General features: G+C 37.5%; 1 protein-coding gene across 1 annotated transcript; it reads right to left on the bottom strand.

The window, feature by feature from the left end:
- Positions 1-42778: 42778 nt before the first annotated feature.
- On the bottom strand, positions 42779-43635 carry LOC147619883 (GDSL esterase/lipase At4g10955-like). The gene is made up of 3 exons (XM_086772572.1): positions 43470-43635; positions 43061-43256; positions 42779-42961 (listed from the first exon to the last, which is right to left on the bottom strand). Exons 1-3 carry the CDS (start codon positions 43541-43543, stop codon positions 42779-42781), a joined length of 453 nt encoding a protein of 150 aa, XP_086628698.1. The 5' UTR covers positions 43544-43635.
- Positions 43636-72089: the final 28454 nt, after the last annotated feature.

Genomic DNA, 72089 nt, shown 5'->3' with positions numbered 1-72089 from the left:
GGCACATGCGGGTATCGATGGAATCCATGCATCAGCTACCACTTGTGTGCGACGTATATCTCAAGATGGGCAATGGTGGCCTACCATGCATGCAGATGCTGAAACATTTGTTCGTAACTGTGCTTCATGTAAAATTCAGAAGCCAATTCATAATGTCACATTATTCCAAATTTCAACTACACCAAGTTGGAGTAAGTATATTGTGGACTATCTTCAGCATGGTCATACGGATCAAACAATTCCTAAACATCGAAAGCAGGCTATTAAAATTGAAGCGGCAAACTATATGCTAATAGAGGGCCAACTCTACAAGAGGGGCAAGGATGGCAACTTACGCATGTGTGTATGTGAAGCCGACTATCTGAAAATCTTAACTCATGCACATGCAGGTGTTGGTGGTGGACACTTTTCTGGTAATACCATAGCTAAGTTGATTAGGTGGTCTGCGCTTTGGTGGCCAACCTTACAAATGGATGCCGAAGAATATGTGAAACGTTGTGACGATTGTCAAAGGACCAAACCTCCCATCACAAAGGACAATATGCCATTGCGGCCTATGTTGAGCACACGTGCTTTTGCAAAATGGGGTATTGATTTTGTCGGTCCCATTAAACCTCCAGCTCGTAACACGCATGCAGAATATATTATAGTCGCAACCGACTATTTGACCAAATGGGTAGAGGCAAAGGCAACAGTCAAAAATGATGCCAGAACCACAGCCAAGTTCTTGTATGAGTACGTGTTTACACGCTATGGCTTACCAATTGAGATCGTTAGTGATCAAGGTGTACACTTTGTAAATGAAGTCATAGAATTTTTGCTTCAAGAATTTATGGTAATTCACAAGCGTTCTGCACCCTATCATCCCCAGACCAATGGACAAGCCGAGAGTACTAACAAGATTCTCTGCACAGCACTCACAAAGATTGTTGAGGGACATAGGACTGATTGGGAGCAAAAGTTGCACTCAGTTCTCTGGGCATATAGGACAGCCTATAAAACATCTGTGGGCACAACCCCATTTGAACTTGCTTTTGGGCTAGACGCAATTCTTCCCATTGAATTTCTTGTACCTACTCTACGAGTAGCTAAACAATTGGATTGGACTGGTCATGAACTTTCACAACGCGTTGACGAATTGGAAAAGCTTGATGAGACCCGCTTATTGGCGGTAATGGGGATGTATGCTGAGAAGAGGAGACAAAAGCAATGGTATGATAGAAATGTAACAACTGGCCGATTCAAAAAAGGAGACCTGGTGCTCTTATACACACTTAAGAAGCATAAGAGAAAGCTCAAGAAACGTGGCCTAGGACCGTTTGTGATTAATACCCCAAGTGGTGCAGTGCGTTTAGAGACACTAGAAGGTGAGCAAATGCCTAACTTCATTAATGGAAGTCGTCTCAAGAAATACAATGAACCATTAACTGAAGCCATGCTTCAACAGATGCATGCTGCACAAACACGGAAAAAAGCACTTGACCTACTTAAACGTCAGGCTCAAGAGGAGGCTAAAGCTAGAGTTGCAAAAGCCAAGGAGCGTCGCAAAGCTTCTATGTTGGCCATACAGTTGGCTACTGATGAGCCATATGTCGAACCATTCAATATTCAAGTGGGACTTCATCTTCATGAGACTACCTACTTTGTCTCTGCCTTAATTGACTCTGGTGCAGATTATAATGTTCTCTCGTTTGACACCTGGATAGCTTTGGGTCAACCACCACTTGTGCAAATTCCTGTGGACCTACGAAGCTTCTCCAGAGAAGATAACCCTATAGAGGGAAAATGTGTCATTATGATGACCATTCAGGATCACCAGATGTCAGTGCCCTTTTATGTGGCACGTAAGTCCAAGGCGGTAGTAGAGGTTGTTCTCGGTAGATCGTGGTTAAGTGCTACCAATTGCTCATTAGATTGGAAGAATAGACAATACAAGTTGCAAATTGATTCTGATTGCATCTTGGGATCTGCTACACCACGAGCTCTATCGTGTCAAAGGGGTAATGTTTCTACCTTACCCAACCCACAATCAAAATCTGCTCTTGAAGCTCCAAAACAAATGATGTGGATAATTGATGAGTACTCAAGTGAGGGCCATGGCTGGTATGTTCCAACTACTCTAGTTGCTGCTCAAAGAAGGCCGGGTAAGAAGGAATTATCAATGTGGCTACCCAAAGCTGCGTACAAACTGGTAACATCTAGTCCAGTTGCTAAGCCTCTTAAGAAGCACATCATTTCCAAGCCCAAACCTCGGATTGTTACTCGATGGGTCCCAAAAAATGTGCTCAAAGCACAAGGCTATTATGAGGGTGCAACAGCAATTTGGCTTCCAAAATGCCATGCTTTGACAGGGGTAAAAGAGTGTTTCAGAAAGATTCCAAAAGCCACCCTTGATTGTCCATATCAGTGGGTGCAAAAGAAATCAACGCAAACTCTTCAAGAAAGAAAAGGTGGCTGTGATAGCACCTACAAAACTACTTGTGTTGATCTTCCTAAAACATGTATTGAAACACCTGTTGTCCCAAATTCTCCTTGTTACACAACTCCACCCTCCAATGGTGTACCTAAGAAACATCCAACTCCAAAGGAGTCTCATTTGAGCATAGATTCTAGCATTTCAATGCCTAAATCCTCTTATCTTGCTCAAATTCCAAGACAATTGCTAAAGTGTCCACCTCTTAAAAAGGATATACCAAAAACTAAAGATAAGGCATTAACACTACAATTAAAGCTCTTTGGTAAATCAATGTTTGAATAATGTAGTTCCTTATGCCTTTAGAAGATGTGTTTTCTTTGAGATAATCTTGTTTTTGATTGGAATTGTCATGATGGATATGAGTGTTCTAAATTTCATTGTTCTACGTCCAGATAACTCCTGATGGATATTTGGTGAGATACATGTCCACCATGCATTGACCCTGATAGTACTCGACCAGATCATCGCGGGGGTTATAGTGCTCCTCCATTTCAAACACATTCTAGGTACTTCTATGCTCCCTTAGGTGAAAGTTGCTGTGGGCATCACTTTGTCACATTATTCTATCAACAGCATCACCCATTTCCACATTGTTAAGAGTGTGCACGGCTTGTATTAGAAGAAGCTTCACATATTTGTTGGATATGCCGCTCTTACTTTAGACGATATGGCACGGGCTTAATGAAGCAAATTGTGGGAGTTACACCCCAACGCCATAATCTTCTTAATGTGAGAATACCAGAGAGAGGACCACATCAGCGTAGATTACCTGAGGAGGTTCAAGCACAACAATGGAGGGATACAAGCCTAAATGACTTGCAACCACCGATCTTGCAAGCCCTCCTTCCCCAAGCCTCCACATGTCAATATTGGATCAATATGAGTACCTACATTGCACAGTTCCAAAATCGAAACTGTCTGATTAACCTTCCCATAGAACCAATGCCATACTTTAGTGAGGAAGCACTCCTTCCTCTACCACCTTCTCCAGCGGCAGGTTTTTGTGAGGGGTTGTCTCTGCATCTTGAGGAAATTGATACCATCTTTCCAGCAGACGAGGACACGGATCCACCACCAGCGCAAGGGTAAGCACATCGACTCCACAATAAGATCGACAAGCCAGGGCACTTTTCTCCCATTGGGTTTTTCCCCTCGGCTATATTCGGTGTTTGGCACCAATGGCAAATTTTATTTTTTATTTTTTTTTCTTTTCTTTTCTTGTTTGTTAATAAAAATTTTGCAGAGATCTTCGCTAAAACAAGAGCATCAAACACGCCCCACTAGTCCACCTACCTTGCACACAAATTAGGAAGGGGGGAGACATGCTACGCCTACAAAGATCAAGGAGGAGCAATATGCACCAAAATCAGCACTGCATCAATGCAAACGAACAACATCAACAGGGCACTACAACAGGTGTATTCAAATCTTAATCTCTGCTTCTTTTTGTGCTCTTATCTTTCAAATATATGGTTTGCATGTTCACCCAATGTTGGCTGGTTTCAGTTTTTGATTAGTTGTTAAAATATGGTGAGTGAATTCTAGAGTCTTAGAAGACTTAGTAAAAGATATTTCTATCTAAAGACAGTGTAGGATATATACTAATGGAGTATGCCAAGTACTTATGTTTTCAAGGTATATTAGTTATCCCTAGTGGTAGTTACCTCTTAGATATGAGCTAGGTGCTAGGAGTCATAAAAATTTATGAAAATATACCCTAAAAAAATATATATATATACAAAGTGAATTGAGACATGAAGTGTCTACCGCCATGTGAAATGCTTGGTAGGACCTGAGGTTGTCTTAGCACCTTGGGGCCGATGCCTTGGTTTCCATGGGGTGAACACTGATATCTAAAAACTTCAGAAGAATAACTTTGAGGAATCTATCGCCTTGATAGATGTTGGTAGGACTCGGGGGTACACTATGGGCCCTCAAGACCGATGCTTTCATCTTCAAGGGGTACTCCTTAGGTCATAACAGAAAGAAAAAGGGTCTGTCGCTCTTGAGATACTTAGCGGTCTTTAGATTCTCTTGGCGGAGGTCTCTGGGCCAATGCTTGGGTCTCTTTGGGATAGAAACTTAATCTTTATCACCTTCTACACACATATCAAGAGATATCCCAAAAAAAAAAAAGGGAGAGAGTCCCAATCACCTTTGCTCATATTTAGGAGTAGGGTTGCCACTTAGGAATAACTTACATACTTATAGGACATTGAGACTGCGGTCATAACCGGCGGTGTACAAAGCACACTTGCCTTTGCATAGCATTATCTACTACTTAAGTCTCACTTTGACTAGTCTTTACTCACCTATTTTAGTACTCATTAAAACTTTAATCAGCCCTGCACTTATATGCTCACGTGTGAAATTATCATTGTTGGTTTTTCTTTTCTTTTCTTTTCTTTTCTTTTCAATAAAAGACTTTAATGTATCAATTGCTTTTTTGTTGCAGCTCTTGCTACTACCGCGCTCGAGGACGTGCGCAAAATAGGAAGGGGGGAGTGTTGAAGATTAATACAAGGATGCAACAAAAAAGATACTTAGGGCTCTTGTAAAGAGTTCCACTTTGTAGATGTATGTGGGAGAGGGCTTCACAATAATCCCACATGGGAACTTTTGAGAGTTCTAGAATTTTTGTATAAAAGGTGGCTCATTTGAGAGCATGGACACATTGGGCAAACTCATGTTTGAGCTCTCTTGAGACTAGCTCTCCCTCTTCTTCCATAGAGGTGCAAGCTCTTCTCACTCCCCATCTACATTGTTGTAAGTTCTATTCTTTTGTTAATTCAATGCAATGAGTTGATATTTGTCTCTCTTCTTTTGTCAATTCTCTAGTATGCATGTTTCTTATTGATAGCTTCAAGAGTTGTGTGCATGCTAGGGAAATGAGTATTTGAGAATGAAGAATGCTTGATCTTGTGTAAGCAATAGCTAGGCTTTCTTCTTGTTTGGATGTATGGATGAATGGAATGTGGAGTTGAGCAATAGCACGATTGAGCTTGAGTGTGTGTTGAGTCTATGTCAATAGTAGTAGTTTTCTTCACATTCTCTCCATCAAATGGATAAGCTTTTGTGCACCGGTACGGGTTGAATCCCTAGCTCCGAAAGGGATGCAAATCCCATTGGATTGAGCTAAGTGTGGATCATACTACTCTTGCTACAAGTGAGAGAGTTTTTCCGTCTCTCCAGCAATGATGATGAAAGATAATGTAGACAAATAAAGAGAGAGAATAAAATAGCTGACAAAGAAAGAAAAGGGTGGCAAGTGCAAAAGAAAAAGGGAGAAAATAAACCGGCACAACATGCAGAGAGACATAGATGTTTAAAAATTGTTCTTTAGAAAGGAAATATGGAAGCTCATCCACCTTTGAATATAGATTTGTTGGGCTGTCAAGCTCTTCAAGTGAAGCTCTTTAACTTTTGACATTAGAAGAGAGATGCTGAGAACCTGCTCATTCCATCCATACGATTGGATCTCGAAGATGGTTAAGGAATCAAAAAGTGGTTTTTGAAGTGGTTTTGTGGTTTTAGAAAAGGTGGTTGGAGAAGAGGTATTATCCAATGGTTTAAGCTGATTTATTAATTCCCTTCCACTTCTCAATCAATTCCTTGATAGTGTCCCACTTCTTTGGCCTTCCTGTGTAAGTATTCCTTCTTTATTTTGAGCTTTAGTATTTACCAAAAATCAAATCCTTGGCCTTCTTTTCTCCAAATGATTGCATCAACTTTGCTTTTAGTTTTTTCTTTAAAAATCCTTCTCCTTGAGTGGTCTGCAAAGCTTTGTACCACTGACAACCTTCATGAAACTTGGAGAAGAAATTCTAATTCTCAAGAAAAAAAATTAGAGCATAATATAGACTTGCACAAATTAGAAGCATAAATCTTAATAAACAAAAGTAATAAACAAGCGAGCTAGAGAATAGAGAAGAGATCACTGCCATCGACACAAGATTGGGTTGAACCTCCCCTAGATGAGTGTGTCCCTTATACCGTTATCGCCCGTGTTTTTATATATTAGAAGCATAAATCTTAATAAACAAAAGTAATAAACAAGCGAGCTAGAGAATAGAGAAGAGATCACCGCCATCGACACAAGATTGGGTTGAAACTCCCCTAGATGAGTGTGTCCCTGTACCGTTATCGCCCGTGTTTTTATATATTAGAAAGATTTCTTTTCAATTAGATAACTTAAAAAAAACACACAATTTCTTTTGAGTTTTTGAGCATAAAAGCTCTATAAAAATACAACAAGCTACAAATATAAGTCTTAGGTCTACCAAAAGCTAAAAACAAAAATTATTGGACCTTTATGACACTTGGAAAAGAAATTATAATTCTCAAGCACAAAAATTAGAGCATAATATAGACTTGCACAAATTAAAAGCATAAATCCTAATAAACAAGAGAGCTAGTGAATAGAGAAGACATCACCGTCAACACAAGATTGGGTTGAATATCCCCTAGATGATTGTGGCCCTTATACAACTCACCCATATTTACATATATTAATAAACTTGTTTTTCAATTAGATAACTTTAAAAATAAAGCACAAGTGATTTTGAGTTTTTGAGTATAAAATCTCTACAAAAATATAGCAAGCTACAAATATAAAGTCTTGAGCTTACCAAAAGTATAAAATACTAGTTGGTACACACAAAGGTTGGAGACCTTAGCCTTATAAAATATTAATGCCAAAATATGAAACCATAAAAGTGTTCACATATCTTCCAAAATATCTCATATTGATACAACACATGTTTCACCTGTGATTAACACATAATCTGCCACTTAATCATTGCTTATATCTAGAATCGTATTAGTTAGTGGACATAGCTGATTAAACACATTAATCCTAACTAGAACGTATCAACACATACAACTTATTAAACACATTAATGTTAGTAGATGACATAAATAAAAGGCGCATCCAAAATAAAATATCCTGAAATAATGAGAGTCCCATAGAAGTTATAACTAACAATTCCTACAAGAAAACGTACATTCGTAGGCCTAGTCAAGCATGTACACAACTCTACCAAGAGAAATTTTCATTATTTTACTAAAAAACAAAAACAAAGTTTTTCTCTCCTACTTAATGGTACATAGTATGTTTTTTTATTTTGTTTAAATATGATGGTTTAGCTATTCTTAACATTCCTAATGATATGTCTAATGTAATCTCAAAGATTAATGATTTGATTAAACCTTAAATTCCTAATCAACTCTAAAAATGCAACATATAAAAAATGACTCATGTATGTAAGCTTATGAATCAATTCGTCAACGATATAAAATATCCAAAAAAATATCAAATCCAAAAATATAGCAAATGGCCAACCAAAATAAGATTCCATATGACACACAGTGTGTTCTTACGTGCTATGTATGGACCCTGTCACATCAATGCAATACCTTAGTGCAATGCCATCGCACTCTCATTGTGTATCTCACCTATCAACCACTCTAGTTAAAGCAATTGATTGCAATCTACATAATCAATCTTGGCATGAAAACATAAAATAGGCACAAACATGTACACCAATAATACACTAGCTCAATATTCAATATATACACCAATAAGTTAGTGTTCACCACAGAGATCACAAAATATGCACAAGCATATATACCAATAATACACTAGCTTAGCATTCAACACAAAGATCACCTGCAATAATAATAATAACACTATTGTGGGCCCAAATACACATACCAATAACACTGATTCATCGTGTATTAAGTGGTCTCACCCACAAAGATCACCTGCTAATAATAATAATAACACTATTGTGGACCCAAATACACATACCAAAAACACTGATTTATTGTGTATTGAGTGGTCTCATCCATGATACTAGCCCATCATCATGATACAAGTCATGTGTCCCTAAATAACCCTACAGGAATGAGATCTAACACAAATATCACAAAGGGTTCTCTCTTACTAAAAACCTTAGGTAGAGAAGTAGAAAACATGCTTGAGATGTTATGTTTCTTTGCATGAGAGAGAGAGAGAGATGGAGAGAGAGCAAGAGAGTAAAAAATCCATAAGGAATTCTGGGTATATGCAAGCTAAAGTGCACAAATAGTGGTGTCCCTGATAGTACTAAACAACACAATCTATTAGTGGTGGAGAAAACAACTTGAAATGTTTCTTTTATTAAATTATATGCATTTTCTTTTCCCACTCCTCTTTGGGCAGTTATGCATTTGAAATGCCCTTTGTTTTAGGTGAAAAACTACTAGGCCATCTCCCCCACGTCACCTTTTGTCTCTCTCTCTCTCTCTCTCAAGGTCTTTCCAACCGCTTCTCCTTCTCTCCCACCTTGTTTGCTTTGGTGTTTTGTAGCCTGACTACCCCCGTTTACTCTATTTTGCAATTACTCATACTAAAAGAAAGCCTGCGTCTTCAAGATTAAGATTCGTTCCAGTCATTGTTTCTCTCTCTCTCTCTCTCAGTTATAGTGACTCTCTCTCTCTCTCCCACACTTATAGTGAGCAGTGACTCTCTCTTTCCCACACTTACAGTGACTCTCTCTCTCTATCCCTCTCTCACAATACATAAATGAGTACTCTATTAGGTCTCTCTCTCTCTCTCTCTCTCTCTCTCTCTCTCTCTCTCTCTCTCTCTCTTTCTTTCTCTCTCTCTCTCTCTCTCTCTCTCTATTTCAATGCATAACTGAACACATTCTTTGATTCAAGTATGATTATCCTCATTGTTCTCTTCTTGTTTTAGCCGCAGGAGAGTTGACTTGCTCCTGTCTCTCCCTCTCTCTCTCTCTGAATACACATTTGAATACACTATCAGGGCTAATGTTTATCATTGCTCAAACTCCACATTCTATTGAAAGGTTCTTTTTCTCTCATTTTTAAATTTTTACTAAATATTGTTCAGGTTTTATTTGTTTAGGTTGAGGCGCAATGGAGAATATTGCTTACATTCCAACACAATTACATCAACAAAAATCTTGCAAATGTAAGATTAGTACATCGATGTATTGCACACAATGTGCTATGGAACAACGTGGGATGATAAGGGACTATGAAGAAAAGAAGAAAAGAGAGCAACATGCGAAAGAAATATCAAGATATGAAGGCTGCATATAGGATGATGTTGACGACAAAAAGAGACAGATGATTCAATATGGCTAGATATTTTCAAAGATACTCTTGGAATGGATGAAGAAATCAAAAGAGACATTTTCAGGAGATTTCTTGGCCATCCCTCCTTGAGAGGCATATATGGGAATGAAGAGAAAAGTATTGAAGCCGCTCTCCTACGGGGGTGTATGTGATTGTCTTGCTATGGTGAAGAGGCCAAAATCTACAGATTAATTTTTTTTCAAACGGTCCAGTTTAATGATGATGTCAGTAAATGATACAGAAAAGGAGTCCTCTTAAGTAAACTTGGCCACCACATCAAGGTTTTTGAATATGTCTAGGAGAATCTTGTATTTGGAAAAATCTAGGGTGCGTGACATGGCCAATGAAGATCTTCCCTTGTCATCATGAAAGCGATAAAAACGGGCAGTTTGATTAGCCAAGAGGTGAAAGAGTTGGTGTTCACCTTTTCGTCATCACACACATATGTGTCACCAAACAAGAAGGATGTGTGCTGCAAAAACCGATAGGGAGGAAGTCATTTGTGCAACACCCAATTCATTTACTTGAAGTCCCTCAAGTATGCCTCTTGTTTACACAACTACTAGTTATGGGTTGATTGTTGATAGGACTACTAGCTATTAGACTACTTACCACTAGAATGTTATGAAATACTATTTAGGATACTCTATTGCTAATTAAAATACTGGACAAGGATTTAGTAGACTAGAGTACTCATTATAGTATACACGACTACTAATTAGTAGAGTGGACTGATGACTGTAGTAGAGAAGACTACTCATTAGGAAAAATATGGACTCTCCATTTTGCCCCTTAAGGAGTGAATTAAAAAAGATTGGCTTGACTAATGAGAGAGCTGTGAATTAGTAGAGTGGACTAATGACTGTAGTAGAGAAGACTACTCATTAGGAAAAATATGGACTCTCCATTTTGCCCCTTAAGGAGTGAATTAAAAAAGATTGGCTTGACTAATGAGAGAGCTGGGATTCTAGATCCATGTTACAGATACATGTAACATGGATCTTTTTGTCATACCTTTTCCCAAATCTCTTAAGACAATAAAATAATAGAGCCCATATCTTAAAAAAATAGAGAAATGTCAGGTTCCATATCTTTCATGTCAGATGTACCTTGTGGGGTAGAACATGGAAGTTTGAAAACCGAATTTTATTTTTTTCCATTTTTTATGTTTAACTTTTTACTTTCCCTCCTTTTGCATTTCATTATCTTTTCATTTTCCCCCTTTGGCAGAATTCAATTTCGCCATATCTTCTACAACTCTGGTTCTTTCTTCATCATCATCACGAAAATTTACAGTGATGTTGTTCTACACCATAGCTCTCTCCTCCTAAAATTTCATCTCATTTGGACAAAACTTCTGTGAGCTATGCCCGTTTTCTCACATGAACATTCTCTTCTCTGCACCACAGATAGCTATCTTGGTGTGAAGCGGCTTCAAATTCTTGTGAGTAATTATCACATGTTTAGGATTTGTTTATGTTTTGTCTGGATATGAGTAATAATCATAGGTTTAAGATTTGTTTATGTTTTGTCTTGATGTGTTGCTATTTATTTTCTCAGGGGCAAGGTTGTGAGCAACAAGGTTATGTAAATCAAAGCAGTAAGTTGCTGTTTATTTCTTCTAGTTTTAATCTTTATTTGTTGCTTTAAATCTTCTTCGCACATTATTGATTCGAAGTGGCATAAAATACCACAGTAATGATCATAGGTTTAGGATTTGTTTATGTTTTCTCTTGATATGTTGTTGTTTATTTTCACAGGAGCAACAAGGTTATGAGCAGTAAGTTGTTATTTATTTCTTATTTTTTAGTCTTTATTTGTTTATTACAATCTTCTCTACAGTAATAATTTCAAGTGGCATAAAATACAACATTAATGATCATAGGTTTAAGGTTTGTCTATGTTTTGTCTTAATGTGAGTAATGATCATAGGTTTAGGGTTTGTTAATGTTTTGTCTTGATGTCTTTATGTTTATTTTCATAGGAGCAACAAGGTTGTGTAAATCAAAGCAGTTAGCTGCTATTTATTTCTTGTTGTTTTAATCTTTATTTGTTGCGTACAATCTAGCATATATATTTATTAATCATGCAGTGTAGCTTTATTAATTTATCTGTCTTCAAGGATGCGGAATATCAATAATATTCACACAGTGGAGGTGTTTAACAAGAGAGATGATGAAGGTCTAGATCCCTCATCAGTACAGTAAGTTAAATTGGATTTTAATGCGACCAAGTACTCGTGACAATTTCAAGGTTAAGCTCAAAGATGTCACAGACCCCAACAATCAATGGAAAGGTAGAATCATAGAGTTCAAGAGACGCACAAATGGTATGAGTACAATAACAGAGGCTTTCATTCAACATGTTTATATGCACGAAGAGATTCGTGTGTATCATGATAACTTCAGTGAAAGACATAAGCCTAACAGTAAGTTCATATCTCTATGCTTTGTATACTTGTGCTTTGAGTCCATCCACTCTGCATGTTTTAATACAAGCATGTTTGTTGCTTGCAGCTTTATATCCATCCACTTTGCATGAATGACAGAATGTAGAATTTTTTAGTGGAAAGCTAAATGTTTTACATCATGCAGAGATAGGTGCCTTGATCTATGACAACAAGAGTGCAAGCAAATTGGCATCTCAGAATGTTTACTTTTATGATTTAGTGTATGATGTGGAGAGACATAGTTTGGAGTATATTCCACTACCACCGTTGTCTAGCCAAGAATGGTATAATCCTAGCTTAGACATGTCAAAAGCATGTAGGGTAAAGATAAAAACTGATATTCATGCTACCATGAAACCATCCACAGGCTCTAGAGATGTGCATCTAAGTTGGTTTGTACCATTTGGTTTGTTTTCACATTTGTTTGGATCCTATGAAGTAATTAAGAAAACTAAGCTTACTTATCAATGTAAGTGTCCATTTGAGGATTGGATGACTCAGTTACTGGGTGAGTCATGGCATCTCAAGAGAACTCACCACGATGATATCATTGAGTGCAGAATTACTATGTCAAATGTTACCTTTAGGTACGATTGCAAAATTATTATGTATGTTGATTGTTGATGGTTTTTATTCATAAGTACTTCATTGCAAGACACTGATTGTTGATTGTTGATTTTATGTTTTTATACTGGTTGTTTGTTTTTTATGATAGGTACGTCATTGCAAGACAAACTTTGTGCATTTGCTCTTTAAGTATAGGAGATGGCGACTTCTACGAGGGGAACCAAGACATGTGAGATGGCACGCATTCAGCACTCATTGATGTGAATATTCTTTGGGAAGGTCATGACTCTTTTAGGCTTAATGTAAAATGTCATTGGCCCCTTAGTTTTCTGAGGCAAGAAATCCAATTACTCATGTCCAATGATCCCCCTTGTAATTTTTATTTTAAGTTGGGAGTCAAAGTGAACATTGCAAAACATGCAAGCAGTGTGTTGGATGATAGGAAGGTTGGGAGTCAAAGTGAACATTGCAAAACATGCAAGCAGTGTGTTGCTCCACACATCCTTGAAATTGTAGAGTCCATGTAATTCTTATTCTTTCAAGTGAATACTAAAAATTGTTTCTCTAAAAGTGTTGTAAATTTAATTTTATTTCATTTTCATAAATTATAGTGGTTTTTTTAAGTCTACTGTGTTTCGAACCCATTAATATGTAAGAAAATAAAGTATAAGTAAGTAGACTTGTAAATATAAGTATAAATATATATTTAAGTGTAAACAATAATATAATTAATTATCCTAGAAATATAAATATGATTTATGATTTCTTATATTTTAATAGTGTCATTAATTTTAAGTCTATGGATATAAGTATAAAAATAAATATAACTTTAAGTATATATTTAAGTACAAATAATAAAATATAATAATAATATGTAACAAGAAATAAAAGTATGATTTATTATTTATTATATTTTATTTAAGTGTCCTTTATTTACTAAATTATAAACATAAGGTATTAAAATAAGTATAAGTTTATAGATATTTTAATTATAATAATAAACATAAGTATAAATTGCATTCATCCAGTCTTATGAAACCCAAAGTCATGACCCACCCACTAGCTTCATTGAGTGCCATCACCTCTTCATCATGAGTTTTAATGAAATAAACATTACTCTATTAAAATTTTAATAAAATATATATTACTTTATTAAAGTTTTAATGAAATAATATATAAACTTATATTTAAAAGTATAAGTAGGGGTTATTTTTATTCACTTCTATTGCATTCTCTATCTCTCATCTATCCACCTTGCTTGTTGCTCCCTTTATGCCTTCACCATGGCTTCTCACATGATGCATTTGCACAGTGGATGAGTGAAACCCGTTCGGTTAGATGTGGGACCAGATTTACCCTAGGCTTTGTCAGAGTGTTGAGCTAGAGAATATATTTAGGACTCTAGAGCCCGATAGCTCAGTGCTTGCATTTTTTTTGCGTGGGATGTGATGATATCACATTTTTTATCCCTGACTCCACTGCTCGGTGGATACCCCTAGACTTCCTCTTCTCTATGAAGAGTGGTGACAAACATAGAAAGGTTGTGCAAAGAGCACTTGCACATGTTCCCCCCCCCCGCCGGGGTCTGATCTACCTCTGTGCCCCTCACTTTTGAGGAGGCCAACCCAGTCGATCTCATCGAGTGGCATATTACCTTTGCTATTTATATATTATGCTCTAATTTTGAAGAGGAGAATGATGAGGAGCCAGTGGTGCCTCTTCTTAGCTATGAAGAGAAGGAGCGAGAGGAGACAGTCCTGCACAAGCAAGAAGAGGAGGCACATAGCTTGTCTTTGGACTTGTCGACTATCCACTAAGAGGAAGCCCATCCTAGTGAGAATGCAAAACTTGCATCATTGAGTGCCATCCACTATATATGGTGTTGAGTACTTGCTCATGCAGGATGTCCTTGAGGTCTTGGATTTAGGGAGGAAGAGCTCTACTGCCATCTTATCCAAGATGTTGATGAAGACCTCATTGACTTTGACGCTGTGGATGTCTCTCCACAAGTAACTGAGATTGGCCGACGGCAGGAGCATGGATGATATCTCTACAATCATCCACATCCAAATAAGTGTTGCAGAAGCTGCTCCTGAGTATGATATCTCAGAAGTAGAATTTGAGAGGCTCTAGGAGGAGCTCTTTAGAACTCATTGACCTCTCGGACCCTGTACATGGTGATAGAGCGATCCCTGGGGAAGACCTAGATGCATTGAACGAGAAACAGAATGATGAGGTTGAGAAGGTACGTAATTTTATTTTTAAATCTTCTTGAAAATTTTAGTCCGGGGCCTCAGGGGCCTGGGGACCCCACACATGTAATTTTGGATGCATCAAGGCCCTCCAGGCGTCGGCGGGCGGCTGGCATGCCTGAAGGGCCCTTATGCATCCCAGATTACATGTGTGGCATCCCCAGGCCCCTAAGGCCCCACACAGACAATTTCATCTCATTTGAAAATATTTTTTCCCATGCAATTATATTTTGGAATAATTTTTTATATTTTATTTTTGCATGCAAATATTTTCCTTAGAAAATTGTCTATGTTGATGAGTTTGCATCTAGAGCTAGTGGAACAAGGGGTGGCAGAGGAAAAGTCCAGGATTCAGCTTTGAAGGAGTACATTGGCAAAGTCTTCCAAGACATTATTGTCTTTCACAAAGTATGCTCCCTGGATGGACAACTCTCTCTGTCATGAAGATCAAGGCTTTAACAAAGGGTGCTGCATTCAAGTCCATGCCTGTGAAATCAAGCTTAGAGAAGGTGGTTGCAAGCTCCTATACTTGTTCGAAGCTCAACGTGGAGGGAAGATTCATTCGCTAGTTGGCCTAGGACTTGCCACTAGGAAGATTGATCTTCAAGCTATCCAGCTCGAGCTCGAAGGAAATTTTGTTGTAATTCCTTTTCTTAAACCTCCTACTTACTCTGCTGAGCCTAGTTCGAAGAGGCGCAGAGTTTAGGGTTTTGGTACTTGCTTTTATGTTATGATGTAACAATTTTTATATTAATAAAAATATATTTTTGAAGTTTTGTTGTATTCGTGCGATCAACAAATAATATTTAATCATTAATTTGAAATTGAAATCAATAAATAATATTTGATCATTAATTTGAAATTGAAATCACAATACAAGTAGACAATTAGCAAGGATTAAAAAAATATATTTTCATTAAGTAAAGCATTTACATCATTATCACATGAGATTACATTGTGAAATATACATGAGATTATCCTAAACCCTAAACTGCGACTCATCATCACCATAATCTTCCCTCCACTTCCGCATGCGTAGAACTAGCCGCATATCTTTGTTAGTGATGGTGACTCTCTTGGCATGGACTGCTGCGTACACTGTGTCACCATATATGTCCACCAAAAAAGTTTCAGCAGCCTCTTGAAGAGCTTCTAAAGCTACTGTTGTCCATCATGTGGGAGCCTCACTATTGTCAACCCGACGATGCCATCAAGATAGCCGGCTCGCGTGTTCAAATCATCCATAATCTCCCTAACGAGGTGATGAAAAGGCCTCCTTGTCTGGGATCAGAAGGTCTGCCATCTTCTGATACTTTTTGAATTCCCGAAGAGCCACGGTGCCGAGTCTCCACCAACGTTTGCGACGTGTGGGCAGTGGTGGGGGCATGACCTTCATGGGATCAACCCTCTTAGTAGTTTGCTTCGTGCGAGCCATGTTCTTGAAGAAGATAAAACAAGAATAGAATGAAAATGAAAGACTCTAAACTTATATTTATAACTTCAAAAACTAAAAATATAACTTATATTTATATTGTTATAGAATGAAAATAAATAACTCTTAAATTATTTAGTAATTTTTATTATGTTTAGTAATTTTCTTATTTGTAAGATCCCCTCTGATGCAACATCTCACTAATTCCCTAGGGTTTCTAGAACTTCATTCCATGTTTAAAGTAATCTAATTTTTTGAGTAATTTTTAATATATTTTTTTAGTAAAGATAAAATTTTCAAAACTTCTTAATTCATTGAAATTTTATACACTTATAGTCTTTCATGCATACATGTTGTGTGAAAATCCCTAAATCCATATGAGGCCTCTGAACAAAAAAAATAATGCTTTCGATAAACTTGAAAAACTATATGAGAGAAAAAGATAATACCACCCAAGATATTGAGAAAGAAACATTGAATTGTACTTGTATTAAAAACACTTCTCATAGATTACAAGTACATTGAAACACAGGTTTACAATGCATTATATGATTTACTCAAATCATATTATCATATTATCCATATTATCACCATTATTACGAATCCTTCATGTACAAGTCTCAAATCCTTGTCCCATAAGAGTGGTGCACTTTCACATATGAATAGCTGCCACAACTGACCATCATGCATGAGGTCCACCGAATATGCCTCAGCTGCTTCTTGAAGAGCTAGCAACGCTTGGGCTGACCATCACTGCACATTGTTGACTATAGAACTAAGTCTTGAATAGAACCTATTATGAGACATTCGCTGGAGATCTTGCAATATCTCTCTCACCAGTCTTGCAAATGGCGCCCTTGGTATGATTAAGTTTGTGATTTTTTGATACTTCCTTATTTCTTGAAGAGCAGTAGTGCCTGGTCTCTATCTACGCTTCTTGTGATGTGGCAGATGTGGATGCGTTGTACTTGTAGTAGTGCCTCCTCGATTGTCAGATTGAGTGCGCTCACTATCAGTCTTCGTTGGTATATTGACCTAGGGTTGTGTTGGGCGAGTCTTAATAGGGTTCCTCTTTGCACTTTTCCTGGTGTGTGCCATGGCTTGAAAGCTAGAAGACTAAAATGTAAATGTCTGACCACTTATATGCACTTACAAGTAATACTTTAGTCAACTTTTAAAAAAACACATATTCACACACAAGTATGCATATACTCTCACACATAAAATCATTTAATATTATGGTTATAGTTAGTGAGATTATGGGTGATATATCACATTGGTTTATACAAGCTCTATGTGAATGCCATTTTCATTTACAATCTCTATGTGAAAGCCATTTTGGTTTAGTAGAGTAATACTTGCATCAACAAAAAATTACAGAGTTTCAACTTGCATTTGCTCATTTGAAACACTTGACTCTCGGGTTTTCCACTTGCTTCCCTCTCTTTCTTGAGTTCTCAATGATTCAGCATGTTTCTCTCTACCTGATGAATTCTCAAATTGTGCCTTTCTAACCTCACATTATGACTCTGTGTGTTGCCTGTGATCCATTGGACATAGGTTTCTTCTCCTCTAACCTTATTGCGATCTTTCTATACCACCATAGAAGTAATTAATGTTTCATTCGATTGACATCATAGATTCCACCTCCATGAGCAGTTGTCTTTTGGAAAGCACATCATGCTTGCCAATGAGATCGCACCAAGCCCTGTGTAGACCATATCGCTAAACTTCCTTTATTTGCAAAGTAAGGACCATAAGCATGCAATATATGCTACATCAATAAACAACGTAATCATAGTTAGTCTCCAAAACCATATAAATTAATTGTAATGTCACACTTATCATGTAATGTGTTATACTACTTGAACTCCAGGCTTCAACAACTGATGCATAGAATATGCCAATCACCTCCTTAAACTCCTTGGAATCATCTAGTGGTCCAAATGTCGTCTTCTGCAAAAGCACTGCCAATTTGTCAAGAGAAATCCACACATTTGCTTTTGCTACTCTAGTCTTTCCTCCATTGCTTCGATCAGGAATGGCCATATGTAACTTATTCCATGCTTCAAATTTCTCTGGTTGTTGTACTAGTAGTTCTCCATTTTCATTTCGTGATGCAGAGAGGAATTTCCTTGCTTTTGAGCAAGGCCTGCATGGTACATTGGCGCTTGCTCTGGACTTTTTTTCATCCTTCTTTATTTCTACCTGGCCTCGATGTAAACCCATCCAAGATAATACTTCTTCCACCCTTTTACACATTTCTTGGGCATCAGAAGATGGCTGTATTCTATAAGCAAAACACACATATTCATAAACCAATTTGTCTATGATCCTCACTAATGCATGCAAAGTGCAAAAGTGTACTCTTGTCAAGGGGATGTCAAAAATAGGATCCCACTTAGGATCTACTTGTACCATTTGGCCCCCATGGCAAAAAAATTGATCACGTGCAGGACACCCTTCTCTACCTATTTCCTCCCATTATTACCTTTCTTTCTAGAACACATACAATATATGCAAAGAAACTCTGCATTTTGTTGCATTTGACACACCAAACATGCGCTTTAAAGTTTTAAGATCTCTAGCAAGGTGCCATTCCACTTGATACTCACCATAACCTTCCACGTGCAAAACGTTGCACTGTATTAGGTATCTCTATCAAGTTAAAGAAAATCTTCAAAATCTTATGATCTTTCTTAAGTACTTCAAATGCAGCAAGCCACAAAATTTCATTCTCAGACTATACACACTAGAGTAATCAGGATGACTAGGCAAGATGTTAGGATCCAGTGCTCTATTCATGAGAGTTAGGCTAACACTTTCTAACTTCTGACCTTTGATAACCTCACTTTCATCAAGCTTCAAAACAAATTTTAGCTTGCCTCCAAATTTTGCAACAGATATACTGTAAATTGGAAGATCCCTGCCCCCTCCGTGCAACGAATTCGGGGGTGCTAGCAGCGGAAGTAGCACTTCTTGTGCGGGGCAGGGTCTCTCACGTGGGGCCTCGCCCACAGATATCCAGACAAGAGACTAATCCCTCGGTTCTTCCAAATCCGAACCCGAAATAACTTCCCTCGCCTGGAAAGCACGAGCGATTCCTCCACGGATATTTTTACTCTAACGTAGTCAAGAGCCTTAACTAACTGAACTGATCCGACTGAGCCCGTAAGTCCCATGGTCAGATCAAGGAAAAGACTTGCACTTGGATCATAGAGACCAATGCTTTTTTCCTCATTGAGAGGCACAATTGTTGATTCTTTTCCATAGAATAATTTCTATCCGGGATTTACTTCATCTATCGTACCATAATAGAATTGAGTCTTATTTTAGGGATCCATCAGTCCAGCCTAACCCCATCCAGTCCCATGGGTTAGCCAACCACCCAACCGATGTAGTGATGGGATCTAATTAGGAATTTGGTTAGGTTTTGTCCCGAGTACCAGGGAAAAGAGTTCCCAGGCCCCCTAGCCGGATATTCATGCAAACTTAAAGCTAGTCACACCACTTACACACCCAATATAAAATTGCCTTTTTTATAGAATCAGCTGACTTTAAAACAATCTTTTAATGAAACCATAGTATCACTGATCATAATCCTCCAAAATATCTGGTTTAATTCTCATTTCCAATCATTCCTTCATCGGTGTACCTATGGCATCATTGGTAAGTAGAACGCTCACCACCTGACCACTTAGGGGCCTTTTCGATAGTTTCTAGCAGCTCATAGTACTCGACAATATATTCACTTTATAAAAATCAAAATGGAATCTCTGTTGAAGATGAGCAAGATCAACCAACAGATCTACATAAAAGAGCCATGGACTCATCCCTTTAGGACCAGCAAGGTCAATCAACCAGATCCATGCCCGGTTTTAGAAAACAACTCTTACTCCTTGTTCTAATATCTTCCTCGATGTACGTGTGGGTAGCTTCGGTGACCCAGAGCCCGAGCACCGTATGGTCTCAGGACCCTCTAGGATCCTTTGCAGGTCACTTAGCGCTTCACTCATAGGCCGCTTCCTTGGTCCCTCATCCACCTGAAGCTCACCATTTAAATCAAACCGAGGCTGGTCAAGACCTCGATGGACCTTGCTACGTAAAACGTCCTCCGTTGACTCTCCGTCAGCTCTTGCAACTTTATCAGTTAGGTCTCCACACGACCTCATTCACAAGACGGTCAAAATGCTTCCCCAGCATTCCTGACATAAAATAGTCATTGAAAAACAGGCCATAAATATAGTTTCTATAATGAACTCTCGTCTTTCCACATTGTTCCACATCAATCCACATTACATAATCCACATATCATTTCATATGTATTCCCATTCTCATCACATCATTTTTCATCTCATTACATCCTTCTTCATTTATCCTCATCAGATCTCATCCACTCGCATCTACCCATATCCACATCTCATCACATCATACTCATTCACATCACATATCATCCATTCACATCTATCCCAATTTACATCACATCTCATCACATCCATTTCACATCACATCTCATTCATTCACATCCCAATTCATATCACATCACATTTCATCCATTCACATCCCATATTATTCATTCACATCCCGATTCACATGTCATCACATCTCATTCATTCACATCCTGATTCACGACATCACATCTTATTCATTCACATCCCGATTCACATCACATCACATCTATTCACGTCCATCACATTCATTTACATCACATCCATTTACATCCATCACATCACATTCATTCATATCCATCACATTCATTCTCATCACCATCCCATCCCATACATTCTATCCACATTACATCACATCACATCTATCCACATCATATCTCATTCACACACATCTCATCTCATTCATCCACATCCATCCACATATCCATACACATCCACATCCATCCAATCGTTCACATGTACGACTATCCACATCCATCCATACACATACACATCCACATCCATCCACATATCCATACACATCCACATCCATCCAATCGTTCACATACTACCCAATATCACTTCATAGTTTGGATGTTTTCCAAAATCCACTACTGCAAATGTGTGCTCATATTCAATCCCACATGTGGTGACCAATATGTTCTCTAGCAGCCCAATGGGATGTTCTAAGCCTCCATCTGCTAGCTGCAAGCGCATCGTGGTACCATGGGCGGGGCAAGAGCAAGTTCTTTATCATGTTCTCTTGTGAAGTCGACTTTGAAAAGTTGCTCGCCCTTGCGTCCCAACATTATGAGACGCGGATTGCATACATGGAGCAATACTTGGCTCCATCTCCTTTCCCCATTGCCCCAATGATCGATGGGTGCCTTGAGCGCTCCATCGACATCTGCATCCCCTGTTAAGATCCATGTTATTTGAATGATAATCATGGTCATTTAATATTTGATTTATATATTTTTTATGATGCCTATTTCTCATGAACACGTTAGGATTGATTGATATGATGTCAATTGATTGTTACTACTGACGTGGTTTATGTTTATGAGTTTAGGTGATGAGGTGTGCAAGGGTACCGATTTAGGTGTTGCACAGTGTGAGGGTACCGATTTAGGTGTCGCACGGATGGTGGATTGAATCGTGGTGTGTGGACAGATCTCATTATTATGTTCACAATATTTTGTGGCTGTACTATGGCATTTGATATTATTTTAACATCAATGTGATGTGTGTGTGTGCACGCGTCAATTTACTTTACAATGTGTGTACGAGCACTAGTTGATTTATTTTGTAATGTGCATATGTGCACAAGTTAGATTATTGTATTAGAAGAATTGTGCAAACCTTAGAAGGTTTGAGGACAAAGGTTAATTGAGGACAAAGGCTAATTAAATGGCAAAGTCCAAATATGGATGTGTACTTTATTTTTGGCTGAAAGCCTACTTTTGGAATATATCACAAATACCCACGCGAGAAGAAGCCACTCACGTTGGGGGGGAAGATTGCACCCAGTCTTGTGTTGCCTTGTGTTGATGGTAATGTATTTCTTTCTCTTATCTTATGTTTTGTTATATGCTTTAATTTTTAATTTAATTCAAGTAGTTGTTTTGATATTTGATATAATTTTTATGAGTCTTTTGATTATTCTCTTCAAGAAAATTAAAGGTCCTGTTGGTTGCAGTGGTATCAGAGCTTTGGTGTAATTTAATTTTCTTGAAGGCGGTCAAAAGAGGTGAAAGAGACAAAAAGAGAGGTGATTTTGGTAATTTTCTTGAATTTAAATGAAAGAAGAACACGTTTAGGGATCTTTGTTTATGTAGGGATGAAATAAAGCTTGTTTTTGACCATTGGGTAATCAATCTCCATCAATCTATTGCCCAAAGGGTAAAACTAGGTGGAAAACCATTAGTGGGTTTCCCAAAACCATAAAACCACCTTCTTCACTAATCCTCTTCTTAATCTGTCCGTATGAATTGAAAGAGCAAGCAGAGGAGCATGGAGAGCCATAAGCAAAATTGCTAAACCTTTCCTTTGCTCAATTTCTATAATAGAGGGATGAGAATTCTTCAAGAGTTGCTTTCAAAAAAAATTACTTTTAATTTTTATTTTCCCTCTCCTTCTCAGTTGATGCGCTGGGTGCAAATCTTAGAGAAATATATATATATATATATATATATATATATATAATTTCCTAATTGATTTCCAATTTCCCTCTCTCTCCCTCCTTCGTACTCGGGCGGCAGTAGCGGGGCAGCGGCTTCTCTCTCTCCATCCGTCCGGCGGGCACTGCGAATTCAAGGGAGGCCCCAATTTTTCTATTTGCGCTTGTTTAAACAGAAGCTATATATTTTTGTTACTGTAATATAGCTTTAACAAAGCTTTATAGAAATAAAGCTTTATAATAATTAAAAAAATTAATTAATTTAAAAAAAAGCTTCATATTATTACTAATATTATTTTTCTCTTCTCTATTCATGCGGTGAGCACACCCTAGTAGAAGGAAAATTATTTTACTATATATATATATAATTTGTAGGCTTTTGACTAAGCTTTAAAAGCTTTCAAATAAGCTTAAAGATTTATAAATGAGATCAATAAAATGTTTTACAAAAGAAAATATTTTTTTTGACTATTCCCAGCATATTTTATCGAAAAGAATCTCATGTGCATATAGTGAGTTTGGATTTCTTCTACAGATTTTTAGAATTTACCTCAAGAGAAATTTTGAAACTTTTGTCAAATTCTTGTGAATAATGTTGTTTTCTAAATCCTCATGAAGTCCGAATAATATTAACATCTTGTTAGTGAAGATATCATTAAAATGTTGCTTTAACCTATGGCTAGTTTTCTAATTTTAAAGAGTACATGGATTATTTCTTGAAAAATTATGCATTTGTGTATTGAGCTAACTTGGCAGGAATCACATCTAGTTCGACCATTCCATATGAGATAAGAAACCCTATCTTTTCTCTTGTTTTAAATTTTTCCTATTCTTTTAATTGTCAAGAAATGGGTGAATATCCGCACCATCGTACTATTCAGGAACACAGCTTGACACCAAAGAGATTAACGCACTCGACACATTAACTAAAGGTGTAGGTATGTGTAAAAGAATTATTTATTGTATACAATTTCTTGTTTGCTTTTGTATCTGTTTTCTGAATATTCTTTTCTTCTAGACCTAGTTAGAAAACTTTAGCTCCTGAAAAGAATTTTAGATATAGTGACCTAACTAGAAAGATCGAGACAAGATTAGCAAAAGTTATCTTCAAGATCTAGTTGTCCAAACTCAAGTAAAAATGATTACTAGACATTTCATAGAAGATTAAGACCAATTTGAAGATTCAAGAACCAACCAAGTTTCTCCAGTCTTTGATTCAAGTTATCAATTGCTTCACCATCGAATTTAGTGATGATGAGAAAAGTAAAGAAATAGATCTCAAGTGACTAGAAACCAAACTTAAGTTGTATACCAATCACAATTACGAAGTTTATACCAATTCAAGTAAAGTTTTGTCTAAATTTTCAAGTGTTCTAGTTTAAGATTGATCCAAGTACAAGATTCTTTCTAGACCAAGAATTGCTCTAAGTCAAAGATATATTCAACCACAAGATTTAAATCCCTTAAGAACAAGATTTATTCAAGAATTGTAATTATGATTAATTAAAGACTAATCTCTTAATTTTCGTCCATTCAAGTATTTTTAATTTAAGCCAAGATTCATTACTAGTATATCAAGTTCTTGCTATCAACTAGGACACAAGATGTCTATTTTTCTTCAAGTTCTGATTTCAAGTACAAGATTAAGATCAAAAATAAATCCTAAAAATTTAGTTAGATAATTACAAGAGTAAGATTAAGATCAAAAATAAATCTCAAGAATTCATCAAGATTAAGATCAAAAACAAATCCCGAGAATTTAGTTAGACAATTACAAGACTAAGATTAAGATAAAAAACAAATCTCGAGAATTCATCAAGATTAAGATTAAAAACAAATCCCGAGAATTTAGTTAGACAATTACAAGATTAAGATCAAGAACAAATCCCCAGAATTCATCAAGTTATTGACAGTAATGTAAGTGATTATTTTTCAATCTTAAGTTGATAAGAATTTTCATTTCGACCTAATTCATTCTTTTTGGAATAAGACTTGTAGTTTAATTTTGAGGATAGAGAAAAGTTATGTCAGAATGAAAGTTTCAGAGGGAATTAGCTACTCCGTCTCAAACTTCTGTTCTTAAGGTAGTGTTGTGTGGAATTAATCTATGGTATGGGACATTAGATTGGTTTTACATGCCTACCTTAGACGTATCTATGTCTTCTATCTTTCACCAGCGAGTGTTTGTATGTGGAAGGTACCTCAGTGGTATGGGACACTTAGATCCCATTTACATGCGTTCATTTGTTTGGTTTTATTTTCAAAAATTGTTTGATGTGATGATCTTTCCTCCACTTGTGCCATGAAGCCATCCACTCATTGATTGCGCAACTGAGGACAGTTGATTCCCAACAGGGAGGACTGTTATGATCCATGTTATTTGAATGATAATCATGGTCATTTAATATTTGATTTATATATTTTTTATGATGCCTATTTCTCATGAACACGTTAGGATTGATTGATGTGATGTCAATTGATTGTTACTATTGACGTGGTTTATATTTATGAGTTTAGGTGATGAGGTGTGCAAGGGTACCGATTTAGGTGTTGCACAGTGCGAGGGTACCGATTTAGGTGTCACACGGATGGTGGATTGAATCGTGGCGTGTGGACAGATCTCATTATTATATTCACAATATTTTGTGGATGTACTATGGCATTTGATATTATTTTAACATCAGTGTGATGTGTGTGTGTGTGCACGCGTCAATTTACTTTACAGTGTGCGTACGAGCACTAGTTGATTTATTTTGTAATGTGCATATGTGCACAAGTTAGATTATTGTATTAGAAGAATTGTGCAAACCTTAGAAGGTTTGAGGATAAAGGTTAATTGAGGACAAAGGCTAATTAAATGGCAAAGTCCAAATATGGATGTGTACTTTATTTTTGGCTGAAAGCCTACTTTTGGAATATATCACAAATACCCACGCGAGAAGAAGCCACTCACGTTGGGGGGGGGAAGATTGCACCCAGTCTTGTGTTGCCTTGTGTTGATGGTGATGTATTTCTTTCTCTTATCTTATATTTTGTTATATGCTTTAATTTTCAATTTAATTCAAGTAGTTGTTTTGATATTTGATATAATTTTTATGAGTCTTTTGATTATTCTCTTCAAGAAAATTAAAGGTCCCGTTGCATCCCCACAGGAGCTTACTGTACCTTCAATAAGTAGGAGGTGAAGAGGTTGGGGAAGGGAAATTTAGGAACTAGGTTCCTCTCGTGGCTCGCCTTTGCGTTCCTCATCAGCGAGATGAGGATTCGGATGAGGAAGTAGAGATGCCTGCATTTCAGTTGATAGGGTATTTGAGGGATGACAAGGAAGTGAAGGCAGTAGGAACGAGTGCTGGTGTAGAAGAGCAGCTTGCATCAGAGCACTTTCCAGACGGTGCACAATCTGCAACTGAACAGCCCACTGTAGTAGAAGATGCGGGCCATCTTCCCCACACGAGGAGAGCAAGGTGCTGCCAGAGCTTGAGATCAATCTCTTGAGCACCATTGTGGTGGAAGGTGAAGAATACTTATTTCTTCATGACCTTGAAAAGGCAGTTGGCTTGAGAATGGATGAATTCATGGGTATTGTATGCACGCGATGTGAGGTGGACTTTGATACATCCAACCTCAGTCCTCACCTAGATAGTGCTATATTACCCCTTGGAGAATCTATCGCAGAGACAGTTGCTTTGGTCAAGGAAACTGTGGTTGAGACCGCGGAGCAAGCCCTAGTTCCAGAGGAGGAATTCACAACCTTACAAGACAAGCTAGAGGCCGAAAAGGATACCCTTGCTACTGGAGTGATAGAGGAGACCAAAGCACCAAAAAAGAATGAGGCTAAGTCCTCGATTGACCTCTCCGCCCCCACCAGCACTTTGGCAAAAGAAGACATTGAGCAAGAGGTAATAATCGACCTTTTACAACCTAGAAACATTTGTAATTATGTATAGGAAAATATTTTGATTTTTTCTTTGATTACAAAGGGTGGTTGAAATTGACGCATTTGCTGGGAGAGGCAGCGCGACAGCAGAGACCAGGCCAAGGTCCGTGGACATGATGCTACGTTGGCACACTATATTGGTCGACTTCCTATGGATGGCATCGCCATTATCCACAGGGACTACACCCCTCAATCTGCCTTCACTCTCTCTTTTTTGAAAGCCCTCTCTAAGGTGCTTTGTGTAGCCTCTATGGCACAGAGCACCAAATGTATAGTTCTGATTAAAAAATCACTTGCCTTCGATGTTTTTGGTTTTGGATTTAGGGGTAAGCTTTTTGCTCATATAGGTATAGCCAAAAGCATAGGCATAGAGGATCCTCAAGCATAGGCATAGAGGATCCTCAAGAAATAGCCCAATCACTCCTTGAGCACACTCTGTCCAATAACAAGAGAAGGAAGCTCAATATTGTAAGAAAGCTTTTGTAAAGATGATATATCACTTCTTATTATGAATACAATACAAATTTTGCAAACTTATTTTCATCAAGTATATCATTGTTTTTTCTAGTTTGTACCCTTAATGTTTCTGTGTATGCATCAGAAATGACCTTGGGAGCCTGGGGAAGCAGTGCCAGAACAGTGCGAATTTTGAGCATGCACCGCTGCTGTAGAGTGCAAATTCGCACTGTTTTGGCATAGCTTTCCCAGCCCTTCAGGAGAAATTCTGATACATTGGATGACAAATAATGTATTTTTACACATGATTAAAGGTATTTTTATCTTGTAAATTACTGTTTCTCATAATCAATGTACTTAACTTGATTATAAATGCATTAAAAATGATTTTGAGTGGCTGGGGGAGCAGTGCCAGAACAGTGCGAATTTTGAGCCTGCACCGCTGCTGTAGAGCCCAAATTCACACTGTTCTGGCATAGCTTCCCCAGCCCTCCAGGAGCAATTCTGATGCATTGGATGACAAATAATGTATTTTTATACATGATTAAAGGTATTTTTATTTTATAAATTACTATTTTTATAATTAATGTACTCAACTTTATTATATAAATGCATTAGAAATGATCCTCTGAGTGGCTGGGGGAGCAGTGCTAGAACAGTGCGAATTTTGAGCCTGCACCGCCGCCGCTGCAGAGAGCCTAAATTCACACTGTTCTAGCATAGCTTCCCCAGTCCTCCAGGAGCAATTCTGATGCATTGTTGGATGACAAACAATGTAATTTTACACATGATTAAAGCTGTTTTTATCTTATAAACTATTGTTTCTCACAATTAGTGTACTCAACTTTATTATAAATGCATCAGAAATGATCCTGAGTGGCTAGAGGAGCACTGCCAGAACAGTGCGAATTTCGAGCCTGCACCGCCACTGCAGAGCCTAAATTCGCACTTTTCTGGCATAGCTTCCCCGGTCCTCCAGGAGCAATTCTGATGCATTGAATAATAAACACTATATTTTTACACATGATTAAAGGTGTTTTTATCTTATAAACTACTGTTTCTCATTAGTGTGCTCAACTTCATTATAAATGCATGAGAAATGATCCTGAGTGGCTAGGGGAGAAGTGCCAGAACAGTGCGAATTTTGAGCCTACATTGCCGTTGCGGAGGCCAAATTCGCACTGTTCTGGGGATAGCTTCCTCAGTCCTCCAGGAGCATTTCTGATGCATAGTGCTTTATGCATAAGCCTTATGCATAATGCTTTATGCATAAGGCCTTATACATAAAGCATTATGTTTAAATCTTTATTATGCATAAGGCCTCATGTATAAAGCATTATGCTTAAAGCTTAATGCATAAGGCCTCATGCATGCCTTATGCATAAGATTTAGCTTAGCTTAATTTATGCATTAAGCTCTATGCATAGAGCTCTATGCATGCATTAAGCTCTATGCATTCATGCTTAAGGCCTCATGCATAGTTTTATGCATAAGCCTCATGCTTAAGGTCTCATGCATAGCTTTATACATAAGGCCTCATGCATAGCTTTAAGGCCTCATGCGTAGATTTATGCATAAGGCCTCATGCATAGCTTTATGCTTAAGTCCTCATGCTTAAGGCCTTATGCATAGTGCTTTATGCATAAGGCCTCATGATTAAGGCCTTATGCATAAGCTTTATGCATAAGGCCTAATGCATAATGCTTTATGCAAGGCTTGCGTAATGGCTTGCATAACGCATAGTGCCGGGAATGAGATGATTCCCGGCTTGCATAACGGCTTACATGCTTTCTTAATATTTGTTTATTTTTTGTGTTTTGTGAACAATGAGATGATTCCTGGGGTCAATTGACTTAAAGAGCTGGGAAGTCTTCATTTCATAATATTTTTCTAATATTTTCTTTGTTTGTATAGATGTGGCCTAGGTTCTCGTCCTCTTGCCCCACAGACCCACAAGTTGAGGCTCTCATCGAGTCTCAACGACGGTTTACTAGAGAGGTAGAGGGCATCTTTGGCTATACTCCCACCCTAAGCAGTTGGCAGTCTATGCAGTAGGCACCCCTTTACCATCAGGTCCGCCAACAGAGTCCCTTGCCAGGCACTTTACCCTTGCTAGGAACTTCACCTACCTTTATATTCACCCCTTATCTGTCAGCCCCAATCAGTGGTACAACATCTACACCTCCACCTTCAAGAGATGTGACACCTCACAGTCATTGTGGCTCTCATGACAGTGGCAGTCATTGTCATTGGCGGTTGTACCTCATGCCACACTAGCACTGAGAGTGGAGGTAAAGGAGAAAGAGGATGCCTAGGGCAGTGCTTTGGGGGTGGTTGTGGGAAGGAGGTGGTAAACTACTTGCGCCAAGTAGTTTTTTCACACTATAAAGACTGCTTTATACATTTTAAGCTCAAAAGAAGAGCCTAGTGGATGATTGCATTAAAGCTATCCACAAGAAGTATCCTAATTCTCACAACCAAAGGTTTAACAGTAGATGGGTGCAACACAAAAATCAAAGACATACTGAAGAATAGGAGGTCTCTAGTAAGGAGACATAAAAAGGAGGAGAAAGCCCGAATAGATGCTGGTCAAAATGGACACGGCAAGCCATCTACTGCTCATAGGGGTGAGTGCAAGAAAGCCAAGAAGGAGCTCCTAGAAGGAGTAGTGAACCAGCAACAACAAAGAGAAGCGCAGAGTACAAATGGAGTGATATGGATCGTCGCACTTCGGATCTGGAGGTCGTACATCATGGGAGGCTGAGTTTGTATGTATAGTGCAACTTCATGTCTTTTCTTTGTATTCTCTCTATTTGAGTTGCATTATAATGTTTGTCTTGTGATGTAGCATTACATTGTGGATAGAGATCCTACCCCAACAGCACACTGGCTACCATCATCGCCATAGTAGAGGAGATACAATGGGATTACCTTCATGATGAAGGAATCTTCTCCGATGAACAATACAATGGAGCAAGGAGAACACCAATGCAAGTAATACTTTTTATTTTTATTTACCAAACATGTTTCGACCTTTATAATACTTTCTATTTTTATTTATATATATCTTCACTTTGTGTAGGCACAAGAAGGTGGACAAGAAGGAGGATAAGATGACTCAAAGAGTGATGACTCCTTCGAGTAGTTTTCCTTGTAGTTTTTCTTCATGTATAGTTTTGGTTTATGCAATTATGTTTCTTTTTCAAGCCTCATGTGGCTACCATCATGTATAAATAATTTCTTGGATATAAGATGAAATTTTTCATCTTCTTTATGTATCTATGTTTTTATTCAAGCCTTATGTGGCTCTACGATCATGTATGGAGAAATTTTTGGATATAAAATGTAATTTCTTATCTTCTTTAATCAATATTCAAAGTGTGTTCACAAATTGTTTTGTGCATATCTATCTTTCATTTAAGTTTTTATGTTGATATCTTTATTGATCTTGATTCGTTTATGTAAAAGTAAGCAAAACCTTAAACCAGAGAGCTGCCTGTGTAGAAAATGCAGCTGCATGTGTAGAAAATACAGCTGCACATCTGCATAGGCAGCTCTCTGGATTTTTGTTTTAAATTCCAAAGCGCTTCTAAAATAGAGGCTATAAGAGAGTCTATTTAGGAGTCCATATGTGTAGAAAATGCAGCTGTACATTTGCACAGGCAGCTCTCTGGATTTTTGTTTTAAATTCCAAAGCATGTCTAAAATAGAGGCTATAAGAGAGTCTATTTAGGAGTCTATATACGTGACTATTTAAGCATCTATATGTGCATATATTTAGGCATCTATACTGGCATCTATTTGAGCATCTATATACGCATTTATTTATGCGTCTATATTGGCATCTTTATGCGCATCTATATTAGTATAGACGTGCTTATAGACGCCAATATAGACAGGTAAATAGACGTGTATAGATGCATGTCTGTAGACGCGCTTTTAGATGCCAGCATAGACGCGCATGTAATAATTTAAAGCATGTTGTCAAAACGCGTCTACAAGCGCACCTATAATCGTTTTTCCTTGTAGTGTTAGTCTACAAATTTTGTACCATAAAGAGAAAATGAAAAAAAGAATATTTGAATACCTGTAATATCTTGTGCTTGTTGTGAAATGTGGTGCCAATGAGCATAAGGAAGAGGTAGGGAGTGAGAATGAGTAGCCCAGAAAGTGCAAAGCCTAGCATGAAGCCCAGGTACCTCCTCATATAAAAGGGGGCCATCTCAAGAAGCAATAAATCATATCACTTACACACATCTCAAGCTTCTTTATGAGTACAAGTCTTAATCTTGTAACCTAATTGTGCTTGAGTCTATTACACATACTCATTATCATGAGTTCACTTAGGTATCATCCACCTTAGATTAATTGTGTTGTCATTAGAGTAGGATTCAAATTTGATTAGGTAGATGTTTGTCATTAAGAGAGATCGATCCACACTTTCAACAACATGGTACCAAAGCTTAGATCTAGCTCTTCGAGTTTAGGTCTAGTTTATTAGAAAGAGATTAGGCACTCCATTAGCATGTGAGTAGGAAAAAGGCTTTCACGTATTTTGCATTAGGATCAATTTTTTCTTCTCATGACATTAGGGTTTCATTATTACAAAGAAGGTTTTCAATGTGTGTTTTGGTCCTTCCTTTATAGAGATAGAGAAAGAATCTCCACTACTTGCAATATGTCGAGTGAGCTTTGCAACACCTTCAAGCTAGCCAAGCATCCATGGAAAAGGAGTAAGTGAGGCTATACATCACACAATCAAATAGTGCAACCCAATCCAAGAAGTGTGTAGCACACAGTAGGTTGTACAACAAATCAGTAAAAACGAGAAAGCAAAGAATAGCAAAATATAGTAGCTAACAAAGATAAGAGAGCAGCACCGTGACAAGAGAGCAGCAATGTGCACAAGGAAACATCATCAAAAGGCATCCAATAGAAGAGAGGAAGGACATAAGAGTTGTGGCTTAGTAGAGAAAGAGTAAGCGTGCCGCCACAGCTACAACATGATCTACAAAAGAGTAAAGCACCCCACAACAGAAAGAAGTAAGCTACAGTAGTGCTGCAAGGAGAAATATGCATGCATAACAGCAGGAGCGAAGGTGCCTCCATCACCAAGATGCAAGAAGGATTATTTTTTTTTAAGAGAGAAAAAAGAAAAAGGCAGTAGCACACCTATGACCACACAAAATTTTAAAGAGATAAGGTTTATCTTTGGTGTAAAGGAGCCCTACTTAAGAGGCTATTCACATGGGCACCATTGAAGCCATCGTCAAACAAAGCTTTTATACATGTTCATCATGGCAATCATCGACAAGATCAACACCAAACTCATCGAGCAAAAGTAAAATTTTCATGGACTTCACAAATCAATGCAAGCCAAGAACGTTGGCCATCCTATCATAAAAAATTCTCAAATATGTTGTAAGCGGCCAAATGAGCATGCTAATGCATGTGCATGTGAAAAAGAAACATACAACCCATGTAAAAATGCCGCAATCAAATGAGTATGCAAGCATATGTAAGAAAATCATAATTGGCAAAGAGCAAGAAGATTTCGAACCAAGGGGAGGTGTTAGGAAATGTGGTGCCAAAGAGCACAAGGAAGAGGTAGGGAGTGAGGATGAGTAGCCAAGAAAGTGCAAAGCCTAGTGTGAAGCCACATGAATAGAAGGATTTATCCCACATTAATGTACAAGCCTAAGGGTGTACCTCCTTATATAAAAGGGGACGATTTCACGTAATGAATCATATCACTTGCACACATCTCAAGCCTCTTTATGAGTACAAGTCTTAATCTTGTAACCCAATTGTGCTTGAGTTTATTAAACATACTCATCATCATGAGTTCACGTAGGTATCATCCACCTTAGATTAGTCATGTTAATTGTGTTGTGATTAGAGTAGGATTAGAATCTGATTAGGTAGATGTTTGTCATTAAGAGAGATCGATCCATACTTTCAACAGTGCTAATCATGTGTCTTGAGGCCATATAATTGCAACTCTCCTTTCTTTTTGGTGTTTGTGGAGTACAAAAAGAGGAAACCATACTTTTTACCATACTTTTCTCCTTCTTGTTTAATACCCATGGTGCCCTTAGTATAACCATGTTGCCATTCTCATCTATAATTGGCCATGCAATTTGAAGGTAATCAATCTTTTGTAAGTCATCCCTTGCACCCTTGGTATCTATTTTACCAATTAAATGGTCCCAAATATTTGTTGCCACATTCTTGAAGATGTGCATGGGGTCTAAGAGATGATTGACCTTTAACTCACAACAATATGCACTAATACAGGATCTTCACCCTTTGACAGTAGCTTTCAATGGTACGTCACATCATCAAAAAAATTATCACAAAAGGTATCGAAATAAAATTTCATATTACCCTTTAGTTGAAAAAATCATTAATGAAAACGTCTAAATAAACATCGATATAAGCATCAAAACTTTTTTTCTAAAAAAAATTGTCCCCTGTTTGTTGGTGTGATTTTTGAAAGAAGTTCAAGTGTTTGTGAATTCTCATAGTCCCAATCAACTTATTTTTTGGTTACTTTTCAAATAAATACAAGGATATATGTAGCAATATTTACATGAATATTATGACAATTGTCTACCAAAGCTTACATTAATGGTCCCAAACAAGAAAACTATGACAAAAATGTATATTACATATCAAATAAAAAAGAAATACGATGTTATAGCTTATCATCGATTGTCTCATCCTCAGTTAGATCCATGATCGCAAATACATCTATCTCTAGAAAGACCTCTCTATATGCATCTTCATCAATGGGTGCACCCTTGTTTGTTGAAGGAGTAGAAAGTAGTTCATCCATATCATCCTCTTCTATTTCTATCATTGGAGGTGGTTGTGTTGAAATTTTTTCTTCTATTTCTTCTTCGAATTTTGGATTAGCCATTTTGTTTGTTTTGGTTCAAATTCTAGTTATTTAATTATTATACTTTCATTTGACCTTTCTTTCTAGTAGTTTAACTAGATCAATATCTTCTTCTCATGCTCCTTGAGTGGATTTATTAACCTCTACTTCATATAATGTTTATATATCTTCAAATATTTGTTTATCGCATGGATCAATTTGGATTATAAACAAGCACCTATGATCTCTCGATTTTGCCTTGAAGATGACCAACTCACAATGCTCTAGTAGCACAAATGTGACCCTTTGGTCTGCCCATATCTTTGTGGAGTCTACTTGAATAAATTTTGAGGAAGGTTGTCTACGAGAGCCACAAAAAGTTCCTCCCTGACAACCATGAGTTACGAGAGAGATTTCTAGGGAGGCCTCCTTGTGTGCTTTATCCAAGTGATTGGGCAAGGGCATGGGAAGTGAATCCATGTTGTCCACCCCCCCGAAATCAAGTAGATATCCATCTTAATATTCTAGCCAATCATCTTCTTGACCTGATGCACATATTCAAGAAAAAAACCGATATTCTTTGGAAAACCATCACAAGCACTAAAGAGAGCAAGGCACAAATGGATGATGTATAAGAGATGGATCGCATGTAGCACTTAATGGGCACAGAGCATAATGGGAAGGTGATTCTCCCTAGAGCACCTTGGGTCTTGACTAAAGAAGAGCAGTGACTGTAAAGATTTGCATTAGAACCAATAGAAATTAAGGATTGCCTCACCAAAGACATAAGAGCAAATAGCTCTTCTAAACTCCATTAAAGTAGTTACAATGGCAGAGAAATTCTTTCCAACAAGTTTTTTGGCCCTTCAATTGCACCTACTGGTTCATGTGGCTAATGAGGTTACTATAGCAAGGATTGTCCATAGTCGATGGATGTTTCTCCTCGCGATATTTCTAGAGACACTGAGAGGTTTTGTTCATCAAAGACCTCTCCTTGAGTACAATATGGAAATCGAATGGCTTGTTCAAGAACCTCTTGTTCACATAACAAAATTTCTTAGTGCGTCTCACCCAAATATGCCATGCCTATGGACATAAGAAGAGGGGGAAGAGCCTCAAGGACAAGGCCTTCAAAAAACAATGGATTGGCATTGTGACACAAGATCAATTCAATTTTCATCCTCAACTTATGTGCTACGAAGAAATGGATCAAAAGGTATAACCTAGAAAAGAGACAAACAGAGCGAGCTTGTTTAAAGTTTAGAAAGAGTCGAACAACCTGAGCATTTCCATACCTAGATTTTCTCTCTCAACTCCTTCTAGTAGATTTTCTCGCTCAACTCCTAGTAGATGGCATGAGAAAACCATAGGACAGGAAAAACAAAATGGCGAGGTTATAAGAGACGAGGAGAAGGAGCTTGCATACGGTTGTGATTACCATGTAAGTGAAATTTTATATATACACAAGGAATTATAAGACATAGTCTTACATATAATTTGTCCTTTTTCACTACAATTGCATGATCTTCTTTTGCTTGCAGTATCACAAATTTATTTCACTTTGGTCACGCAGTCGCATCACTTTCGAGTGGAGTGAATAGATAAAAAGAGAACAACATTTGATTGTGGTGTCAAGGGAGTGTTAATGCAAGAAATGCGTTCAAGTGTAAGTGACCTGAATAGGTTGACATGTTTTTCAACTAAAGTCTCGACGGTAATATGAAATTTTATTTTTATGCCTTCTGTGATAATTTTTTCGATGATGTGGTGTACCATCAAAATCTACCGTCAAACAATGAAGATCCTATAGTAGTGCATACTGGTGTGAGTTGAAGGTCAATCATCTCTTAGACCCCATGCACATGTTCAAGAATATGGCAACAAATATTTGGGACCATTTAATTGGTAAAAGAGATACCAAGGTGATCATGACTTACAAAATATCGGTTTCCTTCAAATTACATGGTCAATTATAGATGAGAATGGCAGCATGGTCATACCAAAGGCACCATGGGTATTAAACAAGAAGGAGAAAAGTATGGTTTCCTCTTTTTATACACCAATGAGAGTAATGCCTCATTGAAGGGTGCCTTCACAAAGACCAAAAAGAAAGGAGAGGTACAATTATACAGCTTCAAGACACATGATTGGCACTGTTAAAAGCATGGATTGATCTTTCTTAATGAAAAACATCTACCTAATAAGATTCTAATCCTACTCTAATGACAACACAATTAACATGACTTCTAAGGTGGATGATACCTACATGAACTCATGATGATGCGTATGTGTAATAGACTCAAGCACAATTGGGTTACAAGATTAAGACTTGTACTCATAATAAAGAGGCTTGATTTGTGTGCAAGCAATATAATTCATTGTTTATATAAGGAGGTACACCCTTGGGCTTGTATATCAATGTGGGATAAATTCTTTTGCTCATGTGGCTTCATGATAGGCTTTGCACTTTCTTGGCTAATCATTCTCACTCCCTACCTCTTCCTTGTGCTCTTTGGCACCACATTTCTCAACACCTCTCCTTGGTGCCAAATATTTGGGCTACACAAGGTGGCTGGATGTTGGTTACAACATATTTTCACCCCCCTCCTTTCTAACTTGGTTGCGTAACTCATAGACTCTTTGGCTTGGTTACTCTCTAGCTCAAAGGTTACTTTAGAGATGGTCGGGGTAATTTTTACTTCCCAGGATGCTACTTTGGCTACTCTCTAGTGGTCGAGTGTTTTACGTTTGTATATCAATTCGGCTACTCATTTGGTGGCTTTTACAACATATGATTTTGGTTAGGGTAGTGGTTAATAGCTCCTGCTTGCTTTAGATCTTCTTGCTCTTTACCAATTATGATTTGCTTACATATGCTCGCATACTTTTTTAATTGCAGTATTTTAGATGGGTTAAATGTTTCTTTTTCACATGTACATGCATTAGCATGCTCATTTGGTTGCTTTTACAAAGGTTTTTACTACACATTTTTGGAGTGGTAAGACTTTTTATTTGCATGCTCATTTGGTTGCTTACAACATATTTGAGAATTTTTGATGATGGGATGGCCAACATTCTTGGCTTGCATTAATTTTTGTAGTCCATGAAAATTTTATTTTTGCTCGATGAGTTTGGTGTTGATCTTGTTAATGATTGCCATGCTAAACATGTACAAAACCTTTGTTGATGATGTCTTTAATGGTGCCCATTTAAATAGCCTCTTAAGTAGGGCTCCTTTACACCAAAGATAAACCATATCGCTTTAAAATTTTATGTGGCCGTAGGTATGCTACTACCTTTTTCTTCTTTTCTCCCTTTCTTTTTTTAAAAAAGAATCCTTCTTGCCTCTTAGCAATGGCGGCACCTTCCTCCTATTTATGCGTGCATATTTCTCCTCGTAGCACTACTGCAGCCTACTTCTTTCCATTGTGGGGTTGCTTTACTCTTTTGCAACTCGTGCTATAGCTATGGCACTCTTCCTCTTTCTCTGCTAAAGCCGCAACTCTTCTATCCTTCCTTGCTTCTATTGGCCACCTTTTGATGATCTGCACGCACTGCTGCTCTCTTATTGTGGTGTTGCTCCCTTATCTTCGTGCTAGTATATTTTGCTATTCTTTTCTTGCTCGCTTTTACTTATTTATGGTACGGCCTACTGTGGGCTACACACTTCTTGGATTGGGTTGCATTATTTGATTGTGTGATGTATAGCCTCTCTTACTCCTTTCTCATGGATGCTTGGCTAGCTTGAAGGTGTTGCAGAGCTCAACTGCGACGTATTACAAGTAGTGGGGATTCTCTCTCTATCTCTATAAAGGAAGGACGAAAACACACATTGCAAATCCTCTTAGTTATGAAACCCTAATATCATGAGAAGAAAATACTGATCCTAATATAAAATAAGTGAAAGCATTTTTCCTAATCACATGCTAATGGAGTGCTTAATCTCTTTCTAATAAATTGAACCTAAACTAGAAGAGATAGACCTAAGCTTTGATACCATGCTGAAAGTATGGATCGAGCTCCCTTAATGACAAACATCAACCTAATCAGATTCTAATCCTACTATAATAATAACACAATTAACATGACTAATCTAAGGTGGATGATACCTAATGATAAATATCTACAAACATCTACCTACTCTCTTAATGACAAACATCTACCTAATCAGGTTCCAATCCTACTCTAATAACAACACAATTAACATGACTAATATAAGGTCTATGATACCTAAGTGAACTCATGATGATGAGTTAATTTGTGTAATAGACTCAAACACAATTAGGTTACAAGATTAATACTTGTACTCATAAATAGGCTTGAGATGTATGTAAGTGATATGATTCATTACTTGAAATGGCCCCCTTTTACATGTGGAGGTACACCCTTGGGCTTGTACATCAATGTACATGTGGGATGAACCCTTCACTCATGTGGCTTCATGCTAGGCTTTGCACTTTCTTAGCTATTCATTCTCAATCCTTACCTCTTCCTTGTTCTCTTTGGCACCACATTTCTCAACAATCACAAGATATTATAGGTATTCAAAAAAAATTTCATTTTCTCTTTATGGTACATAATTTGTAGCCTCATATACTAACTTTTTTTTTTTATGCATAGTTTATTCTTCCAATAGCTATAGTTCATTGTGGAGGTAAGAAGGTGAGAGAGGCTATTCACAAAATGGCATGTTGAGAGGAGCCATCTAAATGGATGTAGGATCTAACTCCTTGGAGAATATACACCTACATACATAGCAGTCATGTATACTATTTATCATACATACCATACTATTTATCGTACATACCTTGGGATTGCGTGAGAATACTAAATATTAAACATAACTTTGATAACTTGAGAAAAGATTCATACATTACCAAATGCTATTAAGGCAATGTGTATAATCAAGGAAAACATTTATAGAATAATACTCACTATCCAATTGCATATTGTGGTGCATTTGGTTTATTTAGTGATGTTGTTCATGTTCAATGGATGTTGTTCCTGAAAGATGTATGAAAACCTTAAAAAGGACTTTGTGAGACAAAGATCAAGGAGAGAAGCAAGCATGGCAGAGGGATGGTTGATGCAAGAGTCTCTTGTGTATATCTCATAACATCTCTCTCGAATAGATTCTTCCATGTGATGATTGTGGAGCAATGAGGAGGATGACAAACTAATTATGAATGTGTCACAAGGAAAGAGATAATCACAAGAGAAGAGTATGGGTATGCAAGAGGATGCGACCCTCAAGTTATAAGTATATCCTTCGGATCTTTCTCATACTAAATATACCTTGCTATATTTAGTATAGTGCATTAAGTATATCCTTCATCTCTTTTTCATGCTTTAATTGCTATATACCTTGCTATATTTAGTATAGTGCATTAAGTATATCCTTCATCTCTTTTTCATGCTTTAATTGCTATATACCTTGTTATATTTAGTATAGTGCATTATATCTTTCATCTTTTTCTGATGCTTTGATTGCTATATACCTTGTTTAATGCACTAAATATTATGCTACAATTGTTATATACCTTGTTTAATTCACCATACTAAATGTCATACTTTTGTTTAATGTTAGTACAAATTATATAATGCAATATGGTTAGAGTGAAGGAACTTTTGCATGGAGCCTATGGATACTAAAAGAAACACATTTGATTCTGGTGTCATGAAAACTTTTGAGAAAGAAATTCGAGCTACTAGACATGATACCAATGGTATAGAGGACAATCTTCAGTATTATGGAACTATTCAATACATTCTGAAGTTGGGTTTGATCATTTAGTCCATTCAGCTTTGATGTTAAATGTTTAAAGGTGATATACAAAGGTGCTCAAGAAAACGTGAAGAAGCATCCAAATGGGTTTTTTTAAATTGATTCTGCCAAGTTTTATAATGATGAAAAAGATACTTTCGTACTACCTCAACACTGTCAAGGTTAGTACCCAAACCAATCGCTAGTAAATCATGATGTAGTATAGTGAGTGTATAGATTGTAAACATGACTAATGATGACCCCTTTGCTTTGTTATTTTAGGTTGTGTTTCACGTAGATCAAATTGATCCAAAGCGGTGTTATGTTATATAAATTTCCTCTTATTCAAAACATATCTTTCAAGGTCAAGATGTTGAGGCGAAATCTCTAAATGAGGTGCAAAAACTACCTCAAATTGACCCACTAAAAGAACAAAATGAACAAAACAATCTAGAGGATGCTGATCGAGAATGTGAGGAAGATCATTCGGAAGAAGATGATGATCAATCACCTATCGATCATGATAATCCTTTATTGGATAATGATAGTGATCTTGACATCAAACCCCACCTTTTTATTGAGCTTTCATTAGATGTAAAGATTGATAAAGCAACATAAATGCATCTATTACAAGATGCGATGGATTCATGATCCCGAAATTATTTATGTAATCATTTCATACGAAGAGTTTTCTTTCAAACTATCTTTTTTTTTATTTAACAAGGCTTTAAGAGTTTCGAAGGATGATTTTTTACAACCATCTTTCCTTTCTGTATAAATATGATATCTTTACCCTAAAACCAGTCCCCATTCACTCTCTGAAATCTTTTTTATTGTGTAGCAACAAAATTTCGATGCGACACTATTCTCTAAACGTTGTCTATAGTAGCAATATTTCACTTCTAAATTCGCTACTAAGCAGTAGTGACAAAAGCCCCGATATTCCCACTCCCTCAACATTGTTTAGTAGCAACAAAATCCTCGATATTTCCACTCCCTCAACGCTGTTGGAATGTCACTAGAAAATGCTCCCGACATGTTCTAGTAGTGAGAGGTTTAGGCAACATCAAGGAGCATGCAACATAGGAGGAATATAAGATACGTGTAGTTCGAGCGGAGGGCTCTTTAAATTTCCTACGGCCCATAGCCACAATATAGGAATGTCACTATGGTAGCCACAATATAGGAATGTCACCATGGTAGCCACAATATAGGAATGTCACTATGGTAGCCACAATATAGGAATGTCACCATAGTGACATTCCTACTGTGGGTTCTTTCCTACATCGTGAAGTTTATTGTATTTATATACATCTACTTCAAAGCATCTAAGTATGTCCATAGATGTTGTAAATGGTTGTGGAAGCAGAGCTACGCAAGTCCACCATGGAGCTTGAAGAAGTTTTAATGCATAGAGGTTGTATTTGCTCTTATGGAGATCCTTCAGGAAATAGATGCAATGTGCCCAAAAAATTGCAGGCACTTACAACAGAGGGCATTACAAATGGAGAGATCCGCATCCAAGTCTAGAGGCAGAAATCACATCTACTACCTTGCAATTCCAGAGTATTTCACCATCGATAGTGTCGTTCACTCTAGAGGTGAATAGAACTTTACTCTATGTAATATCTAAATGTTCATTTTCTTATGAATATAATGTGTAATCACTTCATAACACACGAGCTTAATGAAAAGTCTACCATTATTAAAAACCTCTAGAGACAGTATGAATTTGACAAATTGATGGTGGATCAACCATTGAAGACAGGAAACACAGTGAGCATTTACCTACCCCCGCGAAAAGCCACCTATGAATCTAGTGAAACAACATGCCATTACAATGCTATTAACATGTATTGCATGGTTATTTTCTTATTGCCATGGAGGCACACATATAATGTTTTAATACATTGTGCCTTAAGGAAGAGCTCTGCTATGTGCTATGTTGTTCACAATAAATCTTGTTAGTTGCCAAACAATAAATCTTGTTAGCTACCAAAAACGATGGCCATGTGTTATGTTGTTCACAGCAAAATCATGTTACCAAACATATGGTCATGGGGTGCTAAGATGAAGTAACTAAGAGCCCACTCAAAGGTATGTATAGTGTTTCTGAAAACAATGGTATTGGTCCTAGTTAGTGATAATATCACTTTTTGCCGTGGTAGTAGTGCTTTACTATCACTACTCGCAATGCTAGTAGTACTAACTAGCATTATTTGCAATGTTAGTTGTGCTTGCTAGCACAACTAGCAATGCTTTTATAGGGCTTACTAGCACAATCATCAATGCTACTTACCGGTACTCTTAGCAATGTATCAGCACCAATACAGCAATGAACACACTCTCATAGATACAATTACACATATGTGTGTGTGCCAAATATGTTTTCTCGCACATGTGAGTGCACAAAGACACAAATTCACACGCATAGGACTTACTAGCAATGCTTATAGGGCTTACTAGCACAATCATCAATGCTACTTACCAGTACTCTTAGCAATGTATCAGCACCAATACAACAATGAACACACTCTCATAGATACAATTACACATATGTGTGTGTGCCAAATATGTTTTCTCGCACATGTGAGTGCACAAAGACAAATTCACACGCATAAGCACACGGAACGCACGTGCACACACACACAAAACATCTCCATTTGTTTTACGAGCGATTGTGGACACAAATTACACATGTTTTTATGTTGAAGACTCCTATTGTGCACCATTCATTATTTAATATGCATGAGTTGCTATCATGACTTTGGCGGCTTCGTTGTGCATGTACGTGGAAGTAGTACTGCACGGGATGGTTATGGGAATGGAGAGCGTGGTGGATTGAAGAGATGCGCTTCTAGAAAGCAGCCTTCCTCCGCCAGCTTCCTCCCCATCAGCAACGCCAGCGCCGCCCCTTTGGAATATCCGGCCAAGCACACTGCCGTCAGCCCGTGCACCACCACCTCCTCCCTCACAGCGTCCAGCCCCACATCGTACCTCTTGTGTAAACATAGATAGTGAAACACCATCTCCATGTCCGCCTCTATATCTTCGGGGCGCCGAGATGCCCCCGATTATGATCCAGCCTGCTTCTGTACACTGCTCCGAAGGCAGTGCCCCAACACTATCGGCTTCACCAAGTCGTAATGGAAGGTTTCCCACCACACGGGCGTCGTGAGGCTCGCCCAGCTGGATGACTCTCCACTCCACCGCCCGGCCGCTCGGTCTTTCTCCATCCTGTAGACGCCTTGCACCAACGATGCCATTGCCCCTCGCCTGCAGTGAACCTCACACCTACACAAGCATGGCACGTGCCGCGAATCACATCCACTGTTTGCATTGAAAATTGAAAATTGAAAATCTCTCTCTCTCTGTCTCTCTCTCTCTCTCACACACACACACACGCACGCACGCGCAGCATTGATTTGATTTCTCTCTGCGTTCTGAAAAAGGGTGTAAATTTTCTCACAACAGTGTACTAGACTTTACAAACAGAACTTAGCTTACCATACATCAGGTGATCGATAATCGAAACGCGCAGGCGCCGACCGATCGAAGCCATCACTACCCTTCTTTGGCATTTCAGAGTCGAAAACCAAAGTGAAGATAAAACTTCTGCAAAGCTGAGCTTGCTACTAATTGAGAGGTCAGGGATTTTATTACGAACAAGTGAGAAATTTCATTTATCTTTGACCATATCAACATGGCCAACTTGACTTCTTTTAACTTGACCATATCAACATAGCCAACTTGACTTCTTTTAACTTGACCATATCAACATAGCCAACTTGACTTCTTTTAACGTTTATCAGCTTGGACGGTGGACCATCATCCGTGCCGGCCAACTTGACTTCTTTCTGCAACTTGCATTGGTAGTGACAGTCGTAGATTCTAGAATCGCGTCTAAAATCTAGTGCAGAATCCCTTTTCTGCATGATGGCTACGAGTTATAGCTATGAGGGAGATCAGGGCGACCATGGCACGAGAGGGGAGAATCTTAGGTTTCCTATAGAGAAGCCCTTATTGTGGTTGTTTGTTCCATTCTAATCTTGGTGCACGTGTAGGTTGTATTGGTGTTGGGGGCATGATGCCCACAACCACCCCCCTCCCTATTTCCATGGATAATCTCAATATTTCTGGTGTTAGCCCTGGATTGGGTATAGGTTGAGGAAAGGTTGGTGGAGGAGCGTGGCTAGGAGAATAATATACTATTGGAGGCCCTTGTCTAATAGGTGGGTTAGGTTGTGCCTATTGTGGTCCCATGTGGTACCGAGGGTAAATTTCTTAATGTGGGTATTGCTGATATACAGGCGGCGGACTGGGCTAATGTGAAGGGCCTGGGTAGACCCTTTCTCTTTAGTACGATATTTCTAGTCCTTGAGATGATGGACTTGGCCCTAGGTTCTATATTGGTCTTTGGGCCCTATAAGAATCAGCCACACCTGAGACAGGCACGGCTCTCTTGATTGGTAATTCAGTCTAGGTCTGTTGACTTTCACTCTGCCCAGCTTTCGTTCTAAGATCTAGAGACGGCGTGGGCTCACTTTCTTGTGGTTGGTCCATACCTCTTAGCCTGGGTTGCGGTTCTTTCGACTCTGTGTTTCCCAAGATCAAATTGTGGAGCCTTGAAGCAAGGCTTCTCTATGAATGTGTGGGAGAGGTATAAGCTTAATGCTCTTGGACAGATGGTATGTCCATGCACTGAAGTTCAGGCTCCCCTGTCTCGAGGTCATGAGTTCCTCATCCTGTGCTGGGGTGGTCTTCACTTTCACTGCTGGTGCTGTCAAAGAGAAGCACCGTTCCACTCCACACAGTATTGACCAATGCGTCAGACCTTATAAGAGAAGGAGCTTCAAGAGAGTTCACTTCATTTTTTTTTTTGCAACAATCTACTCAGTTATAGGTGCATGGAAATGTGGAACTACTGTGCAGGGCCCCCAGTTGAAAAGACCTTTTTTTCGAAAATGGTACAATCGTGCTTTGAAATGGTAGAGGCATTTGCTTCCAAATGGAGAAGGGAACCAGCTTCTCAAGGGAAGATGGCATGGACGTTCGCTTTTTGAAGGACAGGGGTGGGGCTTCACAAAGGAATAGGCGTGCGTTTTGGAATGGAGAAGGTATGCACGTGGCAGTTGATGGAACGAGTGTACCAAGCTTGGGCCAAGAAGGGAACGGGCGTTCGCTTTGAAATGGAGAAGGTACAGGCATACACTTTCAAAAGGAGAAGGGAACGGGCATTCTCTTTCTGAATCAAGTGGTGCGAGAGAGAATGGCATAGGCGTGGAAAAATTGACATAGCCATGGCAAACACAATGACGCTCTAGAACGGGCGTACCCTTCAGGAAGAAACGGCCATGGCACTATCAAATTTAGAGATCTTTAAGATTTGTCTGCAGATGTCAAGGGATTTAAGGCTTTAGGTCTGACAACCACACCTACTATATTCTCTAACAAATTTAGTTACACCCAATTGATTGAATGCAATTGAATCCAGTTTATGCTCAATTTAGTTACACCCAATTGATTGAATGCAATTGAATCCAGTTTATGCTCAATTTAATTATTTTAAATTTAATGCAACTACCACATTCAGGCTAAGGATCTTACCATATTTCGTCAACTAATAAGGGAACGAACATGGCAGATGTGCCACGGCTGTGGCCTGTAAAGCGAACCGTGCTGTTCGCTTCTCAAAGCACCCAACAGAATGCAAATTTTATCGTTTTTTCTCCCAATTTTTGCTAATTCATGTGTTTTGTCCCTATTTTTTTGTGTTTTTGATTCAATAGAGAGCTAGACCTAGTCTCTAGCTATCTGTTGGTGCCTAGAATGCATAATGGAAACTAACTAATTAAGATTAATTTGTGGATTAAACTAAGATGCAAGCTTGAATAAGATAGAACAAAAAACCAAAGTTTTGCATGAATGTCAAGGGCAACGTTACAGAACTTATTTGCTTTCCCCTACACTCGATGAAGATTTCAGCACTATGATGCGCGATTAACCTTCAATTCTCCATGTAATCACCATGAAAAACAAAAAAAAAACACAAAATCAAGCAACCAACTCGACAACCAATCGGTGGATTTGCACTCTAACTGAGCTAAACAAAGACACTAGTTAGCAAATGAATAAAGTGGAGGACCCTAAGCTAAATGCATTCCTTGGGAGTGGCACCAAAGATGTTAAAGATAACATGCTATCTTGCACACAAGAAGGAGAAAGAAGAGAAGAGAGACACATGCAAGGGTCGAGTTCGGAGAGTTGCACTTAGCCAACCCTATGAGGTAACAACTCCTTGATGTGAAGCCGCTAGGGGCTCACTCCACCTCTTCTTGTGTCACCCAATAAGAGATTCAATGGCTAGGTAAAGAGCAATAAGGAGGAAGCTATGGAGAGCTCAATCTTCACTTCATACCACAAGCATGCAAAAGGGACTTGGTAGAGAGCAAAGTGAGGGGAGAGAGATTAGAGCATTACCATCCCTACATGTACACACCGACAATCAAGCATGCAAGCAAGCAAAAATACAAGCTACCATACATCCACAAGCTTAAATGAGAGAGAGAGAGAGAGAGAAGAGGCAAGCTCAAATGAGACTAATAGGATTGTCTCTCTTCATACTCATAAAATTACTTATATACAAGATCTCAAAGTTACAATGGCCGGCCACCCATTTTCAATTGGGGAAGCAAAACTAGTCTTTCTAGCTCTATGTACAACTATTCCTTATGACTGACATTACACAAGCCATAAACTCGGTCATCGCATGTCTCTTTTACAATAAGCGCTTTGTACGGTTACGGATTACAATAAGTATAGCCACACTAAAGGTAATGTTAACTAGAGTGGTTAACATTCACATCTTGAACCAGGTGGTGTTTCACGTTGTGAACTAGAATGTGTTTCACACCGTGAAGTAGAATGTGTGTCATGCCGTGAAGTAGAATGTGTTTCACGCCGTGAAGTATTTCGCTACACTTTCACGTGTTAACAGCCCAGTCATCAACAAAATGATGTTTAGAGTGCGATTTTCCTATCCAAAAGATCCAAAAAGGTTGTGTCAAGTAATTGGAATGCAATGCAAGTCACCAACACAACCAATGGCTCCTTGTTTTTGTAATTTTGGTGATTTTTGTGATTTTTTAGAAAAAATAGAACAAAGCAAGTTACCAACTACCAGCTCTCACGGTAGCAAAATTGGTAACAAAAACAACAAAATTGAAAGAAAAACCAAGTGTAACTTTCCTCTAGGCAATACCAAATACTCACCCATACTTGCAAAAACATGATTTTCCATAACTACTCTAATTTCTTCTCTTCCACATAAACCTTATCTACACAGTTTCTCATAATGCACCTTCAAAATGCAAAGGCAATAGTGTATCTTGCATAATGGGAGATGGAGCTTTGAGAGGATGGAAGAAACAATGGTGTTTCACAAGCAGCAGGGCCAAAAATGTTATGGGCTACTGCACCTCCCAAGAGGAAACTCCACACATCCACAGTTTGAAGAAGAAATAGACAACAACTATCGTTGCTTCAAGCTCACGTCCCTTGAGACTCTCCAAGCTCCCTTTTGGAAGATCCACTCCTCTAATAGACAACAACTATCGTTGCTTCAAGCTCACGTCCCTTGAGACTCTCCAAGCTCCCTTTTGGAAGATCCACTCCTCTAATATCCACCTCCACGATGTCACCCACGGAGTCGCTCACACCACAATGCAAGGAAATCTTCTTCTTACTCTCCCATACACATGCATAGAAGAGGAACATGCACTAGAGTACACTCTCTCTGTCTCTCATACAAAAGACAAAGCAAGAGCTCCCATAGCACAAAGGGAGATTGTGTGTTTCCATTTATGAGAAATTGCCTTTTATACATCTAACCCTTCTTCACACAAGCGTTACTAAACTAAAGCCTTGGTTGGCCCCTATCTCATAATGTACAACCTTTATAGTGCCGTTACATAACACTTATTAATGTCGGGTTGTTGCAAGATTAGGGTGTCCAGTTTTGTCCAGTTTATGCTGGACTGGGACAATTCTTGGACAACAAATTTGGGGGGGAAAGGTACTTCAAACGAGATCAAGAAACTAATAGAAAATGCACATACACTCAAATTTAACCCCAATATAACTTGAATTAGTATAAATTAGTCGAATTTATCAAAATTAACCAAAAATATGATAAAACAATAAAAAATCATCTTTCCATACTTAGAGTGATCTAATTTTTTTTCCATAGATGCACCAATACAAGTACACTAGTCCCTATAGGTTTTAGATGATTTACATAAAAAATGTAATTTTACTAATTAGATTATTAGTATTTGCAGGCCTTCTGATAGCCTGGAAGAATTTTAGAAAAGAGATCATTAAAAATCAAACCATTGGATTTGCAATTTTGACTGACCACCACATTCTACCAATGTCTCACTATCTACCACTCTTTTGATCTACAAGATTATGCATTTTTAAGTGGTAGTTATTGTGGGTGCAAAAAGTGGCATATATTATAACACTTTAAAGACCTTGAAATATTTAAAGAAAATAGACAAATAGCTTAAAAATTTCTCAAAAATCAAGTTAAGCTCTATATTATGTGAAGATCTAAGATGCAAAGTGGAAATCTAATATGAGTTTATATGTGAAAGATATTAGCATTTTATGGAACCAGCCCAAATTTGGGACATGGTGTATACATTGAGCTTGTACCTAAGGAAATGAGGACTTTTAACTATCTAATGCTTAATTAGATTATGCAACTATATTCCCAACTTTGCATGTGATGTTCCAACAAAAGAACTTGAAAGGAAATTCCTTCATTAGCTAGGAGAGATTGGCCACTAAAGGTAAATAAATGCCTGTTTTTTTACTATTTACAGGGTGCCTGAGTGGACAAAACTGGGCACCCTGATCTTGCAACCACCCTGTCCGCAAATAGAAGAGCATCTTTGTTAATCCAAAATGGGATTAACAAAACAGCACGCTTGTGTGAAGAATTATATTCTCTTTCGGGAAGAGTATGCCACTCTTCCCGAGTGTCCATAGTGTGGTTCATCAAGATATATGCAAGACGTTGATGACATGGAAGCGGTATAGCTTTATATGCCTTTATAGAGTGTCACACTTCCACACACTGATACAAACACACCCAGAACACCAGACCCAAGAGTATAAACAAAACTTTATTTCAGTACAAGTGTTCATCTTTACAGAGTTGAACATCCATTACATCCTCAGAACCATCTTCATCTAACACCCATTCATAATCAGTGTCCTCCCCCTCTAAGGCTTCTCCCCTGCTCCACAGAAGATCTTTTGGCCACTTGACTAGCTCCTGTCTCTTCAAAATCAGCTTAGCCTACTCCTTAGACTCTAAAACACAATAAAACAGGCCGCCTCTCCTCTTGGCCTCTCCGGGCAGCAGATACAGCACAATGAAAAAGCACACTTACCTCTTTCCCTTGTCCCTGAGCTTGCTACTGACCAGTGACCCTCTTTTTCAGGTCGCCCTGCTTCCTACTACACCAGTATGCAAAAACAACACTTCTCTCCAAAAAATCATGTCACCTCCCTTCTCTAGCTGTCCTGACTCTGCTTCCAGGCAAAAAACTAGTCGCCCAGCTTCCCTCCCGCTTCTGACACAGTTTTTCAGCAAATATTCGAATGCATACGTCTTCTGCGCATAGGGAAGGCAAAAAGAACAGTGACTTCCCGTGATGGAAATGCCTTCTCTGTCAAGAACTTGTTGCCCAAAGCCTTTGAGATGTAAATTCAGCAACCTCTGCTCGCAAACTGCATTCCAAACTCACTCGCAAGCTACTCTGGCTCTGGTTCTTGCTCCCTCCAACCTTCTCTCAGCAAACTCAGCGGCCTCCGCTCGCCATCTTCTCTCCGGACAATCGTAGCAAGCCCACAGTCAATCTCCTCTGCTTCCACAGCTTCGCAGCTTCCCCAAATTCAGAAAAAACACAGGCGCCCACTTCAGCTCCATGCTCTCCCCTTCATCACCTTCTCAAAATTTTTTAGCAGCTGGCTTGCCCATCGATGTCCTCTCCTCTATCCCTTCTTCCCAATGTAGCAAGTTCACTCCTTTTAGGCTATGTGGTCCCTTTCAATCCCTAATGTCCATGCCATTTCAGATTTTGGCGCACGCGATGAGGGTAGACGTGCCACGATGCCATTGGCGGCCGCTCTTCTGAGTTTCTGGAAGCTTGAAGCTTCTAATTTCATATTAGAATTTTTTATGATTTATGGCTGTTCATGCTGCGCAACCCTTTCAGCCAAGTCCCCAAGCCACTTAAGCCTTCCCACCATACATACCCATTCACTTTCACATCCATACATCCATACTCATGCATCCACATCTACAGGCATACATCCATACATACACATCCACATTCACATCCATACATCCACATCCACATCCACATTCACATCTATACATCCACATCCACATTCATACATCCACATTTACATGCATACATCCATATATACACATCCACATTCACATCCATGCATCCACATCCACATCTACATTCACATCCATACATCCACATCCACATTCATACATCCACATCTACATGCATACATACACATCCACATTCACATCCATACATCCACATCCACATCCACATCCACATTCACATCCATACATCCACATCCACATTCATACTTCCACATCTACATACATACATCCATACATACACATCCACATTCACATCCATACATCCACATCCACATCCACATTCACATCCATACATCCACATCCACATTCATACATCCATATCTACATGCATACATCCATACATACACATCCACATTCACATCCATGCATCCACATCCACATCCACATTCACATCCATACATCCACATCCACATCTACATGCATACATCCATACATACACATCCACATTCACATCCATACATCCACATCCACATCCACATCCACATCCACATTCACATCCATACATCCACATCCACATTCATACTTCCACATCTACATGCATACATCCATACATACACATCCACATTCACATCCATATATCCACATCCACATCCACATTCACATCCATACATCCACATCCACATTCATACATCCATACATACCCATCCACTTTCACATCCATACATCCATACTCATGCATCCACATCTACATCCATATTCTCACCCTATCACAACCCATATACATCTTATCCCATCACATACACTTCTTATCTCATCCCATACACATCTTATCACTTCTTAACTCATCTTATCACATCCTAACTCATCTCATATACATCTTATCACATCTTATCACTTCCCATATCTTTTATGCATACCTCTATGCATGAAATTCAATTATGCTAAAAGTAACACTTTTACAATAAAATAATCATCTTTTATGCATACCTCTATGCATGAAATTCAATTATGCTAAAAATAACACTTTTATAATAAAATAATCATCTTTTTGCATACCTCTATGCATGAAATTTAATTATGCTAAAAATAACACTTTCATAATAAGATAATCATTTTGGATGCATACATCCATGCATGAAATTCAATTATGCTAAAAATAACACTTTTATAATAAAATAATCATCTTTTATGCATACCTCTATGCATGAAATTCAATTATGCTAAAAATAACACTTTTATAATAAGATAATTATCTTTTATGCATACATCTATGCATGAAATTCAATTATGCTAAAAATAACACTTTTATAATAAAATAATCATCTTTTATGCATACCTCTATGCATGAAATTCAATTATGCTAAAAATAACACTTTTATAATAAAATAATCATCTTTTATGCATACATCTATGCATGAAATTCAATTATGCTAAAAATAACACTTTTATAATAAGATAATCATCTTTTATGCATACCTCTATGCATGAAATTCAATTATGCTAAAAATAACACTTTTATAATAAGATAATCATTTTTTATGCATACATCTATGCATGAAATTCAATTATGCTAAAAGTAACACTTTTATAATAAAATAATCATTATAAAAACTTGACATTAAACAATTAACCGTTCACCTAGGATAGAGAATGGTTGGTTTTCTTAGAGGGGAATGCTTTTTTGTAATGAAGCATAACATTTTTAGAGAAGACATAAAGCATAAAACCATTTAAAGCCATAAAACCATGAAATAAGTGAAAAGAAGAATTACCAACTTACTAATGACTTTGAAAGCTTTCCTTTGGCTTGATGGTTTGAGGGTTCAACTCTTGTTTGAACAAGAGTGGTCAACCAATCTTTAGAAGAGGGAAATGTCAAGAACTAATGAATTATTAATTAAATTCATAGTTCTTGGCTTGGGTGGAGTAGAGTAACAATGCATTAAACATTATTGTTTTTCAACAAAGGGGAGGCTTCTATTTATAGGAAAAACTAAGCTCCTAACCAAACAAACTGATTCTAGAATTTTCCAAATCAGTTTGGTCAATTTTTTACCATCTTTAGGTCAGTTGAGCTAACTTTTTGCAACTAGACTTGAATTAGGAGAGAGGAGAGATAAAATATCACATTACTTATGAGTTTAAAACTCATTCAAGCATGTGAAATATGCACCTCCTTTAATGGACTCCCCTTCCTTACATATGTGTCAAAATGGAATCATTATACCCACAATATCTCATATTTTTAATATCACTCATAGTTTTTTACTAATAAACCTTGTACATTTTCAACTCTTCATCTTATGTGAGCATTTACTCATTTTTGGATACCCAAAATATCTCATATTTTTTATATTACTCATAGTTTCTTACTAATAAACCTTGTACATAGTCAACTCTTCATCTTATGTGAGCATTTACTCATTTTTGGGTATCATCTTTTACAAAATTGGATTTATATCCTCCCCACCTATAGATTGATCTTATTGGTCCATAGGAACCTTAATTGGACCATAATCTAAAAATTTCTGAAAATCTAGACCCTTAGGCTAAGGTCCTTTATACCCATTTTCAATTAATTCCAATTGCACATTGGAAAGTTCTTTTTGAATTTCTGTTTCAAGGGAACTTATTTTAATAAGATGAGTTATTTTTCTATCCAAAAATATTCATAATCTGAATATTCTCTCTCTAGAATATTTTCTCTCTCTATATCAAAACAGGCAGAGACGAGATCTCTTATATTTCTGAAGAGAGAATTGATTACAGGGGAAAGATGCTGGACATTTTGAGAGGCTAGGGAGGAATCCTACATTCTCTCCCACTTGAAAAACGCGAGATGTCCTCATCTCGCAAACTGGGGGTAATTTCGCAAGATGCATGAATATGAGACTAAGAGAAAATTTAATTAAGATTAACCACCAAGAAAAGTCTCAAAGAGAACAAGACTCAAGACAAGAACAAAGATTTCAACTTTATTCACTCTTGGATTATATACAGCAAGATAGAAGAACTTTTTACAATTCCATAAGCCCGTCCATCATATGGTCACAAAAGCAGCACTCACAAGCTGCACACGTATAAGGTAACTCATCTATGGGAATAATTCGGCCGATTATTGCAGCACCTATCTCATTGGTATGAGGTGACCTATTAAAAGGACCTCTGAGAGGCAAGCCAAAAATGGGATAAAGGCATATCTTCTGATGAGGAAGAAAACACGCTAGTAAGAAGACCCGCTCAGAAAATCCGCCATGCCTTGATCTCATCACGCAGTAGTATCGGGGACCCAGACCCAAAGCTTCAATAACTATGGCCAAGCAAACATTGTTACGAAAGTGCTGCCGACCCCACGGTGTTACCCTAGTTATGTCTCGACAGGTCCGCCATTTGGTCTGAGCTACAAAAGTTCCCAAGTGAGGGAAAAGTGAGCGCTCGTATAGTTCTATAAAATCCTTCTTTACAGACTCACTTGCATCTTGAAGGTGAGAAATCATCATGGATAAAACCAAGTCTTGCTGCCAAGCCATGAAAGAGATTAAGAAAGAAAGGAGATCGATGGAAACTTAAGATTACTGCGACCGACAAGTAAGAGTTATGACTTATATAAAAGAAGGAACTAGCATAACCTAGAAGCCAACGGGGTATCTTGTCACTGAAGTTTTACCGTCTTTCCATGATTTGGGTTTGGCACATATTTCTATTCTAGAGGGCTTACATGAGATACATTATGAACTTTGGCACATATTTCTATAGAGGTCTTACATGAGATACATTATGAACTTTGAGATGAGGAGGTAAAAGAAGCTCGTAGACTAAATCACTTACTTTCTTTGAATTCAGATATGGCCCACAATATCTGGGCGATAACTACTTATACTTCCCAAGAGATAAAGAATTTCTTTTGGTGGGCCGTACTCGAATGAAGACCATATTTGCTTTTTTGAATTCTCTCACTGTCCTCTTCTTATCTGCATACAGCTTCTGTCGATCCTGGGCAGTCTTTTAACTGATGAGACCAATTCCTTGGTATTTCAAACACCGGTTCTTACTTCTGAATCCTTAAAACAGGTGGGCTCCTGAGAAAGTATTCCGGGGAAAGGGTCTTCCTTTCAAAACAGAATCTTTCTTTTATTTTAGAGAGGGAATAATTATAAGATCAGAAAGGGAGGTTCTTACTCCTGTATACCTCGAAGGCTGGGGGAGGAATCTTAAATTCTACCCCACTTAAAAAGGCGCGAGATGTCCTCATCTCGCAACGTAGAGGACAACTCTTTTTCTTAAGATCCAATTTATTCTGGGTTCCTTATATTCTGGTCAACCCAACAGAATACTGGGATAAATATCCCTTATATAGAACTCATCATTAAATAATAATTCATTCAGATCATAACATTCATATCTTTAACACGATAATGGTCCATTAGACCGAAAAATTTCTTTCTGAACATTCCTCCACGAAAATTTCAGTCAAGTAAGTTCTCAAATTGTCATCCCTTAACTTGATCTAACGAGTCAAGTGTTAATAGCAGCAATTTGATAGCACAATCCACTAATCTCATAGTGATTTGCTGAAATCATTATCATCATTCCAGTTATGAATATCATCATAGGGACTCGTCCCATTCATCCTCATTGAGGTTTCGCTCAGCTTATTACATTTCAACCAATTTTCAGGGATCATCATTTTTCAATCAGAATCCAAATCAATTCATCAGTTCTCAAACAGAATTAAAAATCATATCAACCACATTTGAAATCATCATCTGGATAGCATTAATGCTTATAATTTCACGTCTTAGATTTACTCGTATATATTTCCGGTAAAGAGCTGCAGTTATACCCTTGGTATATACGGGTAGTCATGGTACTATAAGGTAAATACCATCATGTCTAGGCCTCAAGCAAGTCCGAGATTCCATATAATTGCGGTACTTCCATTTGAAGACCCAATTACTAATTTGAAATTTTTAGTTTGAATATCAAATTGTATGAATTATATCACACGATTACAACCTTTTTGTGCTTCTTGATAAATTTTTGACATATTTGGCTTCTCAGTTGATCTTTATTAACCAATTTGCTCTGATACCAACTGTGGGATCCTTGTTCTCACCGCGCAACGAATTCGGGGTACTAGCAGCAGAAGTAGCACTTCTTGCGCGAGGCAAGGTTCCACACTCGGGGCCTTGTCCGGATATCCGTGGACAAAGCCCCGAGTGTGGGACCCTGCCTCGCGCAAGAAGTGCTACTTCCGCTGCTAGTACCCCAAATCTGTTACGCGATGGGAACAGGGATCCCACAGTAATTATTAATTAAATTCATAGTTCTTGGCTTGGGTGGAGTAGAGTAACAATGCATTAAACATTATTGTTTTTCAACAAAGGGGAGGCTTCTATTTATAGGAAAAATTGAGCTCCTAACCAAACAAACTGATTCTAGAATTTTCCAAATCAGTTTGGTCAATTTTTGACCATCTTTAGGTCAGTTGAGCTAACTTTTTGCAACTAGACTTGAATTAGGAGAGAGGAGAGATAAAATATCACATTATTTATGAGTTTAAAACTCATTCAAGCATGTGAAATATGCACCTCCTTTAATGGACTCCCCTTCCTTACATATGTGTCAAAATGGAATCATTATACCCACAATATCTCATATTTTTAATATCACTCATAGTTTTTTACTAATAAACCTTGTACATTTTCAACTCTTCATCTTATGTGAGCATTTACTCATTTTTGGATACCCAAAATATCTCATATTTTTGATATTACTCATAGTTTCTTACTAATAAACCTTGTACATAGTCAACTCTTCATCTTATGTGAGCATTTACTCATTTTTGGGTATCATCTTTTACAAAATTGGATTTATCTCCTCCCCACACATGGATTGATCTTATTGGTCCATAGGAACCTTAATTGGACCATAATCCAAAATTTTTTGAAAATCTAGACCCTTAGGCTAAGGTCCTTTATACCCATTTCCAATTAATTCCAATTGCACATTGGAAAGTTCTTTTTGAATTTCTGTTTCAGGGAAACTTATTTTAATAAAATGAGTTATTTTTTTATCCAAAAATATTCATAATCTGAATATTCTCTCTCTAGAATATTTTCTCTCTCTATGTCAAAACAGGCAGAGACGAGATCTCTTATATTTTTGAAGAGGAAATTGATTACAGGGGGAAGATGCTGGACATTTTGAGAGGCTGGGGAGGAATCTTACATTCTCTCCCACTTGAAAAACGTGAGATGTCCTCATCTCGCAAACTGGGAGTAATTTCGCAAGATGCACGAATATGAGACTAAGAGAAAATTTAATTAAGATTAACCACCAAGAAAAGTCTCAAAGAGAACAAGACTCAAGACAAGAACAAAGATTCAACTTTATTCACTCTTGGAACATATACAGCAAGATAGAAGAACTTTTTACAATTCCATAAGCCCGTCCATCATATGGTCACAAAAGTAGCACTCACAAGCTGCACACGTATAAGGTAACTCATCTATGGGAATAATTCGGCCGATTATTGTAGCACCTATCTCATTGGTATGAGGTGACCTATTAAAAGGACCTCTAAGAGGTAAGCCAAAAACGGGATAAAGGCATATCTTTTGATGAGGAAGAAAACACGCTAGTAAGAAGACTCGCTCAGAAAATCCGCCATGCCTTGATCTCATCACGCAGTAGTATCGGGGACCCAAACCCAAAGCTTCAATAACTATGGCCAAGCGGACATTGTTACGAAAGTGCTGCCGACTCCACGGTGTTACCCTTGTTATGTCTCGACAGGTCCGCCATTTGGTCTGAGCTACAGAAGTTCCCAAGTGAGGGAAAAGTGAGCGCTCATACAGTTCTATAAAATCCTTCTTTACAAACTCACTTGCGTCTTGAAGGTGAGAAATCATCATGGATAAAACCAAGTCTTGCTGCCAAGCCATGAAAGAGATTAAGAAAGAAAGGAGATCGATGGAAGTAAGATTACTGCGAGTGACAAGTAAGAGTTACGACTTATATAAAAGAAGGAACTAGCGTAACCTAGAAGCCAACGGGGTATCTTGTCACTAAAGTTTTACCGTCTTTTCATGATTTGGGTTTGGCGCATATTTCTATAGAGGGCTTACATGAGATACATTATGAACTTTGAGATGAGGAGGTAAAAGAAGCTCGTAGGCTAAATCACCTACTTTCTTTGAATGCAGATATGGCCCATAATATCTGGGGGATAACTACTTATACTTCCCGAGAGATAAAGAATTTCTTTTGGGCCGTACTCGAATGAAGACCATATCTGCTTTTTTGAATTCTCTCATTGTCCTCTTCTTATTTGCATACTGCTTCTGTCGATCCTGGGCAGTCTTTTAACTAATGACCAATTCCTTGGCATCTAAAACACCGGTTCTTACTTTTGAACTCATCGTTCTGAATCCTTAAAACAGGTGGGCTCCTGAGAAAGTATTCTGGGGAAAGGGTCTTCCTTTCAAAATAGAATCTTTCTTTTATTTTAGAGAGGGAATAATTATAAGATCAGAAAGGGAGGTTCTTACTCCTGTATACCTCAAAGGCTGGGGGAGGAATCTTAGATTCTACCCCACTTAAAAAGGCGCGAGATGTCCTCATCTCGCAAAGTAGAGGACAACTCTTTTTCTTAAGATCCAATTTATTCTGGGTTCCTTATATTCTGGTCAACCCAACACAATACTGGGATAAATATCCCTTATATAGAACTCATCATTAAATAATAATTCATTCAGATCATAACATTCATATCTTTAACACGATAATGGTCCATTAGACCGAAAAATTTCTTTCTGAACATTCCTCCACGGGAATTTCAGTCAAGCAAGTTCTCAAATTGTCATCCCTTAACTTGCTCTAACAAGTCAAGTGTTAACAGCAGCAATTTGACAGCACAATCCACTAATCTCATAGTAAGTCAATATTAGGTAATCTGGGAAAAATCTCATATTTTGGAAATCAATTACTCCTTATAATTTTGGACATATCTTAAACATACCAACTCTGATTTTTTCGGAGATCATAGATTTAGATTCTACTCTTCAATATCTTTCCAATGATATGTCACTTGAGGGGGTTTTGACAAACTTTTGGACAAGTTCACCATGATCCCATTTTGCAAATGGGAATGGGATTTTTCCCAAATTATCTAATATGGTGTTTAGTGATTTGCTGAAATCATTATCATCATTCCAGTTATGAATATCATCATAGGGACTCGTCCCATTCATCCTCATTGAGGTTTCGCTTAGCTTATTACATTTCAACCAATTTTCAGGGATCATCATTTTTCAATCAGAATCCAAATCAATTCATCAGTTGTGAGATCCCGGTCTCCACCGCGCAACAGATTCGGGGTACTAGCAGTGGAAGTAGCACATCGTGCGCGGGTAGGGGTCTCACACTCGGGGCCTCGCCCACGGATATCCGGACAAGAGACTAATCCATCGGTTTGTCCAAAATCGAAACCGGAAAAACTTCCTTTACCCGGAAAGCACAGGCGATTCCACCAGGATAACTCTTTACTCTAGCGTAGTCAAGATCAGTAGTGATTAAATTGATCTGACTGCACCTTTAACGGTACTTGGTCAAATCAAGGAAGAAACTTGCACTTGGATCATTGGGATCAACGTTTTTTTCCCCATCAAGAGGCACAGCCGTTGATTCCTATCCATAGAACAATTTCTATCCGGGATTTACTTCATCTATCGTAATAATAGAAATTAAATCTCGATTTACGAATCCATCAGTCCAGCCTAACCCCATCCGATCCCATGGGTTAGCCAACCGCCCAACCACTGTAGTGATGGAATCCAATTTGGAATTTGGTTAGGTTTTGTCCCGGGTACCAAGGAAAAGAGTTCCAAGGCCCCCTAGCCGGAAGTTCATGCAAACATAAAACTAGTCACACCACTTACACACCCAATATGAAATTGCCTTTTTCTTAGCATCAACTAGCTTTAAAACAATCCTTTAATAAAACCATTATGTCACTGATGACAATCCTCAAAGTCTTTGGTTGAATCCTTATTTCCAGTCATTCTTTCATCGGTGTACTTATGGCATCATTGGCAACCAGAACGCTCACCACCTGTTCTCTCAGGGGCCTTTTCCATAGTTCCTAGCTCATAGTAACCGGCAATATATTCATATAATAGAATGGAATCTCCATGGAAGATCAGCAAGATTAACCCACAGATCCATATAAAAGAGCCATGGACTCATCCGTTGGAGGACCAGCAAGGTCAATCAACCAGATCCATGCTCGGTTTCAGAAAACAACTCTTACTCCTTGTTCCAATATCTTCCACGACGCACGTGTGGGTATCTTCGGCGACCCAGAGCCCGAGCACCGTATGGTCAGCACCCTCTAGGATCCTTCGCAGGTAAAGTGCTTCACTCATAGGCCGCTTCCTTGGTCCCTCATCCACCGTACCGGAAGCTCACCATTTAAATCGAACCGAGGCTGGTCAAGACCTCGATCGACCTTACTACGCGAGACGTCCTCCATTGACTCTCCGTCTGCAAACCGGACCTTTAATTTTCTTGAAGAGAATAATCAAAAGACTCATAAAAATTATATCAAATATCAAAACAACTACTTGAATTAAATTGAACATTAAAGCACATATCAAAACATAGAGCAAGAGAAAGAAATACATCACCATCAACACAAGGCAACACAAGACTGGGTGCAATCTTCCCCCCCCCCAACGTGAGTGGCTTCTTCTCGCGTGGGTATTTTTATATATTCCAAAAAGCAGGCTTTAAGCCAAAAATAAAGTATACATCCATATTTGGACTTTGCCATTTAATTAGCCTTTGTCCTCAATTTACCTTTGGTCCTCAATTAACCTTTGTTCTCAATTTTAGCCTTGGTCCTCAATTAACCTTTGTCCTCAAACCTTCTTAGGTTTGCACTATTTTTCTAATGCAATAATCTAACTTGTGCACATATGCATAAATCAACTAATGCTCGTATGCACACTGTACAATAAATTGACGCGTGCACACACACACATCACACTGATGTCAAAATAATATCAAATGCCATAGTACCCACAAAATATTGTGAGATCGGTCCACACGCCATGACTCAATCCACCATCCGTGCGACACCTAAATCGGTACCCTCGCACTGTGCATGACCTAAATCGGTACCCTTGTACACCTCATCACCTAAACTCATAAACATAAACCACGTCAGTAGTAACAATCAATTGACATCACATCAATCAATCCTAACGTGTTCATGATGAGAAATAGGCATCATAAAAAATATATACAAATTTAAATGACCATGATTATTATTCAAATAACATGGGTCATAACAGTCCTCCCTGTTGGGAATCAACTGTCCTCAGTTGTGCAATCAATGAGTGGATGGCTTCATGGTACAAGTGGAGGACAAGATCATCACATCAAACAATTTCTGAAAATAAAACCAAACAAATGAACGCATGTAAAAGGGATCTAAGTGTCCCATACCACTTAGGTACCTTCCACATACAAACACTCGCTGGTGAAAGATAGAAGACATAGATACGTCTGGGGTAGGTATGTAAAACCAATCTAATGTCCCATACCATAGATTAATTCCACATGACACTACCTTAAGAACAGAAGTTTGAGACGGAGTAGCTAATTCCCTCTGAAACTTTCATTCCGACATAACTTTTCTCTATCCTCAAAATTAAACTACAAGTCTTATTCCAAAAATGAATTAGGTCGAAATGGAAATTCTTATCAACTTAAGATTGAAAAAATAATCACTTACATTGCTGTCAATAACTTGATGAATTCTGGGATTTGTTCTTGATCTTAATCTTGTAATTGTTTAACTAAATTCTCGGGATTTGTTTTTTATCTTAATCTTGATGAATTCTCGAGATTTGTTTTTGATCTTAATCTTAATCTTGTAATTGATTAACTAAATTCAAAAATTATAATCTTTGAATAGGTATATAATTCTTGAATTTGTAAATAATACTTGTAAATAATGAAATCTTGAGGGGATCTTGATCTTAAGCTTAATCTTGAATTTGTGAATCTTACTTGTAAGCAATGAAATCTAAAGGGAATCTTGATCTTAAGCTTAATCTTAAACTTGAAATCAGAACTTGAATAAAGATAGGCATCTTCCACCGTAATTGATAGCAAGAACTTGATATACTTGTAATGAATCTTGGCTTAGATTAAAAATGCTTGAATGGTCGAAAATTGAGAGATTAGTCTTTAATTAATTATAATTGCAATTCTTGAATAAATCTTGTTCTTAAGGGGTTTAAATCTTGTGGTTGAGTATATCTTTGACTTAGAGCAATTCTTGGTATAGAAAGAATCTTGTACTTGGATAGATCTTAAACTAGAACACTTGAAAATTTAGACAAAACTTTACTTGAATTGGTATAAACTTCGTAATTGTGATTGGCATACAACTTAAGCTTGGTTTCTAGTCGCTTGAGAGCTATTTCTTTACTTTTCTCATCATCATTAAATTCGATGGTGGTGAAACAATTGAAAACTTGAATCAAAGACTGGAGAAACTTGCTTGGTACTTGAATCTTCAAATTGGTCTTAATCTTCTATGAAATGTCTAGCAATCACTTTTATTTGAATTTGGGCAACTAGATCTTGAAGATAACTTTTGCTAATCTTGTCTTGATCTTTCTAGTTAGGTCACTGTATCTAAAATTCTTTTCAGGAGCTAAAGTTTTCTAACTAGGTCTAGAAGAAAAGAATATTCAGAAAACAGATACAAAAACAAACAAGAAATTGTATACAATAAATAATTTTTAACACATTCCTCCACCTTTGGTTAATGTGTCGAGTCTGTTAACTCCTTCGGTGTCAAGTATGTCCTTTTGTGCAATTTGGTTCTTCTTTCTAGTTGCACAAGATTTAGCATAATGTCCCAACATCTTACACCTGAAACACTTGACAATAGGCAGCTTGGATATGATGTCATTGGTCAGACTATGCATGTCAGATGCTTCCACAATTTGAACTTTCTTAATATATTTGTTTATTCTAGATAGACGTCGTTCAATCTTTCTTTGAAAGTTGTACCGATGCTCTCGTTCTTGATTCAAAAGAATATAGAGAGAATCAAGCTGTTCCTGAATAGTACGATAATGTTGCGGATATTCACCCATTTCCTCACAATTAAAAAGAATAGAAAAAATTTAAAACAAGAGAAAAGATAGGGTTTCTTATCTGATATGGAATGTCGAGCTAGATGTGAATCCTGCCAAGTTAGCTCATAACACAAATGCATAATTTCTCAAGAAATAATCCATGTACTTTTAAAATTAATTGAAGCTCAAAGAGTTTCTTAATTAAGCTTACTAATAAAAGCTTTGCTTAAAATGATTTTCTACTAATTTAAATCCAACACACAATTAAACCCAAGCTTAATAAAAGCTTAAACAAAATGATTAGGTGAATTCAATCATCTTGGAATTCATGAAGTTCAGCTCAAATTTGTTATAAAAAAAAACTTTGGAGGAAATTATAATTAGTGCATAATGATTTCAATATTTGCAATTTATATATATATATATAAAGCTTTTACTTTTATGCTGGTTAATAAACTTTTAATTAAACTTATTAAAGCTTTTATAAGCTTTAGAATTTCTTTTTCTCCCACGGCTATTCACACAGCGCAGCCCATAAGAGTGCCTCCTGGATTTAGCCTAACCCGCCAAGATTAAAGCAAAGCTCACAAAGCTTTTAGCTAATTTAAGGTTTGTAATTCAAAGTTTTTAAACATTATTAAGCGCAAATTCTGAAAATTGCTAATATAAGCTTTGTAAATCAAAGCTTTTAAGCATCAATTATCTGAAAATTCCTCAATTCGCAGCCGTGGGCGCCGCCGGTAGGATGGACAGAAGAGAAAAATAAAAATAAAAGAAAAATTTCTACGCCTCCTGGGTTTCACACAACCGATGGAGATAAAAGCGCAAAGTGCGCTGCCGCCGGGATTTGATGGAGGAAGAGAGATTAAAAAAAATCAAATGAAAATTTATATATATATATATATATTTTAAAATCTATGAACTGGCCCTTCAGAATGCGCAGGGCGCAGGCCGTCGGCCGGATGGAGAGAGAAACGCTGGGTCTAAAAAAAATTCCTCCCCCCCTCTGAATTCGTAGCGCACACCGCCCTAGTACGAAGGAGGTAGAGAGAGAGAGAGAAAAAGATCAATTTCAGAAATTTTCTCTCACAGAGCTTATTTCTCTATAATTTATAAATTAGCTCTTGGTGAATTATACACCGTCCATTATAGATTGCTTCCTCCCTCAATGGTTTAGCAATTGGAAAGCTAAGCAGGATTGGCTATCAATTTTGAAACCCATCCATACAGACAGATCACAAAGAGGTCAAGAAGCTTGATGGAGACTCATTACCCAATGGTCAAAAACAAGCTTAATTTCATCCATACATACATAAACAAAAATCCCTAAACGTGTTCTACTTCAATTAAAATTCAAAAAATTTACCAAAATCACCTCTCTTTTTGTCTCTTTCATCTCTTTTTCACAGCCTTCAAGAAAATTAAATTTCACCAAAGCTCTGATACCACTGCAACTAGACCTTTAATTTTCTTGAAGAGAATAATCAAAAGACTCATAAAAATTATATCAAATATCAAAACAACTACTTGAATTAAATTGAACATTAAAGCACATATCAAAACATAGAGCAAGAGAAAGAAATACATCACCATCAACACAAGGCAACACAAGACTGGGTGCAATCTCCCCCCCCCCCAACGTGAGTGGCTTCTTCTCGCGTGGGTATTTTAATATATTCCAAAAAGCAGGCTTTAAGCCAAAAATAAAGTATACATCCATATTTGGACTTTGCCATATTAGCCTTTGTCCTCAATTTACCTTTGGTCCTCAATTAACCTTTGTTCTCAATTTTAGCCTTGGTCCTCAAACCTTCTAAGGTTTGCACTATTTTTCTAATGCAATAATCTAACTTGTGCACATATGCATAAATCAACTAATGCTCGTATGCACACTGTACAATAAATTGACGCGTGCACACACACACATCACACTGATGTCAAAATAATATCAAATGCCATAGTACAGCCACAAAATATTGTGAGATCGGTCCACACGCCATGACTCAATCCACCATCCCTGCGACACCTAAATCGGTACCCTCGCACTGTGCAACACCTAAATCGGTACCCTTGTACACCTCATCACCTAAACTCATAAACATAAACCACGTCAGTAGTAACAATCAATTGACATCACATCAATCAATCCTAACGTGTTCATGATGAGAAATAGGCATCATAAAAAATATATACAAATTTAAATGACCATGATTATTATTCAAATAACATGGGTCATAACACCATCAGCAGTTGCAACTTTATCAGTTCGGTCTTCATGACCTTAATCCTCAAGACGGTCAAAATGCTTCTCCAGCATTCTTGACGTAAAACAGTCATTTACAAACAGTCACAAAATACAGTTTCTATAACGAACTCTTGTCTTTCCATATTATCCACTCTCGGACCACATTACTTATTCCACATTCCATTCAATGTGTACTCGTTCTCATCCATTCACTCATATAGACTACACATTATCTCACATACACCTTCATATTCATTATTCTACATACATATCCATGTTCGTACGTCCACATCATACATCCAATTTCACATTCATACATACGCATCTACATGCATACATCCACATCCACATTCATACATCCATACCTCCATTTCCACATCCACACATCCACATTCATATTCGTACATCCACATTCACATGCATACATCCATTTTCACATCCTCATTCATACATCCACATTCACATACATACATCCGTATCTACATCCATACATCCACATCCGTATCTACATCCATACATTCACATACATACATCCACATCCGTATCTACATCCATACATCCACATCCACCTCTTCATTCACATTCACATCCATACACCCACATCTACATACATACATCCATTTTCACATCCTCATTCATACATACACATCCACATACATACATACACATCCGTATCTACATCCATACATCCACATCCACATCCACATTCACATTCATACATATACATCTACATGTATACATCCACATCACATTCATACAACCATATTACATCCATTCTCGTCCTAACACATCCCATATACATCTTAACACATCCTAACTCATCTTAACACATTCTATCACATCTCATACACATCTTACCACATCTTTTCACATCCCATACACCTCTTATCACATCCTATCACTTCCCATACGCATCTTATCAAATCTTATCACATCTCATACAACTCTTATGACATCTTATCACATTTCATATCTTTTTTAAGAGAATTCTTATATTTGATATAAGATTTCTCTACACATTTATTTACGCATAAATTCCATTTGAGGAGACTAACACTTTCGAAATAAAAATCAATCTTTTATGCATCTTCTTATGCATAAATTCAATTTGGTAGGAATTACACTTTTAGAATAAAGGAATTTATCTCATGCATCTAAGTTATGCATAAAATCCATTTATGATGAAAATCACACTTTTAGTATAAGAAAATCTTTTATGCATACCTCTATGCATGAAATCCAAATATGATAAAAGTAACACTTTTATAATAAAATAATCAACTTTTATGCATACCTCTATGCATGAAATCCAAATATGATAAAAGTAACACTTTTATAATAAAATAATCAACTTTTATGCATACCTCTATGCATGAAATCCAAATATGCTAAAAGTAACACTTTTGTAATAAAATAATCATCTTTTATGCATACCTCTATGCATGAAATTCAATTATGCTAAAAGTAACACTTTTGTAATAAAATAATCATCTTTTATGCATACCTCTATGCATGAAATTCAATTATGCTAAAAGTAACACTTTTGTAATAAAATAATCATCTTTTATGCATACCTCTATGCATGAAATTCAATTATGCTAAAAGTAACACTTTTGTAATAAAATAATCATCTTTTATGCATACCTCTATGCATGAAATTCAATTATGCTAAAAGTAACACTTTTACATTAAAATAATAATCTTTTATGCATACCTCTATGCATGAAATCTAATTATGATAAAAGTAACACTTTTATGTTAAAATAATAATCTTTTATGCATACCTCTATGCATGAAAATCAATTATGCATAATATAAAAATCAATTTCTCTATGATTACAATGAATATCTTCAATTAATCTAGGATGATAATTCCTAGAATATGGTAGGAAGTCCTCTTTTCATGCTTTGACTGAAATTATTTTATGCGTAATTTTTATAAAAATTTTGCCATAGCTCCGCTGCTATGACTGATAAATCTCAATTTTTCTAAGGGATAAAGCTTAACATTAAGAAATAATTAGAATGATCCCTTATTGGATCAATATTCCATAATGGATTGAATCATCAATATTCATGAAATACATAAACTAAAAGCATAGAAAAAAAACCATTAATTTGGTCTCAAGCATAGATTAATCTTGGATTAAGGAAAAGCTTTATGAAAAGTTTCATTTGGATTGAGAATGGATCATGAGTATGCCATTTCTTGAGTGAGAGAGAGAAATTACATAAAAACCATTAGAATTTAAACATAAATGAAAATTTATGTAATTCTTTACTATCATTAATCAATTAACTTCAATAGCATTCATCAAATTATGTAACTCTTCACTATTATTCCTCAATTAACTTCAATAGCATTTAAAAACCATACCAATTAAGCTTCTCAAGCTTGAGAGGGGTTGAGAAGAGAGAAACATTGTGAAATTATAGAAAAGATCAATATTCACTATTAACCTTAGAAATTGCTTGATTCTTTGTTCACGGTAGAGGCCCCCAACCAATCAATTGGTTAAGTATGTTGATGGAGCCACCAATGGGGATTGAAGAAAGAGGGAAGCTCCAAAAACTAGTGAATTATTAATGAATTCATAGTTCTTGGCTTAGGTGGAGTAGAGTAACGATGCATAAACACTATATATTTTTCAACAAGAGGGAGGCTTCTATTTATAGGAAAAATTGAGCTCCTAATCAAACAAACCGATTCTAGAATTTTCTAAATCAGTTTGGTCAATACTTGACCATTTGTAGGTCAGTTAAGCTAACTTTTTGGAACTAGACTTGAATGAGGAGAGAGGAGAGATGAAATATCTCAATTTTTATGAGTTTAAAACTCATTCAAGCATGTGAAATATGCACCTCCTTTAAAGAACTCCCCTTCCTTACATATGTGTCAAAATGGAATCATTATACCCAAAATATCTCATATTTTTAATATTGCTCATAGTTTTTTACTAATAAACCTTGTACATTTTCAACTCTTCATCTTATGTGAAATATGCACCTCCTTTAAAGAACTCCCCTTCCTTACATATGTGTCAAAATGGAATCATTATACCCAAAATATCTCATATTTTTAATATTGCTCATAGTTTTTTACTAATAAACCTTGTACATTTTCAACTCTTCATCTTATGTGAGCATTTACTCATTTTTGGGTATCTTCTTTTACAAATTGGATTTATCTCCTCCCTACACATGGATTGATGCTATTGGCCCATAGGAACCTTAATTGGACCATAATCCAAAAATTTCTGAAAATCTAGACCCTTAGGCTAAGGTCCTTTATACCCATTTCCAATTAATTCCAATTGCACATTGGAAAGTTCTTTTTGAATTTCTGTTTCAGGGGAACTCATTTTAATAAGATGAGATAATTTTCTATCCAAAAATATTAAAAATCTGAATATTCTCTCTCTAGAATATTTTCTCTCTCTAGGTTAAAACAGTTAGAAACAAGTCTTTTATATTTCTGAAGAGGGATTGATTACAGGGGAAGATGCTGGACATTTTGAGAGGCTGGGGAGGAATCTTACATTCTCTCCCACGTGAAAAACGCGAGATGCCCTCATCTCGCAAACTGGGGGTAATTTCGCAAGATGCACAAGTATGAGACTGAGAGAAAATTTTTAATTAAGATTAATCACCAATTAAAAAAGTCTTAAAGAGAGTAAGGGTCAAGACAAGAACAAGATTTAAACTTTATTCATTCTTGGAACATATACAGTAAAGATAGAAGAACTCTTTACACTTCCATAAGCCCGTCCATCATATGATCACAAAAGCAACACTCACAAGCTGCGCACGTATAAGGTAACTCATCTATGGGAATGATTCTGTTGGTTATTGCCGCACCTATCTCAGTGGTATGAGGTGATCTAACAAAAGGACCTCTGAGAGGCAAGCCAAAAACGGGGTAAAGGCATATCTTCTGATGAGGAAGAAAACACGCCAGTAAGAAGACCCGCTCAGAAAACCCAAGATGTCTTGATCTCATGACGCAGTAGTATCGGGGACCCAAACCCAAAGCTTCAATAACCATGGCCAAGCGGACATTATTACGAAAGTGCTGCTGACCCCACGGTGTTACCTTAGTTATGTCTTGATAGGTCCGCCATTTGGTTTGAGCTACAGAAGTTCCTAGGTGAGGAAAAAGTGAGCGCTCATACTGTTCTATAAAATCCTACTTCACAGACTCGCTTGCGTCTTGAAGGTGAGAAATCATCATGGATAAAACTAATTCCTGTTGCCAAGCCATGAAGGAGATTAAGAAGAAGAGAGATCGATGGAAGTAAGATTACTGTGAGCGACAGGTAAAAGTTACGACTTATATAAAGGAAGGAACTAGCGTAACTTAGAAGCCAACGGTATCTTGCCACTGAAGTTTTACCGTCTTTCCATGATTTGGGTTTGGCACATATTTCTATGAAATACATTAAGAACTTTGAGATGAGGAGGTAAAAGAAGCTTGTAGGCTAAGTCACCTACTTTCATTGAATTCAGATATAAGGCTCACAATATCTGGGGGATAACTTCTTATACTCCCCAAGAGATAAAGAACTTCTTTTGGGCCGTACTCGAATGAAAACCAAAACCTTGGTATCCAAAACACCGATTTTCACTTCTGAACTCATTGTTCTGAATCCTTAAAACAGGCGTGACTCTTGAGAAGTATTCTAGGGAGAGGGTCTTCCTTTTTTAAACATAATCTTTCTTTTATTTTAGAGAGGGAATAATTATAAGATCAAAAAGGGAGATTCTTACTCATGTATACCTCGAAGGCTGGGGAGGAATCTTTCATTCTACCCCACTTAAAAAAGTGCAAGATGTCCTCATCTCACAAGGTAGAGGACAACTCTTTTTCTTAAGATCCAATTTTATTCTAGGGTTCCTTATATTCTGATCAACCCAACAGAATACTGGGATAAATATCCCTTAGAACTCATCATTAAATAACAATATTCAGATCATATCATTCATATCGTTAACATGATAATGGTCCATTAGACCGAAAAATTTCCTTCTCAACATTCCTCCACGGGAATTTCAGTCAAGTAAGTTCTCAATTTGTCATCCCTTAACTTGATCTACCATCTCAAGTATTAACAGTAGCAATTTGACAGCTCAATCCACTAATCTCATAGTGATTTGCTGAAATCATTATCATCATTTTTCATTACAGGGAGTCGTCCCATTCATCCTCATTGTAGTTTTGCTCAGGTTATTATATTTCAACTAAATTTCAAAAATCATCATTTTTCAATCAAAATCCAAATCAATTCATCAGTTCTCAAACAAAATTAAAATCATATCAAACCACATTCGAAATCATCATCTGGATAGCATTAACACTTATAATTTCAAGTCTTGGATTTACTCGTATATACTGCCGGTAAAGAGCTGCAGTTATACCCTCGGTATATACGGATAGTCATGAAACTCGAAACTATAAGGTAAATACCATCATGTCTAGGCCTCAAGCAAGTCAGGGTTCCATACAATTGCGGTACTCCCAATTGAATCTGACCCAATTACTAATTTACGAATTTTTCAGTTTGAATATCAAATTGTATGAATTATATCACACAATTACAATCTTTTTGTATTTCTTGATAAATTTTTGACATATTTGGCTTCTTTATTTCTTTATTAGCCAATTGCTCTAATGATTGTATCCTATGACGTCAAAATACTCTTCCAAGGCTTCCACCCATTTCTCCATAGCCTCGCCCAGGTTCTCCCCTTCTCCTTTGAAGGGTCCTGGCTGAGTCCTATGAAGAGCCTTGCGAACATCAAGGTCAAGCTCGTCATCTTCAGAGAACAGGGTCTGGGTGACGACCACGGTTTCCTCGTCTCATGATTCTGCCAAAATTTATACATTATTAAATTTTTATTTTGATATCATTCACGAGATCCTAAGACTTAAGAGTTCCAAAAACAATTTCTTATACAAGACAAGGTCTTAATGGAGATCTATGACATATGTCCGATAACAAAAAAAAATTTTAAAAAAAAATCAGCAGAGCAGATCGTCCGCCATAAACAATCATTTATCCAACAGGAATTTTGTCACCGAAAAACGTTTCTTTATTTATATAAAAGTTGCAATATGTACATAGAGCAACTCAGCTCTAAGTTCAAAATCTCCTCGGAAGACATATAAGAGGACCGTACTGAGCCATAGTCATGCCCTGTTACATAAGTTCTCTAACTGCGAAGGGGGCTATTATTTTCTCCTTAGGGATAAATCAACTAAGGAGTCTATAAATTCGACATGAAAGTCTGAAATTTCGAGGCGTCGAATGATATAGAATGACACCACGCACCATTTTCAGCTTTAACAGGATCATAGTCAATGAGAGATTCTGCTACAGCATTGTACGGCGGTCGCAAGGGGCGTGGACATATTGCCCTGCAAACCACTTATGTTGTATTCTCTCCGCTGGGGTAGGAAAATATAACTCCGCGAAATGGCGTGCAAGTCTTGCTCGGCTTGTTTGAGTTGAAGCGGAAGAGATGAGATGCTCGAAGGCAAATGCAATCATATCTTGAGACTGGGTGAGGTCGGGAATACCAGATAAATGGGAAACTTCCATCTATAAAAAAACTTTCTTTGATTAAAATTTCTTCATTAAAGAAGCTTACGGAATGAAAATACATTATGAAAATGCTGTTTCTGAATTCTTATTACCAATTTCAGATAAGAATTTAATTATCTTTATTAGCTTTCAATTTCGCTCTGATACCAACTGTGAGATCCCGGTCTCCACCGCGCAACAGATTCGGGGTACTAGCAGCGGAAGTAGCACATCGTGCGCGGGTAGGGGTCTCACACTCGGGGCCTCGCCCACCACGGATATCCAGACAAGAGACTAATCCGTCGGTTTGTCTAAAACCGAAACCGGAAAAACTTCCTTTACCCAGAAAGCACAGGCGATTCCACCAAGATAACTCTTTACTCTAGCGTAGTCAAGATCATTACTGATCAAATTGATCTGACTGCACCTTTAACGGTACTTGGTCAAATCAAGGAAGAAACTTGCACTTGGATCATTGGGATCAACGCTTTTTTTCCCATCAAGAGGCACAGCTGTTGATTCCTATCCATAGAACAATTTTTATCCGGGATTTACTTCATCTATCATAATAATAGAAATTGAATCTCGATTTACGAATCCATCAGTCCAGCCTAACCCCATCCGATCCCATGGGTTAGCCAACCGTTCAACCACTGTAGTGATGGAATCCAATTTGGAATTGGTTAGGTTTTGTCCCAGGTACCAAGGAAAAGAGTTCCAAGGCCC

Source organism: Cibotium barometz, chromosome 32 (genome assembly GCF_041138505.1).
Source record: "Cibotium barometz isolate CiBa-2024 chromosome 32, ASM4113850v1, whole genome shotgun sequence".
NCBI classification, from domain to species: domain Eukaryota; kingdom Viridiplantae; phylum Streptophyta; class Polypodiopsida; order Cyatheales; family Cibotiaceae; genus Cibotium; species Cibotium barometz.
Note: the sequence above shows the minus strand (reverse complement) of the source record. Positions and strands in the feature narration are given on the sequence as shown.

Bases quoted from the DNA above. Each gene is read 5' to 3' on its own strand.
- LOC147619883 (XM_086772572.1), bottom strand. From the start codon at position 43,543: ATGCCAAAGAAGGGTAGTGATGGCTTCGATCGGTCGGCGCCTGCGCGT. The intron at 43,257-43,469 runs GTAAGCTAAGTT...ATGCTTGTGTAG, and splicing joins TATCGATCACCTGATGTATG to GTGTGAGGTTCACTGCAGGC. The intron at 42,962-43,060 runs GTACAGAAGCAG...TGTTTACACAAG, and splicing joins GGCACTGCCTTCGGAGCAGT to AGGTACGATGTGGGGCTGGA.